Genomic DNA, 72089 nt, shown 5'->3' with positions numbered 1-72089 from the left:
GTGCTTATTTGCATATCGGTGAGGTCATTGTGTCATTATTTGCATAAAGCTTGGAAGTTGTATCTGTTGCAAAAAGAGAGGGATCACTGTCAGCAAAACCTGGAGGCGTGACTTGAGAATCGCTGTTTCACCTTAAAGGCCAGTCCACCTTAAGTCTGTGAGACTGAGCCTGAGTTGTCGCTAACTTCACTTTAATCAGCAAGACACAGGAACTTGGCTTGGGTCTTGAGGAGTTGTTGCATTTATTCACGGACAAATAGCCTAAACTGTACACACACTGCACTGCCATGTTCCATTGACTCTATGAGATGGACGTAGCTACCATGACTTCACCCATTGGTTTGTGAACTAACATTGTGAAGCCTGGAGATTGTTTTTTTGGCCATTGCAATCTTGTTTCTTTGAAACTGGACAAGACCATATTTGGACAAGAGGGCAGAGCTGGGGAATAGCGCTAAGCAGCTATAGACTGCTCTTGCTGTCATTTATATGGCGCTGCGTTAAGCTTAATGCAAGAGGGGGAAACTGCTTATTTTTCAACCGGCTGATGTAAGTAATCCGGTTGACAATTGGCGGGATGAGCAGGGAGCTCTAGCTCTGGTCACTGACTCCCTTCACTGCAGTGACACATAGCCTGTTGCAAAATGCCAGTTCCCCTTAAGTTACATGCTAACACTAGCTAGCTAACATTAGTTTTGTTAGTAAGGCGCACCCGAAAGCTAAACTAAGACATTTTTAGGTGCCCACAATGTTACAATTAACTTGGATGATGTAAAAACATACTGCGATAGGGTTGAAAACCTAAGGATTTAACATAGACAACACCCAAAAAAAAGTTTACGACTACTTTAATGTACACAGTGCCATGAATATGTATGCATCATCTGTTACTCTAAATGGGACCATAACTTACAACATGAACATCCTGCTGAAAATGACTTGAAACTAGCGATTGAGACCATAAACTAATTTGGAAAATGTTTACTAAAGTAATAAATCAAATGAGAATTAGGGTCATTTTCCAATAACACTATACAACTCGATCAACTTCTTTTTGCCACCAGGGGTTGCCCCCTGTTGGAAACTAGTAAGAATGCAGGTTTAAGGCACTTCTACATTGGCTTCACTTTTCAGACCCCGAAGCTTTGTCCATCTCTATTGTACAGTCTATGCTCTGTTCACAGCTATAACATTAGTGATAATTTCATACTCACATATTTACTTGTTTAAGGAGTTTGCTTTGTTTGTGTAATATATATATATATATATATATATATATATATATGGTATGTTTTCAATATACATATATATGTTTGTTAAAAACATTCCGATTAATATTAGGGGCACCTTGGTAGCTCACCACCCTCTGCTGCATGTCATCCCCTCTCCCTCCTCTGGCTGAAACCCTGCACTCCTGCAGCGTGGCATCCTCCTGCCTGCCCCACACCTGACTGCCAGTGCATGGCACAAGAGGAGGAGGAGACCACGCACTGTTGGCAGAAGACAAAGGGTAACCCTGCCAACAGGAAGTTAATCGCCTCGGCCAGAAAATGCTTCAACTGCGAACGTTATCACTACTGTGTACTATGTACTGAGGCAATGGACTTTTTTGGTGTAGGCACCCTGGGAGCAACATTCAATTGAATCTTGAAACATGGTACACGTTTTTTTTTTAATACATCCATTCATAAGACTGAGTGCTTTTGCCCATTCCCTTGATTATTCAGTGTGACCCTCAGATGGTCCTTCAGTCACTTGTGGCCATATTCTTGCCTTTTGCTTTTGTAGTATGACCTTCAGTAAGGCTCAGTTCACATGGCAGGTCACCACAATCAAGAAATAATTGGATGGACATTTAGGTTGTGCACACACCTACGGCAGCAAAATTGTCACTGTGACATTACGTGTGAAACAACTTTTGTTGTATGCAACACATGCAATCACAAAGCATTCTACAAGTTGAATTCCCAGTAAATGTCCTGCCAGTTTAGTGACCAAGAGGAGCCCCACTGGTTGCTCAAAAAAGGGCCTTCCCTTCTGTGTGCATGCCACATATTTTTTCAGCTACCTATTGCCAATTGCCCACTTCACCACTTTAGCCCTGAATTTCCACTCGCCGACAGCTTTTGGAGCTCCCCAACAAAAGCCCCATATGAGAGGCTGCACTGTTGACTATGTTGACTCGGTGCTCACGTATCAGCACTGAATGAGATGTGTGAACTTTTTAAAGAAGCAAGTGGAGTGGCTCACTGGTGCCTCATGGTGGAGCTGTCTGAGACTGCAAAAGCCAATGAAAGCGTAAGGGTGCTTTCACGCCTGATAGTCCATTTCTAGTCCACTTCCCTGGTGTGCAACAGATGCGAATATTAATATTTATTTCCAGCTGGTCTGGTTCGCTTTCACACCTATGCCTTTCATCTGGTCGGAATCAGTTGATGACGTGGAGAAGTGAACCAAATTGAAGATGCACTTCATCCATTGGTCAGATGTGTCTGGGGCGGGCGCAATAACGTAAATCCTGAACTGCTCTCTGATTGTTCAGAATTGCCATGCTGGCAAATGCTGAGAATGACAGCAGACAACGCACGCACCACAAGTAATGTCACAATGGAGAGACAACTGTGGGGGATGATTTTGGCGTTGGTCCTAGTTATTAAATTACTGCTCCAGGTTTGTCCGTGGTGACTCATGCTGGTGTGTTGTAGTTGTTGTGGTGAAAGGGGAGGTACTTAATCATTACGTAAATCATATAGCTGGCAACAGGAGGTTGGTCAAAAAATGCGCAGTGCTTTCTGCAATTAGTGCGGACCCAGGTCCGATCATGTTCTCACCCCAAAAGAACCGCACCAGAGTCCATTTGGACCGGACGGAGACTACCTTTTCTACCAGGTCTCGGTCTTCATGACCAAGAGTTTCTCCACGGGTTGCGGCAGTAACATAAACAGCAAAATGTTCATGTGCAGAAGGGATCCTCTAGTCCATCAGTAACATCATGTGGCAACACATGTTTAGTGGTGGGAAGCTGGTGAGGAATCAGGTAGTGGAAGCAGGGAGAGACAGGGGGAGACATGCTGCTGCCTCGAGGACCTTCAACCTCTTTACATGGGGTGACTGCTCTAACCACTGTCCCACAGGCCGCCCCAATTTGGAGGATGTTTTAGCCTACATGCTTCAGCCTACTAGCCTCGTGAGACCATTCTGATCTCGCAAGCTCCATTGTATTTTACTCGCATATCAGTCTAGAAACGTGCAATGGAGAAAATTTCTCTTAGGATTATTTTTTGGCAGTTTTCAAGCCTTTTATTCGGTAGGACAGACAGGAAATGGGGTGAGAGAGACAGGGGGAGACATGCAGCAAAGGGCCGCAGGTCAGAGTCGAACCTGCGGCTGCTGCCTCAAGGACCTTCAACTTCTTTACATGGGGTTACTGCTCTAACCACTCAGCCACCAGCCGCCCTGCAACGGTGAAAATTTGTAGCTGAGTTTTGCCTCGATGCTCTGTTTGTATGTCATGCACTTTGTTGATCTGATTAGTTGATTTGGCCCAATAGACAGATGGTTTATCCAATCAGTAAACAATATTTTCGCCTCTTCCCAAAAGATCTCCAAACTGGATATGCTGAGCAAATGCAAATCATGCGAATCAATCCATCTGACAGAGTCAGGTTATTAGCCTACACCCACTGTGGTTAGCAGTCAATCAACGTTACTGATCTGGACTAAGACACTTGAACGGGTTGGTGCATTTCCATTAGGGTAAATGTGGCCACTCGGAAAGTTGCAGGGCATGCCCTCTCAAATGGCTGTTCACTCGCCTAGTTTCCATCACAAAAAAGTCCCCAGAGGGATTTATGAGACTCCCGAGGTGACGTATCGCTCTGAATGGCTTTCGCTGTTCTTTCACCAAGTGAGAAATATAGATTAGTTGGAGTATGATTTAAGGTGGCCTGTATGATTCACAACGTCAACTTATGTACAAGTAACTTGAAAGAAAACACTACACCTTAAAAATTCTGGGAGCTGTAAAAGTGTGTGTTGAGAGACTGGCTGTCACCCACTTGCAGTACGGTGTGTGTGTGTGTGTGTGTGTGTGTGTGTGTGTGTGTGTGTGTGTGTGTGTGTGTGTGTGTCTGTGTGTGTGTGTGTGCGTGTGTCTGTGTCTGTATGTGTTTGAAAATGGGAGAGAGAGGTCAGAAGCCAACCCGCCCGCTACAGCACTCATTTTAACCAGCCAGGGCAAAGATGTGTGTGAACAGATCATTTTCTGCGCTTTGTTCTACTACACCACTGTACAAAAGTGTCTACTCTACTTCGCTGTGTTGTTGTGGCATCAAGTAATACCACCGGCAACCGCGCTTCTCTCAGGGGAGAAAAACGGTTCTGTTCTGTTTGTAGGCCCTGCTCTGCAAGAGTACATTTGGTCTGCCGGTGCAGACACAGTAGCATACAGAACCACTTTCAGGTCTGCCATGTGCATCTATTTTGGCGTAAGGCTAAAGGTAATTTCTTGGCCCTGAACTTTGTCTGGGGTGTCCTAAAAATGTCAAAGATGTTAAGGAACCGATTAACATGCTATAATGCGAAGGACAACCTGGAATCAATGACAGCACACAAAGACCTTGAAGAGTGATGTGGGCACCCACTATATGTGAGTCATGCATATGAAAACTGTCATTAATTGGGCCATACGAAGGTTATGGAGTCTGTTTTCTTGGCTTGTTGAGAAGAATAAGTTTGTAACCAGACTTTTACTTTTTGGCCATCTAGGCCAGTGCTGGTGGCTGTCCAGAAAAGTGTCATATGCATGTTCTTCTGACCATCAGATGTAGGGTGAGATGAGGCAGAAATCCTCTCTGTGTTTTGAAAGCTAAACAAAACCATACATACAAGACTTTCCTCTAGAGGAAAAAAAATGTTCACTGGGAGGTAAAATGATTTTTAAAAAGAAAACACAGTAAATGTCGCCATAGGGAAAGAGGATCTAATGTGACCTATTGTTTATCAGTTCCTTTTCTTAAAACTGTAGTGGGAATGTTATGGTGTAACAGGGCAGGTGTTGTAATATGAGCCTTTTTTGCTAGGAAGAAATGGCAGTGGTCACAATACATACTGTACATTAAGTCTTTCTTGCTGACGTGCAATTGCGCAGGGCATTGAGTTGATATAAGGTATTTCACTTCACCTATATTTAAAATAGTATCAGAAGGGTTGCAGAATACATACAGGATTTCTTTATCTTATACATTCAAGAAAGTAAATTAAGGTTCGCAGAAGATCTGGTATTTTTTATTTGCAGACCTGCATGGTTTCAGGGGAAGGACTTTAACCAACACTACATTAATTTATTTCTCACTGCCGTAATGGTCTTACCTAAGCAGTAGGCATTTTAGACTTACAGGACTTATAGTATTTTGAATACACCACCTCTATACTAGAGGCGCTTCCTGAAAGTCAGTGAGTCAAATCATCAGTTGATGACCCCCAAGTTGACATCAAATTCTTCAAGTCGAGCTATCATTTCTTTTTAATCATCAGTGTGCATTACATTGTATTTTTATATTCTAGCAGGGCGAGCACGCTGAACTGTATGTTCTAAGGGTGGTCTATAGATATAAATGGTGATAAATTGGCACGAAAGTCACAACTACAAAGAAGGGCCAGGGACCACATTGCCAGGGACCACTTTGCAGAAGACCCCTTGGAATCAGCCATGCTCGACGACTGTCCTCCCCATTTGAGAGATGTCCCTCCCCGAAGGGCGCAGCAAGCATTAATGGCCTGAGAAGTGCAGAGGAGTGTGGCCGCAAGCCACTTGATCTCAAGCCTTTCCAAGCTGACCTAGAGTCGATTCCAAATCCATCAATACCAACCTCATGCTAGTGTGTCTGGAAGGGGGCTAAATAACACTCCAAAGTTAGGCTAAATGTTGGCAAGGGAAAACCTGGCAGGGCCATTTTCAAGGGGGTCCTTTGACCTTCAACCTCAATATATCTTAATGAAATGGTTTCTATGGTTAACCACAAGTCTCCCCTTTACAGACATTCCCAAAACATGCAGTTTTTCTCCTGTAGCACAAATAGGTTATTTTGTCCTATTCTATGGTGTATTTGAATATTTCTGCATACTTGGGTCCATGGGGTCCTTTTTTTCCTTTCCATTACCACAACTTGGTACCTGGTACTATTTTTGGTATCACCTCTGTTGTGTTACTAAAAGGTGACTTCAACAGATGGCCGGCCATTGACTGTTTCAGGACCCCGAAAGTCAGAACAATAGTAATATTCGTCTCGTTTAACGGATACACCGCCTAATTATGCCGTCACATTCGACCAGATAGACTACAAAAGACCAGGGAACGAAGGCTAGCCCCGCAAAGGAGGCAGGTGGCGGGATTAGCATGGCGGCCATCACTAACCTCTTGAAGCATCACCGTGCAGCCCTTTCCACCGAGATCAAAGCCCTCTCTGCCGAGTTCAAAGCCTCTATTTCAACACTCGAAGCAAAGCTGGACCACGTCCACACCACAGTATCAAACCACGCTCAGAAGATAGGCTCCCTTGAGATTAATGCAAATTTACAGGACGAGCGTCTGCTAATGCTGTAGGCCTCCAGACAAACAGAGAGCAACGCTAAGCTGCTAGCTAAAGTCAGTTAAAGCTGCTAGAGTTCTGGAGCCGCCGCAATAACATCAGAATGATTGGATTACCAGAATTTGTTGAAGGTCCGTGGCCCACAGCCTTCTTGGCAGACCTGCTCATGGAGGTTTTCGGGGAAGGCTTCCTGGAATCATCGCCAGAGTGTGACAGGGCTCATCGCACACTAGCTGAGAAACTGAAGCCGGGGCAGAGACCACGGCCAGTCATCATCAGGCTGCACAGGTACCAGGTGAAGGAGAAAATCATATGCGAAGCCTGCGCCAGGAGAGGCCAGCGACAATACAGAGAGGTGATGTCGTAGCTTTACAACTGGGGCTTCAGACCCGTGCTGCTGTTCCCCGCGAGGCTGATAATCACGATGAAGGACGGAGGCGGGAGAAGGCTCTCTACGGTCATCGAGGCGAAAGTCTTCATAACATCCCCCCACACAGAGGTGCCCTGATGACCACGGGAGAGCTGTTGATTTCACCGCAGATGGGCCGCTGTCATGTTGTCTGGATAACCGTGAGTTGGTGTTGTGCTGACTGTGTCGCTGTGCAGCCCTACACAGCCCCGGACTGACCGTAGTTTATATATTTTATATTAGTTTGTTTGTTTTTTTTATTTTTTTTAATTTTTTCTACCCTTCCTCCCCACTTTCTTCCTCCACTACTACAGATTTACTTTAAGGTCATGCAGTGTCATTCTAACTTATTATTATTGTTCCTATGGCTAATGTTGTAAAGACTGGAGTGCGTCAGATTTCCTGGAATACTAAGGGAATGAACAAAGCGATCAAAATAGGTAAGGTCCTGACACAGTTGCAGCAACTTCAAGGGGATGTGATGTTTCTGCAGGAAACACATCTCAAAACTGCTGACACCTCACGTATTAAAATGGCGTGGATGAGTCACCTAGTCCGCTCGAAATTTACAGATAGAGTTAGAAGGGCAGCTATCATCCTTCATAAAAGGGTCCTGTTTGAGCTAACAAATGTAATCCTAGAAACTGACGGCCACTATGTCATAGGGCACACTCCAGAACACACCAGTGGTGTTAGTTTCGGTTTATTCATCCACCTGGGACGATGAACAGCTATTCGGCAAAATCCCAAACGCTGACAGTCATCGCATTATCATAGGCAGAAACTTCAATCTGGTGCAGGATGTGACTCTTGACAGACCTTCTCCTACACAGGTTACAATCCAAATCAGCACACACAGTAAAAACATATGCATCACAGAATCTCTGATCCCTGGAGGTTTAGAAACCCCCATGGGAAAGCCCCCCCCCCCCCCCCCCCAAGTACACCACACATTCTCCCGAATTGATTTCTTCTTAATCGATCAACAATCTCCTCGACTGCGTGAATGCATGTGAATATCACCCAATAGTCACTTCTGACCACGCTCCTCCCACAGTTGACATTAGTTTTCAACGAGATACAATTCCACGTTCACCGTGGAGGTTCAGCTCACACCTATTGTTGGATAGTAAGTTTAAAGATTTTGTTGCAACACAAATCCGCTCTTACATAGAGTTCAATTACACCCCCGATGTCAGCAGCGACACTGTGGGAAGCACTTCAAGCTACTGTTCAAGGACAAGTGATATCCTATATTTCTCAAATGAGAAGGGCGGAACGGGCTAGGCTTGTGGAAATTGCGGAGGAACTTGATGGAACTTACTCCATCCTCCCCTCTATAAAAGAAACGGCTACTACTACATTCGGAACACAGCCTCTTAATGACACGCGTAGTGGGGAGACAGCTACGACAATCCAAACAAAACTTTTTTGAGCAGGGAGATAAGGCAAGGAGACTCCTGGCGCAGCAGGCCCGCACAGCTAATGCTTCCAGCCTAATCTCTGAAATTCAAGTACTAGACGGTAGACACACTTCTGACCCAGTGATGATCAACAAGTCTTTTTCTAGGGAGCTCGGTAGACCCATCGCTCTGTTGGAGGTGCATGAAGCGATCAAGACTATGAAGAACAGGAAATCTCCTGGTCCCAACAGTTTTACAGTCGGGTTCTTAACTTTCTTCTTAAAGGAGTACTCGATGCTATTAGCTTCCATCCTTGTGAGAATGTTTAACGACTCCTTTACTCAAGGCAGACTGCCAGCAACCTTGTATGAGACATCTATTTCATTACAGACAGGTCTCACTTTTACACATAGAGTGTAAGATCCTTGCTAAGGGGGGCTGACATCGGGCGTGAGGCGGGGTACACCCTGGACAGGACGCCGGTCTATCGCAGGGCACATAGAGACGAACAGAGACAGACAACCATTCACACCTACGGGCAGTTTCAGAGTCATCAATTAACCTAACACATGCATGTCTTTGGATTGTGAGAGGAAACCGGAGAACCCAGAGAAAACCCACGCACCACCGTGTAGCCCCCCCAAAGTGTCAACACCAGAAGGCTGCTCAACGTCATATTCTCACATGGATCGGACACTCCTGAGGTCGTAGTGGCGCTAGATGCGGACAAAGCCTTCGACCAGGTAGAGTGGGGCTCCCTATTTTATGTTTTGGAGAAATTTGGAAACACTAACGGCGTCCGTTCAGCATGTTTCCCTCTCAGGCGTGGGACCCGGCAGGGCTGTTAGCTCTTACCCTTGTTGTTCAACATAGCCATCGAGCCGTTAGCCATCTGGCTTAGAACCCAGAATGAGTTTGAAGGCATCACTCGTTTTGGCCTGGTCCACAAACTCTCCTTATATGCCGCCGACCTTCTCTTATTTATTTCAAACCCCACAACCTCCCTCCCAGCAGTTTTATCAATCCTGAATCAGTTTGGACACCTATTGGGGTATAAATTAAATATTCAGAAAAGTGAGTTATTCTTTGTCAACAACTTGGCGAGATCACTCCCACAATCCATATTCCCCTTCAAAACAGCTGACGAGGGGTTCAAGTATTTGGGGGTGTTTATCACCAGCTCCTTCAGGGACCTTTTTCAAAAGAACTTCCAGCCGCTATTGGATAATTGCAAGTCAGAATTGCCTAGATGGGCAGGCCTCCCCCTGTCCCTTGCAGGCCAGGTTAATCTTATTAAGATGGTCATTTTACTAAAGTTTATGTACCTTTTTCCACACCTCCCAATTTGTCTTAACAAATCGTTTTTCAGTAACCTGGACCAACAACTTAACGCCTTTATCTGGCAAAATAAACCAGCCCGTAACAAAAAACATATTCTTCAACTCCCTAAACCTGAAGGGGGACAAGCACTCCCAAATTTCCGCCACTACTTCTGGGCTTGCAACATTAATAAACTTTTATATTGGCTTCGTGGTGAAGTTGCAGATGCTTGCCTGCCATGGGCTCATACTGAGATAACATCTTCCTCCTGCTCTTTGCACTCTACGATTTGCTCACAGCTCCACGACTGCCCACAAGGTCTCATCCAATCCAGATGTCGTTAATGCCATTACAATTTGGATCCAGTTCACGAAGCAGTACGGCTTGCAAAGGGCTTCGGTCCTTGGCCCAGTTTTGAATAATCATGCCTTTCTCCCTTCCGGCACCGACCCTGCATTCCGCATATGGTCAGAAAAGGGCCTTAAAACTCGTAAGGACCTGAATGACGAAGGGGTTTTTGCGTCCTTTGCATCTATGTTGGACAAATACAGCCTGCCTAATAGCCACTTTTTTCGGTACCTTCAAATAAGACATTTTATCCAAAAGAAATTCTCCCATTTTCCAAACTGCCCCCCCTGAAGCTGAGATAGACCAATTCTTGTCTCTCAATGTATAACACAAACGACTGATATCTGTCATTTACAATAAGATTCCTCTTCTGAGCCGAGTCCCCACTGCTTCACCTAAAAATGCATGGGGAAAGGATTTGGGGGTAGACATTACTGATGACCAGTGGAGGGACATTCTGAAACTGGTCCACTCATCTTTGATCTGTGCCAGGCACGGCCTATTACAGTGGAAGGTGCTCCATAGAGCCCATTTCACTAACGCTAAATTGGCTAAGCTATACCCTATTCACAGTGATGCTTGTAACAGCTGTAAGCAGTCCCAAGCCAACCATGCACACATGTTCTGGACATGCCCGAAGCTTGCTGAATTTTGGTCCGATATATTTCAAATACTCAAACAGGCTCTTAACACAAATTTGGAACCAAATCCCCTGACTGCGCTTTTTGGGCTCCCTCCATCTAAAAATCTGCCCATTACTACACAACATGTCATAGCCTTGTCATGGCCTACCACCCTGCTCGCCAGTAACATTCTCCTTAAATGGAAACATGTTTCTCCACCGACTCATAATAGTTGGATCCGTGAAATCTTACAATGTCTCCGGTCGGAGGTTTTTACAGAGGGGATCTTTGGAGGCATTCCACAAAACTTGGGACCTACTGCTGGCTTTTGTTAGCAATAGAATCACTTTTATTCCAAACGATGCTGAGGACACTTCCTAGTGCTGGAAGGAGAGAGACACTCCCCCCCCCCCCCCTTTTTATTTATTTTTGTTGTCTTTCTCTTTCTTGAATTACGTTAATTATTTTTGCTATTGGTTTTAGTGTTTTTCTCTGACGTTATTCGGTTACTTTTCAATTTTTTTTAATATTGTGACCGTGTCTGATGTGGGTTGTTGGGAGGGAGAGCGGGATTTATGTTGGGGTTTTTCTGTTTTTGTCTGTGGTTTTCTTTTTTTTTCACCTTAAAGCAGATGTACTGTACATGTGTTTTACCGGTTTCTGTGTTCTGGTCTGCAAAAATCACTTAAAATAATTGAATAAAAAACTAAATCGATGCTGTGACTTCTAGGATAATCATAGCCTAGACTTTGCCTCTCTATAGGCCTAGAAAAGTGCCATTGTCTTAATTGCAGCTTGCAGGTCTACAGGCAAAAGCATTTGGAAAAATAAATAGTAGTAAAACTATTGTGTACTGTATGTTGCATATTTGCATAAAAGGTTTGTACATTAGTAATGCGGAAAGTACAGTATGCTAATACAGCAGAAGACTGTTGAAGATTGACAGGCACTTGTCTGGAAAGTTAATAGGGCAGAAACTGTGCGCTAGTATGAACATATGCAACTGATGTACTCCCTTTCACCAGTTCTTATTTCACGTAATCGGATACAATATATGACAAACCCTCTATAAGTTATTTATATCGGACATTATTATTTCAATTAAACAGTATAGGACCTTATAAAACAGTGGTCTGTAACCCCACTCAAAGAGAGCTACTGTCCTGCATGTTTTAGGTATTAGACATTCATTTGAGGTGGGTCAGAATAGGAAGATGCCGAAAACATGAAGGGGAGAAGCTCTTCAAGAGTGGGGTAGGAGACCACTGTCATATAGGGGTGTACAGTATAAATGGTATAGACAGAGCAGCTCTGATGTAACCACACAATGTGTGCTGATCCTGCCCGCGAGGGAATATTTACTGACCCTTTGAATAGAAGCCTCTTTGAAAAAGTAATTAATTGCCATAGAGTGGCCGATGTTGACTGCTGTCGTCTCTCGCATCCAAGCACATACCGGCGTGCTGGGAGACTTGCTCCACGCACTTCCTGTAGGCACACGGCCACAACGCTCCGCGCACTCCCGCTATTTTTGCATCATTCCTCTCCATAACAGCCCGCTTCACGCCTGGTTAAATCACCAACACAATATTTAATTCTACTTTGAAAAAAAAAACAAAGGTTGACAAAGCAAATGGACAGAAGTATTTGTTTTTGTTTTTAACGGTCACTGTGAGGCTTGTGTGTTTACTCTGCAAAAAAAAAGCAGAAATCTTATTTGGTAAAGGTACTGGTAAATCAATTTATCAGATAAATGTAGTGTGAAAAGAAAATCCTCAAGTAAAAAAAAAGACCCTCAAACTTTGGAAGCATTTATAAAGAAATTTAAAGATAAATCAATTTACCATGACATTACACCGTTACCGTCTATGCTTCAAATTATACCGTGATATACATTTTAGACCATATCGTACAGCCCTTATGTCAGACTCAGGATAGCAGTGTACTTTGATGCCTACCAATCTTTTTGATGCTAGCACTAGGATTCACTAAACAGATATTTCTAATTTGGGCCACAAGAACCAATATTGAACCAATTACTCAAATGGTTTCTTATGAACTGCACACTAGCAGATGGTTAGGATCCTTACTAAATCAGAAGAATCTTGTCAAGTGTCTTTGTGTGACAGCTTATACATTTGCCAACATCTCTGATGCACAACCAGTATACGGGTTTGTGCTAGAACTCTGTGCAGTTGCTATTAATTTGCTTTATTGTAGTACTACTCAATGAAACTTTGAAATAAGACACCTAATTGACATGTGGAATGAACAAAAATATGAAGTGAAAAGGGTTTTCTTAATGCTTGAACGCATCAAAAAGGGAGTTAAAGCAAAACTGATGGCACAAAGTAATTTCTCTGTACAACTTTAATAGCACAATTAATAATCCACTCATTGACAATACTACCCTTTCCAGAGAAGGACATACACATACCACATATTTAACACAATCTCAAAGCACATAACTGTAAGTAAAACAGTGAAAAATGCAGCAATATGGTTGACAATATCAGCACGGGTAGCCACAAAAAGTATAAAATGTCAAGCAACATTCATCCTAGCTAGTTAACGATAGATGGGACATCAAGTTAACTACACGTTGCCTGAGAGAATAGTAGGTTTAAGCATTTTACCAATGTCAGACTAATGCAGTTTTTTACATTGTGAGTTCAATTGAAAAGTTGGTATGGTCCCCAACCAATCCCATTGGTTTCCGATTTCCATAAACTGAGTTTTTCTCCTCATGCTAAAAGAAAAAGTGTATGAAAGTAGTTATTCAAAATAACTTTAAAAACTTAACATCAATCTACACAGTTATTCAAATATTTGCATTCAAAATAGTGAAAAAAACACTCAACTTCTGAACACTTGATTGTTGGCAATGACATTTGCTAGTGGGTCTGACATGATAGCTACCCATTATTCTCAGAGCCATGAGAAGTCTGGTGCCGAAGAAACGTGTCCAAGCATGAGAATGTCTCAGTGCACTCGGTACATTCGTAAAGAACCTCCGAAGAATTTCCTTTGGCATTTTGAGTCTGGTCCATATAATCATCCTCTATGTCCTCAACATTACACTTTTCTAAGACAGTGTCCCCACTGGAGCCAGTGCTGTGAGATGTTTTTCCAACATCATTTGCTTCTTCAGTGCATGGGTGATTTTGAAGGTGAAGCTCAAGGGATAAGGAGTTCCTGAATTCAGCTGGACACCTTGGGCACTTACTAGGTTCCTTTTTGTGATAGCGCAAGTGCCGTTGGTACACACACAAAAGCCCAAACCTCTTTCCACATTCCTGACACTTGTAGTTCACGCGGCCCGCTTTTCCCAATTGTTTCCCCGTTGGATGCTGCTCTGGTGATTCTGTTTGTTCATTGTCAGAGGAGCTCTTGGTTTTCTCGTCAGGAGAGCTTATGTTTTTCTCGCCATTAAGAGAATTGGGTGCAGGTCCATTTTGTTGATTTGTGTTCGAGGGTTTCAAACCTGGTTTCTTTTCCATTTCACCTTTGTGGTACATGGCAATATGCCTTCTCAAATCACATCGCTGTGGAAAATGTCTACCACAAAATGCACACGTGTGCATAGTACCCTTATGGTACCTCATATGCCGAGATAAACTACTAGAATGATTAAAGACCCGATGACAATGCTTGCAAGGATGCAGCTTGGCATTTGGATTACTTCGATTTCTACGTCTGCCTTTAGGGGGCCCTCTTTGCTTAATGGTTCTTTGTGATTCTTGATTCAGCTGATCTATTTCCTCCTGAGTTTGATGTGTGAGATGATGCTCCTTCAGAGCTGTTAACTTCTGGAAACGATCCCCACATAAACCACATATATATGGTGTAAATGAGGCTTCATTATCAATCTCATTGGTAGTATTCCTAAAGATTTTAGTATCCCCATTCTTAACATCAATAGATGTGCCATTACTGTAGCAGTTTTCAAATGGCGTGCGTTCTATGTTCTTAGAGTTCACTTCAATTTCGATTTCGGATGGTAAAGCAGCATCATGCTCTTTTCCTTTGCAATGGTGCAGTGAATGTGCCTGGAAATCTGACATCCAGAAAAAATTCAACTTGCACTTCCTACAAGGATATGTTTTCTCAATCTTCTTCTCTTGCTTTTTTACTGATTTACCCAATGCTGTAGCCTTGGGCAAGGGGTGATTTTCTTTTTGATGAGCATTAAGTGCATCAACTTTAAGGAATCGCTTACCACAATGACTACAGCAGTGGAACCTTTCATTGGCGTGGTCTTGGAGGTGTTTCTGAAGCTCCTGTCTACCTTCAAAGATCTTACAGCACAAAGTACACTTGTAACCTCGCTCAGTGTTTCGATACTGCTGGTGACGATGTAAACTCTGCAGGCTATTAAACGATCTGCTACATATTTCACAACGGTAATTGCCCTGACGAGACTTATCCAAGTTCAAGTCTGATGGCCTTGGCCTGAATACATCTCTGTATGGAGAAGGCTGTGGCCTTGGGGTTGGAGACACTGGTTTGATAGCGGACGGGAAGTGTGATGGCAGGACTCCAGGAGATACTGGCTTTATAGGAGAATGCGACTCAAAGCCATTCACAACTGTCAGTGTACCATTTTCTTGTAGCACATATTCTCGAGGGACTTCAAATCCATTGGAGGAGCCATCAAAGGAAAATGACTCCAAAGGTCCATGAATGGCCATATGAGTCAACACATTAGAGTACTGACTGAACCCATCACCACATTCAGTGCAGATGAAGGTGCTAGATTCTCCACCCAACTGCGTTGAAGCAACAGTATTTACTGATTTCTGCTTTTCCATGATGAAATTACTTTGGCGATATGCTGAAGGCATCACTTTTCAATCTGTATGACTGAAACTATCCAGACAACCACAAAATTGATTTCCATGTGAGAATCAGTATGTCCTTGCAAGCGGAACGTTCGTCCCGATAAGGGTTTCCATGTTGTATCAGCACCTGGGGGGATAAAAAAACGAAAGAAAAGAATCAACAAACCACAGAATTCCAAATTTGTGTAACAAAATATGCCAGATGATCAGTTGGATCATACTACCTTGCCTGACCACTAGGGATACTGATCTGATATACTGAACTGGCACTAGCAATGGTAGAGACCTTATTAAACTGATTGGGTATTGGTCATGAAGTGATCAATCCACCTTAAATGCAGGTGCTTTTTGAATGTCATAAAATTCAGTGTGATCTGCTATCATTTGCATTTATTCAGTCACAGCAAGTTTCCCTGCCAAAAACTATTCTAATTAGGTTAATTCTACACAATGTTAACACATTTTAATATAGGAAATGCAAATGCCTTTAGAACAGAGTCTAGACTAGGAAAGTTTGCCCCATCAACTATTATCTATGTTGAATATTGAACTTCTAGGATGTTCTGAGCTTAGGAAGGTCTGCTTCCAAGTCATGCTTAACGATCCCTGAATCTGTAACCTACAGTATGATTGGGGAATTGGCTATAGATTATGCCCAGAAGCTATTCATCATCCCAACACTGTTGGAGAGGTCATGGTGTCTAGATCCATCTTGTACATTAGGACAGGTATGTGAATGCCACTTTGTTCTCTAACTACAAATCTGTATTGATGATTGATCCAGAGCTTAGCTGGGATATAATTTTTGATTCATTTGAGAATTGCTTGCCCACCACTGTCCTAAATGCATATAAGATCTTGGATGATTGCAGTCAACTGGTTGATCTGTATTAACGAGACAGCCCACCTGCTCAACTGTGCCCGTTTGTGCACTGCATAGTCCAGGTTTCCCACTCCCCCATCTCTTCTCTGATAGCAAGCAGCCACTTTTCAGTGCACAGACACAGAGGTGATCTCAGAGGTGCAGCAGTGGATATGATCAATGACAGAAGTAGAAATGTGGAAATTTGGGGAGTGCTCTGCCCATTTTCTGATAACTGCAGTTGATTCACAGATTGTTAGGTTAATTGATGTGTCTAAATCGCCCGTAGGTATGAATGTGAGTGTCCGTCTCTGTTTGTCTCTATGTGCCCTGCAATAGACTGGCGTCCTGTTCAGGGACCACAATGTGCTGGTGGTTTGAGTAGCTACTAGGGATGGGCATGAGTGGTTAATTCCAAGATCGAGGGATTGCGTCAATTCCCTGAGGACCAATCGAGTACTTGTTTTTACAAATCTATTTTGAGAACGCAACGCATTTTCCTGCAGGAATAATGATGCACATCTATACAGCCTACACAACACCTAATGCTTATTCTCAATTAAAACAGTCACAGTTACCCTTTAAGGATTTATTTTTTTCCACAACCACAACTTCAAAACATTGTTTACTTACAAAAAAATTATTGAATCCGCATTCACATTCTGTTAATGATCAGTTCCACTGTGGAGAACACATGCTCTGCTGGCACAGAGGTAGCAGGTATCAGTTTTATGGAATATTTCATTTTCCCTAGACAGTTAGGTTAATGTCCAATCCTCGTTAGTATAGTGGGCTTCGGTTCTGATTATCTCTTTGTCAGTTAGGTTAGATTATCTCTGTCAGTCAGGCTACCCTGAAAACTCCCTGGAGCCTGCAAAGGCAATGATTCCCTTGGCGCCTTCAATCTGACTCTGCATGCTGCAAGATACAGCTGCAGACAATAACACATGTCACTTCTTTAATGTTACATTTATGCATATAGCCAATGAGATGATAGCACATTTCCTCTTGCTATTAGAATCTGATCCTTGCTTTTTGAGCCTCAGAATTGAGAAGGCTTCAAGCACTACTTTGTGTTGACAAAACTTCTGTTTCTCCTTGGTCAAGTATTTAATTCTTTCAGTATCAGGCATACAGGACTCTGCCATTTGTCTTCTTTCTGGCACCACAAAAAATTCTCCCTAACAATCAGCAGGTGCTGCTTTGCCAGAATGTTCCGTTTTTTTGTACTGGTGCCTGTTGGACTTCCACCACTCCTGTGGGTTTTGCTGAGGATGAATGCATGGCTCACTGAAACAAGCTTTTAGCTCTGTGACATCCATATTTTCAAATTAGTCCTTCCCGAAGAGGGTGTCCAGTGCCTAAATGTTGCGGCCCAAAACGTCACTGCTTTCCCCCTCCATACCGCCTGGGCCTTGCACAGTAACAGCATCATTTAGGTCACACAACTTCTCTCGGATGGTGAGATGGTTCCAAAAATTGAAGGTGTTTGTCTCTCGGATCAAGCACCAAAGCAAGAGCTGCTGCAGCATTTGCGCACAAAAAAAATCAAGTGCCATTGTTTACCAATCGAGTTCATTTAAAACAAGGACTACTCGTGGAATTGATCACTCACACCCATTGTTAGTAGCTACAGACCAAACTGCAGGCTCTTACTACAGTATCTGAAGCACACATCAAACATACCATCAAGGTAACCAACTTTAACTTTGCTGTCCTATAAAAAAACATTTGTGCTGCGCAATAGTATTGAATGGTAAACCGATTCTAAAAGTTACCGCAGTACTATACAGTTAAAAGAAATACTATTTCACGTTCTATGCATGGTTTCATGGTGACATTCCCAGAGCAGAGCGAGATCGACATGACTAAAAGTGGCTAGAGTGCTCCTAATGACCGTCCTAGGTTTAAAAAGCAAACGCATGGAGCAAAATTTTACGTAGCTGACAGTAAGGGCAAGCAAGCCCACGGACACCACAAAGCCTGTCTTCAAACAATGCTTTAAATCGATACAGACCAACATGACGAAACATAGCTGACAGACATGCAGATTTGTTCAAAGAGTTGCAAGTTAGTGATAGATAAGATAAATATCCCTGGGTGTAAAGTTAAGTTAAACAAGTGTATCGTATTAAAGTCATAATTTTGGTATTGTGACACTACTGTCTGAGCATGTCTGAGTGGTTGCCGTTTCACATGGCTTAGAGCAACTACCACTAACCCCTAATGCAAAAGGCATAATTCTGTCCTCTAGGGGTGGAACGGTTTACCGAAAAAATCCTTCCTGTTCGGTACTCATGTCACGGTTCGGTACACGTGTGTACCGTTCTGTTTATGAGGTGCCTTCAGGACCGCTGTCCTTTCTTGTATTTCAGCGCTACATCTCAAATCCCGGCGTGCTGGCAGACTTGATCCATACGCGCCCTGTAGGCACACAGCCACAACACTACGCTCGCTCCCGCTACGCTCGCTCCCGCTACGTTCGCACCGCGACCCCAAAACCGTGATATGAACCGAACAGTGGATTTTGTGAACCGTTCCACCCCTACTGTCCTCTAGACCTATACATCAAGCTAAAACAAGGTCTCAAGTAAGTCTGCCATCTGAAAGTTGAAGATTTGACTCATCAGTTGGATACCCCTCTGTTAACTGACATTCTTCAAGTCGAGCTGTCAGTGTTCAGTGCATGCTGCTCTGCTTTGCACGTAGCGGAGCAAAAATTCTGCTACTCTCTCTGTTTGTTTCCCCCGCTTTGCCGCTCAAAGCCGTTAAAAGCCGCTCTGCTGAATATTGCTCCGTGTTCAATTAGATTTCACCCCACTACACTCCATTTGCTTACCACTCGCCAATATGGGTGACGCTCCCACTTAAAAAAAAAACGGCGTTACACTCCATCCAAAATCCTCCTGCTCGCGTGCTCTGTTTGCACAGTAGAAGCAGCTGTGGAGACAGGCGAGTCTGAGTGAGATGGAGGCAACTGTCGGAGGGACAGAGGCTTTGCCCAGCCAGGCTCTAACATGTCTGTAACTTATGCCTTCTGTTTTTAAGTGGTGAATTTACAGCTTGCAGAGGGTTAAAATATTATACTCTGACTTTTCTTTGATATGTATTGTTGGGCAAAATCTTTAACACATTTACGATCTGTCGTTAGCGTAGAATTACTTGGCTTGTTTACAATATTACGTCATTGCCGCGGTCACCCTGATGAACGGCCCTTCAAACCCCATTCAAAAATCCAGCACTTCATTTTTAGTCTATATGAAAAAAAGGAAACATGTGATGGTACTAACACCACGTCAGTTTAATAGAGGAGTGAGGAGATGGTGGTCTGTGCATCTGGCTGTTCCCTTTATTAAGGCCTACATGCTGTAAGGCCATCAAACAAGCTGCACATGCGCAAACTGTTAAATAAAGACAGGTATACCCAGGCCTTTTCAACGCACATTTTGGCACTGCAATAATACATTTCACATATTACCTTTTTGGGCAGTTCTCATACACACCAGTAATTCCTCAACACATTATGTAGATCAGGAGTTTCCAGAGTCTGAGACTGTGGGCCTCCCCCCAGACAAACCCTTTTATTTGAGCCCAAAGACACTAAACAATTACCAAGATAACCTTGTATTGCTGTTTGACTCGCTCTCTGTCCTAAGACATTTATTAGCTAGTTTCTAATCTAATATTTTTTCACTTCCTTTAACAAAGTCCGTTTACATGCACATCAGTAACCCGAAAATGGCCTTACTCCGATTAACCTCTTCTTCCCTGAGTCCATTTTTGAGGTTCCTGCTCGAAAATGACATGCTCAGAATAAATAGGGTATATCTCTGTAATTACAAGCTTTATGTGCATTATCTTGGTATTACAATAAAGGTTACACATGTGAGATGGCATCAGAAGTGTAAGCAGCACTATTAATGCAAGTGTGTCAGAGTAAATGCAGATGGAACAAAGCAAAAATGGAAGAATTTCTTCCCTCGCCAAAAAAAATTTGTCATTTTATATAAATATTCCTTTGAAAATAATGCCACAGTAGCCAAAAAACTCAATAAAGCCATGGAACAACATCTGGACATCACCTGTGAGGAGTTTGATGCTGCTGAAATAAAGCAGAGGAACAATTATAGAGGTCTTACTGAAGAAATATATAGGCGTCCTCAAGTTTGGCATATTTGGCACGATTTGGCACAACTTGGCACCATTAGTGCCATTTGAGATTTCTTAGGTACCACGTTGTAAAATTAATTTAATTTAATTTAAATGTCATTTTGGATCTAAGAGAAAACAGTTTTTGAAAAAAAATAATAATAATAATAAATAGGACCCCCCCCCCCCCCACACACACACACACATAAACCCTACAAAAGAACTACATTTGTCTCCACAAGGGTCAGATTACTGTATTCACTATAATACAACAATAACTGTAATAATATAATAATAGTAGGGACATAGTAATTAAAATAGTAACAATAATGATGGAAATCAGCAACAGCAACAACAACAATGTGCCACTACAAAGTGCAATAGCAAAGTGCTGGCCAAAATATTCTGCAAACAACTATTTACAAGACACAGATCCGTGGCTTGCACAGCCACAGGAAGATAAAGTGCACAGAAGCAGCAGAACAGCGAGTGTCAGTCTGTGTATTCACGCCAGCCTCAGTCTGTCACCGTGCGTCACAGCGCTAACGTCGCTAGCGCGCTAGCGACGTTAGCGCGACAGAGTCCCTTTGCCCTTACGCGGGGCTATATCTTCCGTCCACATTGGTCAATCTTGAAGCATGACACCTCGTTGGAATCGTAAGAGCCAATAGAATCAAGTTGTGAGCGTTTTTTTCACTTAAACCACACGACTAGCGAATCACAAAGGGATAAGGACGAGCTACACTACGTGACGGACAGGCGCTATGACCCAATCAGGGCCTTTGAAAAGCGGGCTTAGCAGGTCAAAGAAGCCGGAAAAACCTCCAAAGCATGCTGGGAGATGTTGTCCTTCCATTTCAGCGGTTTTTATTTCTGTGGATTAAACTTTTCACTGTGATACTGCAAAGGTAAGACAGCATTTCTGGTTTTGGTTTTCAAATGCGCTTGTTGTTTTCTGTCATATTTGGCTTCTGGATCAGTGAAACTTGGTCGTAGAGTGATAAAAATAGTATTTTTGGAACGTGTGGAGACTCTGCTATGGAGTGGATGCAGTGAAATCTTGCTGATATCAGAGCAGCCACTGTGCCAGCTTTATTTGTCTGTGTTGCTCTTATTTCTGTTTTTTCTGAATAACTCTACCTCCGGTACAGCAGGTGGCGCACTGCAATCATACAGCTTTATTTTCCGGTTCACTTTTGTCAAAATTACAAGCGGGGGAATGCATGAATAATCGGGGTACTGAAGGAATTATCTAGGTCTGTTAACCGGGGTATGAGAACTCTGGTTTTACCCGGGGATACGGTGTTTACATGTGTTTGAGTAACTGGAGTATGCCCTTAACTAGAATATAATCGGAAAATTGCATGTAAACGCACTGACCGAGTCTAACCTGAAACTATTTGGAGCCTCCACTTTGGAAACCTCTGATGTAGAGGATTGTGAACAGGAATAAATGTGCGGATAAATCTTTTTTTCTTTATTTCACAAAACAGGAAATCGCATAATCATTAGTATCATCTGGGTCTTAAATTTAGTGAAAGGTAGCCCTTCTTTGACTATATAGTGGAATTGGACTCCTCACTGCTTTGGTTAGCTGCTGCCTGGCAGAGAAAGCAGGGAAGGGGCTGCCGCTGGGTGATGTGTGCAAGTGGAGAGTTTGCTCTCTTCCACAAGCTTTCTCAGCTTTTTTAGTCTAATACATATCTGTTACATGCCAAAATCATACAAACACAAGCAAAATAACTGGGAACCTGTAACAGAAATTAGCCTTGTGATAGTGACCCCGTCCTACCATACGGTCCACTTCACATGCTTATGAAACAGGATGTGTGCACATACTTACTGTCAAAATGCTTTAGTGTCACTTACAAAACTATAGATAGCTTAAACGTAACAAATGGTTTCTGCACAAGTGTCAGTTTCTCTTCCTGGAGCTGGATGAAGCATTCACTTCAGATCATAACTGACAGGAGAGGCAGCACCACTCCCGTGTTTGGGCGTGGTTTCAGTGCTTCCAGCATTTCAAGAAGAGAGCACTGCTTAGTGTTTATGATTTTGAAACCGTTTTTTACCATACCGTGTTTTCATATTGAGCAATATTTTTAATCATTCAAATTCCGCTGGGTGGCTAATAACGCATTCTTCTTTAGTATGACAAACTCAGACCCTACTTTTGTCATTGCTTTAGACAGACTTTAAGATGTGGATTATAGTGGCTTTAATGGTGCTCTACTTGAAACCACAAAAAGTAGGATGTGATTGCCTTCACCCAGCTCTCAACTCAATACGTAAAATAAGTACATTTTTTTCACAAACGCGTGCACCAACATGCATCACCAAACAGTTCAGCATGCCAGAAAATTATCTAACAAACAAGTAGCATAACCTTTTACTCACTAGTGGATCGCTAACAGAAGTGCAGTGCTTAGTCCCCAAGAAACGCACCAGGCACTGGTGTTACATTAACTCACATCACGTCCATCAGATTTCACGTAGAACAGCGAGGGCAAAACGGCCACACCAATCTGTTTTAAGGGCAAAATTTTCCTCTAGCTCTGCTAAAAACACCAAATCCATCAGCACGTTAGCATTTTGTTCACCGCTGAAACCATTTGTAACTGGTAGGCTGGTAGGGATTAAGGTTGACAATTTTAAATAACTACCGATACCTATAGATACTTTAACCTCCCACAAATTCAGACATGTTATCGCACCCTCAGATATTATGTTAGAGTTTTCCATCACTTTAATCTTATTGTCTAGACTCTAGTAGTAAATGGTAAGCAGATTAGCATTGTCTGCTAGCTAGCTAATGTAAGCAGTCATACACAAGTATACTGTTGAAACAAGGTAATAACACACTAAACTGTATACTCACCACACTGAGATTGTTGGTTATACTCGACTTTTATGGTTTTGGTGGTTAAAGCAAATTATCCACAAGTAAAGCAAATTATCCACAAGTTATCCACCATGAAGACAACAGGTAGAGTGTCAATGTTTACATTAACGGGGCTATTACCAATTGCTTTTAATGTCAGTCTGTTAGCTTCAGAGATAGCCAGCTCTAAATATGTATATATTATCATCATTTTGGTTTATAAAACACCTGATACTTGCTGGTACAATGTCCTCATGAAGAATTCAACTCAAAAATTCAGTCACTAAATGGTGGAGTAGTGGCAGAAGGTCATGTCATCTTGAATAGAATAGCCATTATTGTTATTGTATTGCAAACTCCTTTTGGCGCATTAAAGAAACAATAAGAACAATTAAAAACAATATAAAATAGATACAAGCTAAACAAATATAGTCTGGAAATATATATATAATTTTATCAACAACTAAAATGTAAAAAATATTTTTGGAAAAATTTGGGACGATTCCGGGACGGTGGTGATGAAATAAGTTAGTTTTAACCCCTGTAGGCTACCGACATTATCTTCAGTTCAGCTGATTCTTATTTTTAGATAAGACACTTGACTGTACTGCAGTTATAACAAACACAGAGTCATGGTGGTGAATATGAAGAGAGGCTGAGCACAAAATTCCTAACTGCCATGGCTAACCAATATCGTATTGAGCGTTAATATCATATCGCCCCAAGCCTAAATTATAGACACTTACACAAGAGAAAAAGAGACAACTCTTATATAGAAAACTGACCCTTTGCAAATTTCAAGTCTTTTAGGGCACACGCACACTGTCCATCCATACCGTGCCCAAGCACGTTTCACAACTAAAGTGTAGTTCGTTTGACCAGTGTGAGTGCAACTGTGGCCACAGCCCGTTTGGGAGAGGTGGGCTTTTGTAAAGCATGTTTGCACATGTACGAGGCCTACAGCGGTTCTGACGTCATTTTATGTGCGCCTGTTTGGACAGAAAAAAAGAAGGATGGACCATGTGCGGACATTTAAAACAATGGCGGCGAAAGGTTCACGTTGGTGTGATGCAGAGGTGGAGTGTTTACTACAGATTTGGTCGGATGAAAATATTCAAAAACAGTCGGACAAGACGCACAAAAACTCAGAGGTCTATGGAAAGATTTGTAAACAAAGCGATGCATCGCGATGACTGTACTTTTATTTTATTGCTGTTCATATTTTGTATTTTATATTTTGTATTTTATATTTTATCTTATTTTAGTACTTCTGATTGCTCTGTACCGCTGCTACGATGACCTAATTTCCCCTCGGGGATAAATAAAGTTATCTATCTATCTATCTATCTATCTATCTATCTATCTATCAATCAATGCGTGTGACGTGTTACAGCGTGATGACGTATGGACAGGCAAGAAGCATTTGTGCGAGGCCCAGGTAGTGTGAGTACAAACGGGTCTGGGGCGCAGGGGGAGAGGGAGGGGGGGACAAGTACCCTAAAGCACAGGGCACGGTGCGGATGGACAATGTGAGTGCACCCTTCTAGTATTCCTGGCTGGGTTTGTAGTTGGACGTGTACTGTCCGACAAGTGCTATTAAGGTTTCATATCACTTCGGTAAGATTTGAAATACGTTGCTTCTAGCGGCCTCTTTGGCGTTAAGATGTAACTGCAGGTGAGCCTGTTCTTTCAGAGCCCTCCATCTTGTCACAAAACACCCCTAATTTGAATGCGAGTCACTCGAGCGGCTGTTTGAGTATTAAAAGTAGACACTTTTATCAAGTGGTGTAGTAGCGCGCCACTGTAACACTGATCAGCGGATCACTCACAATACAAACCCATTCAGAGTGATAAGTCACCTCCGGTGTCTTGGAAATCCCTCTCTGACCTTTTTTGATAATGGAAACATGGCGAGTGAACGCCCATTTAAGAGCGCGTGCCCTAAAACTTTCCGAGCGGCCACATTTTACCCTAATGGAAACCCGCCTAATATTACATATATATATGTAATATTATATATATTATATATACAAAACATTAATACACTGTCACACTAACAAGTACAACACAGCCTGAAACCTTGAAAAGGTTGCAGTAGGTAAAAGATGAATCTGTTGACAACAGCAAACAAGATCGGGATGTCCAAGACCAATACGCAGCATCAGGATATAGGCTGACCTAAAAAGCGACCCAATCTGGCAGATCCAGCATGAAGCTTCATAGATCATACGTAACCCAACATAACATTAAACTATGCTACTTATACTACTATATTTTCATATACACCAAAAATTTTGTGTATTTCAAGTATAGTATAGATATGCACTGAAAGAAAATGAATGTCCCTGCTGATGGGGATCAATAGGTCTACACGATAAGCCTAGATTATCAAGTAAAACAATATTAACATACATACATTCATTCATCATTTATATATTCACCAATGTTGTAATTCAAATACAAAAGCTAATATCATAGTCACGTCTCAACCAAACGAAATAACGAGCACATGATGCATCAGTTGTTTGGTGGTTGGTCTTATTAGCAAAATCATAATATTTACAACACTGACACGCACAAGTGAGACTGTCTCAGTTGTTCTGGAGCTATATTCAGTCTGCTACGGGATTTTCACAAACATACAGAAACTTCGTCTAGACTAACATCTATGTGCAGGATTTCACGATTATCGTGTGCAGCTGAGTCCAAATGTGTTAACATGTGCAGCCAGGGGGCGACTGAACCCTCCCCTGACACACATCTATTGTCGATTGTCTGCAGTTAACGTAGCGTTAGCCTACTTCCAAAGCTAGAGTTACATTGATAATAGTGAGCTCCTTGAAAGAGTTACATCCACAGACAAGCATAAAGTACAATTAGCACCACAAACTGTTTTAAGTGAACGTGAAGCTGTGGACTACTGTGGTCCAGCGATAGCAAACGTTAGCTGCTGCGAGCTAACGCTACTTAGCAAGGGGGGAAAGCACTGTGATCTACACAACCAGGCATTTAGGAAACAACCCGTGAGTTCGACGGGGACTCAACTTACCACGCAGTCGGCTCCATCTCACAGTACAGCGAATTTAGTGCGCAGCAACCCGTCAGTACTGCTCTGTGGCTGGTGATAGTTGACCGCAGCAGGCCGGAGCTATCGCGCTCCAGGAGCACCGACGCTGGGGATGGGAGGATCATGGTAAAGGCCATGACATCATGACGCACGCTGCATACGTTAATGACGTACGCTGCATACGTTAATGACGTACATTAACGTATGCAAACATGTACGTATGCAACGTTAATTACGTTTTTCTGAAGAAGACATCCTTCCGTCATATGTCCCCAATATACCACTTATCTAACTTTATAGTACATTTTTACCCCCCGACGTCAAATATATAGGCTAGAAGAATGCGACACCGCTCGCCAGCAGTCCAAACTAACGTAAAAACATTTTAACGATCTGTTAAGTGTTTTAAGTTCCTTTGGGAAGGCCGTTTTTATCTCTGGTCCCATTCCCTCGCTCAGCCCCAGGGACGGTCGTTTTAGCAGAATCCTCAGCCTCCACACAGCTCTTAACTTTGGTTTTATTGACAATTTTGATCTATTCTGGGACTGGTCCTCCTTCTGTAAACCTGAGGGCATTCACCCAAACAGGATGGGCAGCAGCATGCTAACAGCAACCACGCTGTGCAATTAAATTCACGTGACCCCTCCTGGGAACGTCCATCGTCACCAAGCCCTCACCACAACGACTTTCTGGTGGATCCAATACGGAAGTGCCAAAAACTGCAGGTCTCCAAGTGTCCACTAGGAGCAGTTTGCACAATAGAGCAATTTCTCATTGACCCCCATGTTAAACAGGCCGATTTCACAGCATAATTAAACTTATTTAAGGCCTGGAACAAAAAATAAAAAAATTATAGTCTGTATGTTCAGGTCATATCTCCATATCTTACTGAGGGGTGGTGAATTTTTATTGTACCAGGCTAGTTTTTATTTATTTATTTTATTGGGGGTTAAAGTTTATGAATAATTAGGGGCGCGGCCTCTTGAGTGACAGTTAGCCTCATCTGTGTTTTACAGTCTATGAGCATGGTACTTTGTTGAATATCAGTTTTAAACCTAGATAATAAATGCTGGCTACTTGCACTGTGTGCACCGGTGTGTTTACTAGACTGACATAGGAGTGCCTGCACTCGACTCGCCGAGCCTGTGTAATCGCCGTGTCAGTCTCTACTCTCTAAAAAAACAAAAAGAAATGACTCCCGGGTTGCAGTCATTTTTAGAAATAGTTTTAAATGCTCCACTGTTTTTTTTTTTTTTTCGATGCTTTTACTTCATTTAAACAACTTGGTTTTATGATAAATTCAAAAACTCCAATTTTAATCCTGATCATTTACAGACCCCCGAAACCAAACAGTGTTTTTTATCCAAGAGTTTCCAGTTTTTATCTAATTTTATGTGTAAATATGACAGGGTTCTTATCTTTTAACATCCATGACTGCTGTCCCACTCAAAGTTTTATCACAGACTTTTTAGATGTTTTAGATTATTTTAATCTCACCCGAGCTGTGAATGAACCCACTCACTGTAAACGTCATACACTATAGACTTGGTTTTATTCAGTGGTCTCAGCCCCAAGAATTTAAGAAAGGAGGATATCTGTGTGTCCGATCATAAATCCGTTTTATTCAATGTGGTTTTATCTGTTTAACATGCAGATAAGGAAACATCGGTCCGCAAGTTTCTGCTTCTCTGTCTGCCTTTTAAGTCTTCTGAACTTTTTACCTTTGCTTCTTTTAGTGCTCTTAACCAAAACTCTAAAACAGAGGAGCTGGACTCCAATTATAACCAAACATGTCAATCTGTTCTGGACTTATCTGCCCCTTTCAAATGAAAAAGAAGAATTTTAACCCACAGCCCTGTTAAAATGACTTTACACACCAACTGAAAAGAGATTGTAGTAATTAAAGTAGTTGAGTGTGTAATATGGAAATATGGAAAGACTCAATGAAGAAATATCAAAATGCAGTAAAAGAAGCAAAGAACTCATAGTTTTCCAACCTGATTTTAGAGAACCGTTCTAACCCCAGAGTTTTATTTAAGGTTTTAGACTTAGGGCGCACTCACACTGTCCGCTCGTACCGTCACCGTCACCTCCCCCTCTCAGTCCTATTTTAATAATGCAACACAAGAGACCTGCAGGGAGTTTTTACAGTTGTTTAAAGACAAGGTCAATTTTATTAGGCAACAGATCACTACCCCAGACAGCATTTTTTCCACCAGTAGAGACATTTTTACAAGTTATAGCGATGTTCAACGGGTTTTACTTTCTTTCTTATCAGACATTTTATCAGACATGAAACCAACCACGTGCAGCCTTGATTTTATTCCTACTAAATTATTATTTTAGAGGTTTATAACACAGTTGGACCCAGTATTTTATCCATTGTAAATAGTTCTTTAACCCATGGTGTTTTCCCCTGTTTTTAACAATGCTGCAGTCCAACCTCTTTTAAAGAAAGCCAACCTAGACCCCATTGATTTAATAATTTTAGACCATTTTTCCAAACTTCCCTTTTTATCAAAAGATTTAGAAAAAGTAGTTTCCTCTCAGCTTTTATCTTTTATGGCACAAAATAGTTTATTTGAGAAATTTCAATCTGATTTTAGAGATTTATACAGTACTGAAACTGCCCTCCTCAAAGTAACAAATGACCTGCTTTTAACTATAGACAGAGGAGAGAGTGCTGTTTTAATTGTTTTAGACTTAAGTGCCGCCTTTGATACAATAGATCACAACTTTTTAATTAACCATCTTGAGTCCTGGGTTGGTATCAGGGACACTGCACTTGGTTGGTTTTGTTCTTACCTTTTACCAAAATCAAAAATATTCTATCACATTCAGACCTGGAAAAAGTACGCCCTCATATTCTCCCGCTTAGATTACTGTAGCTCCCTCCTAACTGACATCAATAACAAATCACTCTCCAGCAGGTTTTAACTCAGCAGCCAGGCTTCTCAGTTAACAGACGGCATCACATCACTCCAATTTTAGCTTCACTCCAATGGCTCCCTGTACATTTTAGAATTGATTTTAAGATTATACTGATCAATTTTAAGGCTCGTCAAGGTCTAGCCCCAGAATACATTTTAGACATGCTGACCCCTTAGATTCCTAGATCCGCGGGCGGGTCTCTTTTAACGGTTCCAAGGCTCAAAACCAAAGGTGACTGAGCCTACTCTGTCAGAGCGCCTTGGCTTTGGAACAACCTGCCCGCGGAGACAAGGCTTGCAGAATCAGTATCCTCTTTTAAATCACTTCTTAAAACTCCCTTTTATCCCTTTATCTCATTGTTCTTCTTTCTTTGCGAGCACCTTAAATTAATTAACTAACAAGCTAATAATATTTCCTTTGTCCTCTGTACACTTTTATACAATGATGTGTAATTTATGGTTATTTTCTACCTCACTGGATTTTACTATTATTATTACTTGTTTTGTTTGTATTGTATTTGTGTGTGTATTTTGATTTTTGCTATGTCAAAGTACTTTGTTAACTGCTGTTTTTTTTGTCAGGGGGTATGTGGGAATATTGTAGCTCAACTCATTTAAAAAATATACATTATGGTTAATGTACAGCAATGTATCATATTCTATAAGATCATTGTATGTTTGTAGCATTGCTGCACTGTGAGAAACACACATCTCTAGAAAATCAACCTATGAGCTCAGAAAAACAGCCGTTTTCAGCTTTCTGGCCATGCATTTTCCCATTGATGGGTTTTTAAAGAGTTTAATTAGCTTAAGAGGAAGGATAATTTTTAACACACAAAGAAACACTTCGTCATCCATTTTTATTTAAAAAAATCTAATTCAAAATACAAGATACATGTTTTTCACCATTCCTTTCTTGTGGTTGTTGTGAAAGGGTTAAGGAATAATGGAAGTTTTGTAAACCATATCACTGCTAGAGACATAATTAGCTCATAGTTACAGTATTGGTGTTTATAATGCTAAAACATGTGTTTTTTACAAGCAATTGTATAAACAATGATTTGCTATGTACAGTTAGAGCATTTTCATGGCTAACCTCACAACACAACTTCACTAAGTGACGCGTCTTTGCTTCAACAGGTGGCCACAGACTTTTTGTAAGTGTGAGAGCAAGAAAACCTCCTCCAAGACGTTCAGGATGGATTAATGAACTTTGAAATCTAGGCCCATGAACATATACAGCGGTGGATTCAAGTGACTATAAAGAAAGTAATGGCTGTTTTCTATAGGAGCTTGTGGTGACATGGTCAAATGTTTCACTTTGATTGAAAGCTGGTGATAAACTTGTCAAGAATATCTATACACAATCACAAATGACTGAGTGGGTTCATGAAGACAGCACAGAAATTTAATAAGAGTGGAACGGACATTGAACTGTTTGCTGTGGACATTTGACTAGTTCAAAAGAAAATGGCGCTCAGCACTTTTACAGTTATTTGCAATGGCATACATAAAAATGGCCGACGCTCTGAACATCCTGCTATTTTGATTCAAAGGGGAATGTCTGTTCTGCTCTCATGTTTGTGTTGATAATAATAATAATAATAATAATAATAATAATAGGAAATAACACCCTAAAAAACAAGCAATCCAAAAACAATCAAATCAAGACCAAGACCTAAATACAGCAGCTCATTTCGGATCATAATGAGCTTATAACAACAATATAGAAATATTTGATGGGCTTACATTAGAAATAAACATGTCAGGGTGATTTCCCGTGTGAAAATAACTACAGACCAAAGAGGAAATTACAATGCAAGACCTATACATCCAAAATGGTGAAAAAAAACCAAGAGGTGGTTTGTGTGGCGATCAACATTGTACCCTACAGTATTTTTCTCACGTCTTGATGACAGAGGAAGTTGGGTTCAGTTGGGCGTGAGGGGGAAGCTAACTGTAGTTGGGGATGATGCTATGCAAAGTGAACTCGCCTGTTCGTGCACTGGTTCATAAATGATATTTCATACTGTAGATTCTATATTCAGTCAGATTTTTGTTCCATAAATCCTTATCAGTCTTTTCAGCAGTCAGTCTACGATAATGTACAGCAAGAAAGCCAAAATGTTGTGTGCCAAACTACTGTTCCCATTATTTCATTTAGGTTTTTGGATGCCGTTTGTACAGTTTCAGTATTTCTTTCCTCATGTCACGGACAGTCTTAAACTTCAGTATTAAGAGCTGTCATCTCTTTGCTCTGACTGGTGTTCACTGACTTGGTGTGGGAGTAAGAGGGGGACGCCTCTTCTTTGAAGGCAGTCTCTAATGCATTCAGGATGGATCGGACTTTATCTTTAAAATCTTGGCCCATGAACACATACAGCAGTGGATTTAGGCAACTGTTTAAAAAAGCCAGATTGGTTGCTATGGGGACACCAATAGTGGTGACATAGTTTAGTGATTCACTTTGATGCATGTAACTCATCAACTCAATTAGAGCCATGATATGATAAGGAGCCCAGCACAGGAAAAACGTGGTGATCACTGCAGCGATGATCTTAAAGGGGCGACTTGACTGACTGGCCAGGGTGCGGTTTCTCCTGAGACGATGGATTATCACAGCATAACAGGAGACAATGACAGTGAAGGGGACAACAAATCCCAGGAGGAAGCGGGTGATGGTCATGGCCTGATGCCGAAACTGTCGCAGCTGATTCACAGACGGTGTTTCATAGTCATCAGAGAGGGCAAAATTGTTGAAGCAGATGATGATGTCCTCATTGTTGTATGATGGTCCGGTGTCTCTGAAGATGAAGTATGGAGCGCTGAGAATCAGAGCCAGTGCCCAAACACCCAGACTCACACAGGACGCCTTACGTACACTTCTGTGGTTCTGGGCCCAGACGGGCCAAACCACAGACACACATCTGTCCACACTGATCACCACCAGAATGTAGACACTGGCAAACATGTTCACAAAATTGACAGTGGTGCTGAGTTTACACATGAACTTGCCGAAAGGCCAGTGGAAATCCAAAGCCAGATACGCCACACTCAGGGGCAAAAATGCTGTGAAGAGGAAGTCGGCCACAGCAAGGTTGAGGAACCAAACGGTGTTCACTGTTTTCTTCATCTTGAACCCGGTCACCCAGATAACCACTCCATTCCCGAGCACACCGAGTACAAAAGCCAGGCAGTAAACAGTAAGAGACATGATGTGGAGAGAGTGTCTCAGCTTAGCGTACGTGTCGATATTTACAGAGACATTATTTACAGAAACAGCTGTTGTGTTGCTGTGATAGGAAGGCGTAGCATTCATCTCCATCATCACTTACACCCTGCAATGACAACAGGAAGAAACAATACAAAATTTTTGTATTTTTCCTCATAAATATCAACAACACTCCTGAATGATATAGTGATGCATGCCTAATCTTTTGATGTATATGTAGCACACAGAGCACAACACGTATATATATATATATATATATATATATATATATATATATATATATATATATATATACAAATATATGTTGAACTAAATTTCTCCATCTCTGTCTTGAGACCTAAATGTTAATTTTTTCCCTATTTTTTCTATAACCCATTATTCAAGGGAGAAACTTTCCAAATATTTGTCATTAAACCAATGACACTAAATATCATAGTTCTCCAAAAGCAATGGTGTCCCGCTGCTGAGATGTGACTTAAACTTTATAATACTATGGCAATTTCTGTCCCAAGTTGTAACTTCATTATGACATTGTGCATTAATTCATGCATTAAACCATCTTGAGTCACATGCATTAGTTCTGTGCATGTGTGTGTGTGTGTGTGTGTGTGTGTGTGTGTGTGTGTGTGTGTGTGTGTGTGTGTGTGTGTGTGTTCTTTTGGCTTATAAAATGTTACCCTTTTCAGTATATATTGTACCAAAAGTTAAGACAAAGCTACATGACTAAATGATATGAATCAATGCCTTAGTTGTTAAATTCCAAGGAGTTTGTCAGAGTAGCCAGTCAACATCAGATGCTTGTATTGTCTTTTTTTTTTTTTTTTTAAATCTATTAACCTTGCCCAAATTCAAAATGTAGTATGACAGAAGTAGGCCTACCTTTCTCAAAGTTTCTCAGTCAGATGAGGATGTGTCTGCAGCAAGCAACTCTCATCTCAACTTATAAAGGTGCCCATGAAATATGTGACATCACAAGGCTGGACCGCATGTAACACTCCTCCTACATGTTTGTTTATCTTGTAATGTTTCTTATAACAAATTCCACTCCTGATGCAAGTTTCAGACACTTTAAAGTCTACTTTTCACCTTTTAAAACTATTATTATTAAAATATTATTATGATTAATTGGGATTCTTAAATATTTATTTTTTTGTGACAAAGACACAGCAGGATCTGTAATGCCATGTTTGGCTCTTTATTAAGTAATTGTTGGATTAAGTAATCCTCTCGTTTACGCTATAGGTTTAGGTACAGTACAAACATTCATTGTGCCTCCTGGGAGGGCTGTAGGATTCAAGAAATACCAAGGTCATTCAAGTCCCCCCTAAAAAGAAAAGAAGACCAAAAAGAAATGCAGGAGCCATCTTTACTCCTATGTATATTTGGGTTCATTTGTATTTACATCCCTGACCACCAGGCGGAGCATATCCTTCTTTTGAGATAAAGGATGGATGTGCAGCCTGATGTGATCAGTGTAGTCACATTGAGTTGTCGCTGCTTTGTGAGAGAGGCTTACAGTTTTAACCATGTCCCAGCAGTGTATGCCCAATTTTCTGGTTTGTAGGCAACATTTGTTTCATTTCATGTGAGAAGGAAACAAAAGGACTCAATGGAATCAGTCGTTGAGCTGTAAACAAGCTGTTCAGTAATATTTTCTGTCAACTTTATTTTCCAGCATGAGGGACTAAACCTGCAATCCTGCAATGCTGTTAGAGGCAACCACACAATTACTGAAATGGTTAACACTTCATTTATTTAATTGGCTACATTTCCCTCCTGATATTAAATAAAGATTCATAAAATTTATGAATTTCCGTAAAAGTAGTCTAATTTAAATATACCAATAAAATTCCCACCATGTCTTTAGATATAGAAGAATGCTAAAGCCCTGGAATCCCATAAAGAACATTGAGGACATAATCTCAATGTCTTTTGTGTTAGCTGCCTTACTTACCTGTAAACTATGATGCTGAATTTCCTTCTAAGACTTTGTTGTTGTCTTCAAATGCCACATTATAGTGTGTCTGTCTTCTGGGGAAATCATCATTCATCATTCATCTTCAACCGCTTATCCCGGGGTCGGGGTCGCGGGGGGTGCTGGAGCCAATCCCAGCTGACATCGGGCGTGAGGCGAGGTACACCCTGGACAGGACGCCAGTCTATCACAGGGCACATAGAGACGAACAGAGACAGACAACCATTCACACCTACGGGCAATTTTAGAGTCATCAATTAACCTCACACGTGAAATCCTAAAGAGAAATCCCAAATGTACCCAAACAATAAAATGCATACATAGTGGGCTGTTGACATGACTACCTGAGAAAGAGAGCAGCTAAGTTCTCATGTCCATCAATGATCCTCCTGCAAACTATTTTTGCCCATGTAAATGATTCCCTGCAAGCAAAATAGATCTAAAGTAAGATTTCTTTCAAACATATAATTAGATTTTATAATCATTTCACAGGTCGAGGTGCATCTTCAATCCTGGCAGCAACCTGTTTCACACTCTTAGTTCATAGTAACAGAGGTATTTATTACTTGAAAACATATCTGCTATTTTTAATACTTGTGTGAAAATTGTTTGTGATGTACATTTACAGTAGCTATTTGTTTATTCATATCCTGGATAGCCTCACATCACAGTTACACTAACTGACTTCTCTTTGCTTCGAAAGGTGATCATAGAGTTTTGGTAAGTGTGAGAGCAAAAGTCCTCTTCCTGGAAGGCAGACTCCAAAACATTTAATATGGATTTATGAACGTCTCTGAAATCTTGGCCCGTGAACACATACAGCGGGGGGTTCAGGCAACTGTTGAGAAAGGCTATGCTGTTTGCGATGGTGATTCCAATAGTGGTGACATGATTTAATGTTTCGCTTGCATGATTAGCCATGTGATTTACCAACTCAATTAGAGCCATGATATGATAAGGAGCCCAGCACAGGAAAAACGTGGTGATCACTGCAGGTCACAGGTGTGATTAAAACAGTACCTGTCTTGAAGTTCATCAGTTTGATGAAAATGTGCCTGCAACAGCACTAACCCTGGTCAATCTCTGACAAGATATTGAAAGCTCATGATAAGACTAATGATATATGTGCAATGTCAGTGTCACATCGAGGCAGGACCACGTGTAGCACGCAGTAATTCATAAAAATCATAATTTTTAAAACATCTTATGGATAATTCCAGTTTTATTGCTAGTCCACATTTTAAAATTATTTTTTATTAACAATAATTGCTGTTTATTTATATAATTAATTTGTTTAACCCCATTTGTCATTAATTCAGGGATGCCAAGCAGTTTCTTTTTAAAATAGTAGTGCCTATGTTGACATATCTCTCCAACCAAAATAGATCTGATGTGAGAATATAACCTGGTCTGATATAGTGTTATAATCATTATTAGTATTATGGGAATTTACCAAGTCTAGTTTATCTACATATGTTCCTTCCTGTCAGCATTTACACTAATCAGACTTCCTCTGACAGGAACAGTATGACATGCAGCAGATATCTTTAGTTTATAAACCACTATGTCAATGATGAAATACACAACAGTATGGCCTTGGCTGAAACATTCCCACAATTCACTCACAGTTCTGAATTTCTCCTCTTTTTAATTGAGCAGTGATGGAGGATTAAAGAACACTGTTCACGGAGACAATTACGTTGGTCACAAAACTAACCCAACTGAGATTACCAGAAAACTATCTTCTCCAGATGTAACAGCTACTGGCAATAACTGACACTGGCCCAAAGATCCTCCTCAAAATATTCAAAGAAGATCATGACTGACTAATGAGTTACCCACTTTCCTGACTATGCTCATGCATGAAAACAAGACTGAAGCACACTAATGCATTTTCAATCTTTATTAGCACAGATCACTTTGCACTGTTAAGGGCTGGATATTAATCAGTGAGCTGCAGTCTTTATTTCATTCTGTCACTGGTCTGCAGCACATTGCATGGAGAATCTCTTCTGATCTGGTCTATACTTAAATATGTAAAACAGTTCCCTCTGCTGGTCAATTTTATGAAGACATTGATGAAATGCTATAATTAGCAATTAAAAAGACTATAAAAAACCAAAAAGTATATCCTGAATCTATAGTAGGCTATCCATCCAAGTGTGATACTAGAGAAACAGATTTCAGGCAAAATTCTTTTCGTGAAATGATTTTGTGGGTGGAAAACATGAAGTCCAAATAATATTTCAATAATGGCAAATAATAATAGAAAGACAAATTACAATAATAATAACAATAGCAATCATCATCATCATCATCATCATCATCATCATCATCATCATCATCATCATCATCATCATCATCATCATCATCATCATTATGATTAAAACATCAAGCCAAATACATTAGTTTAACCTTTAATAGACAGGTTGCTATATATCACAATATTCATACCCAAAGTCTTACAAACAGAATGGGGCCATTCCATTGTCTGTGTTATCTGTTAAGTCAAATGTATTGATTAGACTCTATTAGCCTTTCCTTACGTTAAAAAAAAAAGTGTATCAAACCAGCAGTCCATATTCAGGTGATTCACTTTCTATGGCGGTCTACATGGAAATGCAACAATGTATAGCCATGTCATCCAGGTGCTCAGTACACTATAAGAAACATACATTTCAGGGTGATTTGTTGCCTTTTGAACGCACTGGTCCAATCTGAAGTGATGTTTTCAAAACACTCACAAGATATTACTGTAACACATACAACACATGCAAATATTTTTATCAAACAACACAGCTTGTGTTCAAATGAATATATAATTTCCATCTATCATGACAAACCAGACAACAAATTAGAAAATACAGACATCAACATGAACTGGTTCAACCTTAGTTTGAGCACTATGTCTGTGTTTGTTGATATTTTACCCAGTTATATTATGTTCCAAAAAAGGCAAGAAAACACATGACAGCATTAATTGTATTCTTCTTCCAAAAGAAGATATTACTAGAGATAACAAACCCTGCTGCACTTTGTACCCTTTACACTTTTTTCAGATGCCCTGTTGAATACTGTTTAAAAAGAACAAACAAAAAGGGACATTTAAACGTTTTATTCATTCATATGTACAGGTGTTTCCATAAGACCTAAGCACCCCGACAAGACACATTCATTCATGATGCTACATCTTTTGTACTGCATTATCTCTTCACCAAATAGCGAATATGGAATTCCACCCAAATTTTAAAAAGTCTATTTAAATTTCTTTTTTTAAAATTGCCCTGCATCAGATTTTATTTGTTATCCTTTTGCCTGGACCAGGAGAGCCGTAAACTAGGTTTCTGATCTAGAGTCTTGTTTCCATCCTTTTAAAAATAAAACTTAAGAAAACGTATGGGTGGAAATATCTACAAAATAAAACAAACAGCTGAAATACTCAGAACTTCACATTTGGTTAATTTGTTCTTGACTGACTGCTGCAAAGGAGTTTCACACAGGTGAATTGGAGATGAATAATTATGCAAGTAATTTCAGTTGTGAATACATTTTTTTCTTTTGTTTAACACAGTCAATCCAATAGAGTTTTGTATCCTTCTATGAGATCTGTGTTCATTTTTTGAAAAAGTGTGTGAAAATGTCTGAAACCAATGAAAAAGTATTAACACATTTGCAAGAGAAGACGTCTGCTGTGCTTAGAATGTGATGATGAAGATTAAGTTGATCCCAGTTTTATTAAGGTGTCTTAGCAATCGAGAAAAACAAAGACCTAAATCCAAAAATTGTACAGGTATTAACAACTGGGGCTTGAATTGTTTGCATGTTTTCTTCTCAGTCACATACAGGCGAGGAAATTATCTTAAAATCTGTTTCGTAGGTGAAAAACCCCCATCTGTTCTTAGTAGTTTTTTGTAATATCATGTGATTACTATTTTGAAATAACTGCTGTGCTCTCTTGGTCAGGAAATGGCATTTTACAATCACCATGACATTCAAAAGCAGAATAACAGAACTGCGTAGATTTCTTTTAGCCATTTTCTCTGATAAAAAACATTCTTCTACCACCTTATTCAAAAAGGTTTAGTTCACAAAAGGCATCATAACATTGTACAATATTACCATCAGTTTCTTCCATCACATTGTTAATACTGTAGGCGTGGTTAAGGGACAGTAGTCTTTGATACCTGATCTGTTAGCCAACAGTGACACATGATGAAATTAGGTTGAAATGCTTCAATCTGATAGAATGTCTACAGCTCGCCTTGAAGGACCTTATGTAAAGACAAAAGCAAAAGAAGGAATTTGATATATAAATGTAACATTTGTGTCGAAATGATTTGCTATGTACACTTTCAGTTGTTGTCAGGGACAACCTTACACTTCAGTATTAAGAGCTGACATGGCATTGCTCTGACTGGTGTCCACTGACTTTGTGTGAGAGCCAGAAACCTCTTCCTGGAAGGCAGTCTCTAATGCATTAAGGAGAGATTTGCGGACTTTATCCTTAAAATCTTGGCCCATAAACACATACAGCAGTGGGTTCAGGCAACTGTTGATAAAGGCCAGACTGGTTGCTATGGGAACACCAATAGTGGTGACATAGTTTAGTGATTCACTTCGATGCATGTAACTCATCAAGTCAATTAGAGCCATGATGTGAAAGGGAGCCCAGCACAGGAAAAACGTGGTGATCACTGCAGCGATGATCTTAAAGGGGCGACTTGACTGACTGGCCAGGGTGCGGTTTCTTCTGATACGATGGATTATCACAGCATAACAGGAGACAATGACAGTGAAGGGGACAACAAATCCCAGGAGGAAGCGGGTGATGGTCATGGCCTGAAAACGAAACAGTCCCAGCTGATTCACAGACGGTGTTTTATTGTCATCAGAGAGGGCAAAGTTGTTGAAGCAGTTGATGATGTCTTCATGGAGATATGATGGTCCAGTGTCTCTGAAAACAAAGTATGGAGCGCTGAGAATCAGAGCCAGTGCCCAAACACCCAGACTCACACAGGACGCCTTGCGTACACTTCTGTGGTTCTGGGCCCAGACGGGCCAAACCACGGACACACATCTGTCCACACTGATCACCACCAGAATGTAGACACTGGCAAAGATGTTCAGAGAGCTTATAGTGCTGTTCAGTTTGCACATGAACTTGCCAAAGGGCCAGTGGAAATCCAAAGCTGTGTAGGTCACACTCAGGGGCAAAAATGCTGTGAAGAGGAAGTCGGCCACAGCAAGGTTGAGGAACCAAACGGTGTTCACTGTTTTCTTCATCTTGAACCCGGTCACCCAGATAACCACTCCATTCCCGAGCACACCAAGAACAAAGGCCAGGCAGTAAATGACAAGAGACATGATGTGGAGAGACTGTCTCAGCTCAGAGACATTATTTCCAGAAACAGCTGTTGTGTTGCTGTGATAGGAAGGCGTAGCATTCATCTCCATCATCACTTACAGACCTGCAATGACAGGAAGAAACAATATGAACTTTATTCTTCTAACATATATGTCAATAACACTCCCTCATGGTAAAATGATAGAATAGACTATATTGGTTCACAAAGGTATGACTTAGACTGCAAATTTGTGGCATATTACTTTGTCGACAGTCCAAATGGTTACTTTGTTAACTTAATTCATCATCGCTGTGTAAAACAGCAAGTCATACGTAAAAATGTTTCTCTTGTCAAATCTGAATTTCTGTCTCTTACCAATGGTGTGCCACAGGGATCCATTCGGGGCCCTGTTGTGTTCACCATTTATATAAATAAGGGTATCTTTTCTGTCTAAGTGTAAAATTAAGTTTTACACAGACAATACTGTTTTATGCAGATCTTAAAATTATACTTCGTTTTCAGAAGGCTATTTAAAAATGGATTTGAATCAGCAAAGAGATAAAAGTAATTCCCACTTCAGAAAATAAAAAAGATCCATGCAATTCTTCAGTTCCAAAGACAAAGAGTACAATAATATATGAGGTCGTCGTGATCACCAAATACACATATAATGTCAGCTGGCTTGATGAGAAATGTACATTTAAATATTATGAAGAAACCCTTGTTGATAAACTACAACTGAAGCTTGGCTTGCAGCAGCCTCCCTCTGAGCTGTGAGGGGTGTCAGACATTTACCCATCTGTCCTCAGGTTCATTACTGGTGATAATTAACATTGAATACAGAATACAGATGACTTTCTCTGCAATATTAGACACTGGAACTCATTTATCTACAAAGCCTTGTGTACACATTGTTATTTTATACCTCTCATCTGGCTTTTTCACCCACTCCAGTGATTGGTGGGACTCCAAACCAGAACCAGATTAAATAAATCTGCATGCAGTGTTAGTGATGTGGTCTCATAATCTGCGATGGAAACAAAAATCAGAACACTTCCCCTTTGCAGCTGCGGGACCTTTAAAAGAATAACAACCGTTCTCCGCCTGTTTGACTGTTTTCATTAACCCTGAACCTTGCTTTCTGTCAGTTTTCTGTCTTATTTGTAGAGTTGTTATTTTGTCTCGTTATATTCTAACAAAATGTTTAACAGGGCATTGCCACTGGGGTAAAATAATCATTTTGACACATGCATAAAAGAGGATTTTGATGACCAAAACCCTTTAAGTTTGACGAACTGTTTTCATTTTGACTAATTGTGTTTTCTTTTATTGACCCACAAAAGCAGCAATCTCTCTGAAATAAAGCAGTTTAATTAACCGTATTAATTTGAATTAACTTCTTTATTAGGTTTTAAATCCAGGGAGGTCTCTATACCTAAAATAAGACCATTTTATTTCCACATTTCCTTTTTACAACCTTGTTGCATTAATCTAGCATGAACATGATACAATTGTAAGAATAAAAACAGCTAAAATACATTACCTTTCTTAAAGCTCTCCAGTTGGCTGAGGATGGATCAGTGGCATAAAATTGACTGGTTAATAAATGATCTGTGGTTCGTAATGTGATGCCAACGCCCACGCTGAGGCGGAGCCAAAGGCAGCACTCAACAACAAACAAATCCTGACGTCAATTACATCTTTTGTATACATTTACATTTAAACTATTCTAACATTGTAATCGAAACATATTTTCTTAATTTTAAAACAAAAATGTGTCAGTATTGATATGAGTTACATAATGCATATGTAGATACAGAATTTATCTTATAACATCATCTGAAACATTGTCAGTGTCAGGGCCGTTGCACAAGTTATCATCAGTTCTTTCCTGTCCGTATCCTGTTTTGTAATTCATTGCAGTTGGCTATTACTAAAAAATGGAGAAATAAGTTTGAGAAAACAAAATGTTTCCACAAACTGGCAAAACATTAATACCACTCAAAAACCCAATTCCAAATGCCATGCAGTAAAACGTACCCCATAAGGTCTCTGTCTTCCTAAAGTTTATTTCTTTAAATTTTGTTTGGTGGCCCCATGAAGAGCATACCCATCCAATCTATAGAAAAATAATTTACCTAACACATTTGTTTAACTACAGTGCTGGTCGTTGAAAAGCTATTGCTAAGTAAGCAATGAAAGGAGAACATTTTCTTGTTACCTAAATTAGACAGCTGATGAGGCAATGTTTGAAAAAAAAAATACAGTAATATCGATAATCAATGCTCATTTTAATGTAGATAAATAATCAAAAATAATTACAATTGGGCAAGAATTCTGTAAAATAATATACAAATTCAAGAGTTACTGTAATAAAACAGTTTAGAATGAAAACACTCTACACATGTAACATTTTTCCAGTGAAGTAAATTACACCTATACTGATGTGGTCACTGTCATATGCACAATTTTGTCTTACACACACAAGATTAGTGGCTGTATTGAGTTGGATGTTACAGGGGAATTAACCTGTGAATACTGTCTGTGATGTTTCCAATCATAGAACTCATATCTACCAAACTGTAACAGGTGAAATGTTTTAATCTCACATAATGTATAAAGATCACCTTGAGGGGCATAAAAAAAAAAAAAGCTAACAAAAAGCTATTTGCTCTTAACAGCTATATTTGCTATCCACAGTTACTGTACAGTATTTGTATATCCAATACATGGACTTCCCTATACCTCGGCCTTTAGCTCTTTTAGGAACAGACTGAAAGCAGATTGGAACGGCACGGATCTCTTATTTGCTCTGTATGATTAAAAACATTCCACCACCACCTTATTCAACACGCTTTATATCACAAAAGGCATCATAAGTTATTTTACAATATTGTAAAGACAACAAAACATTTGTGTCAAAATGATTTGCTATGTACATTTTCAGTATTCGTTTCTTTATGTCACGGACAACCTTACAATTCAGTATTAAGAGATGACATGTCCTTGCTCCGACTGGTGTCCGACTTTGTGTGAGAGCCAGAAACCTGTTCCAAAACATCCAGGATGGATTTGTGGAGTTTATTCTTGAAATCTTGGTCCATGAACACATACAGCAGTGGGTTGAGGCAACTGCTAAGAAAGGACATGGCGATGGTTATAGGGATTCCAATAGTGGTGACAAAGTATAATGTTTCACTATCATTAGTGAAACTCACTAACTCAATCAGCGCCATGATATGATAAGGAGCCCAGCACAGGAAAAAAGTGATGATAACTACAGCAATGATCCTAAACGCGCGACGTGACTGGCTGGCCATGGTGCTGTTTCTTCTGATACGATGGATTATCACAGCATAACAGGAGACAATGACAGTGAAGGGGACAACAAATCCCAGGAGGCAGCGGGTGATGGTCATGGCCTGATAACGAAACTGTCCCAGCTGATACACAGACGGTGTTTCATAGTCATCAGAGAGGGAAAAGTTGTTGAAGCAGTAGATGATGTCTCCATTGATGGATGCTGTGTCTTTGAAGATGAAGTATGGAACGCTGAGAATCAGAGCCAGTGCCCAAACACCCAGACTCAAACAGGACGCCTTACGTACACTTCTGTGGTTCCGGGTCCAGACGGGCCAAACCACAGACACACATCTGTCCACACTGATCACCACCAGAATATAGACACTGGCAAAGATGCTTAGGGAGCTTATAGTGCTGTTCAGTTTGCACATGAACTTGCCAAAGGGCCAGTGGAAATCCAAAGCTTTGCAGGTCACACTCAGGGACAGAAATGCTGTGAAGAGGAAGCTGGCCACAGCAAGGTTGAGGAACCAAACGGCGTTTACTGTTTTCTTCATCTTGAACCCGGTCACCCAGATAACCACTCCATTCCCGAGCACGCCGAGAACAAAGGCCAGGCAGTAAACAATAAGAGACATGATGTTGAGAGACTGTCTAAGCTCAGCATACTCATCCATATACTCATAATCAATGTCTTCATACAAAGAGAAATTTTCATCAGTGGCATCTGTAGTATTGATGTGGTAGAAGGGGGTAGCATTCATTTCAGTCATTGTCTTGAGACCTGCAATGACAACATGAAGAAACAGTCATATACTCACAATGGTTAACTACAGTATGACTGATGAAATAAATGCAAGATGAATTCCTGTCACTCACCATTAACATATGATCAAGTCAGTGACTTTATGTGATTAATTCATACTTAAGAGATCACAAAATAAGAATGTTTCATTCAGTTACTTCATACATGAATTGATATGTGAACAAATCAGCTGGATTCCAGTTATATAAAAGTAAACTTCAGACATGCATAATATACTCAGCCTCGTACTCTCATAGGAATATGAAGTTTCTTTTTTAAATCAAACTGGTTGTTAGAGGACAATAGTCACGCTACATTTTACTGCATGACCCAGTGATATCTATGTAATAATCTTTTTGGTTTTCCTTTGAATAACCTTGTCAGAATGCCTAAAAGTATTAAATTCAAAGAAAAACAAAGGTAACGAACCTTTCTCAAAACGTTCCAGTCAGCTGACGACAATTCTGCAGCAAAAGTAATGAATTCCAAAGACAAATATGTAATCTGTGGGTAGTAGACGTCACAACCCATGTGATGGCAAAGTCTCAAATAGCACTTCCAAGATAAAACTTTTTATCTCCGGAAGTTTATTACACACACCATATCTGTCTTCATTAATGAGCTAATAATGCAAAAATTACACACTACACTCTTTGGAGCTACACTTTTGCCCTATATACCTACAGTTTATACGTTTTCTGACATGATTAGAGAAGACATTCTGACATTAGTTATTTCATGTCTGCATCCTGTTTTTTTTTACTCTGAACTGCGCTCTCATCTCTTACTGCAATGCGGTTGTTCATTAGGATTACATTACTCAGAAGTGCTTTCTCATGTAAGTTTGAGCAATCATACCACAAAATGGTTCCACAAACAGAACTGACATCACTTTACTTCTAGGTCTACTACTACTGCTGCTTCTATACTACTACCACCACTTCTCAAGTAATAATAATAAATATAATAATAATAATAATAATATTTATAACGTTAAAGATATTGGCTACTTTTTTATTTATGTTACATCGGATAAGTTGTGTTTACAGTATGACATATACGTCCCTCTTTCTGTGGCTACAAGAGAAAAAGATTCCAGGCACAGTGTTTTGTGAACTTATGTGGCGATTAAGATGCACATTGATGAGTTGAAAGACAGTCAGAATAATATTCTAATAATGGTAATAACACAAACCACAATAACAGTTATCATCATTGTCATCATTTATTGATATAGTTGGCCACTAGGGCTAAAGAAAAACAATAGAATTATCATTTACATTGTTTACATTAGAATACATCACAGAGGTTCATGTTAAATCACAATATGCCACATGACCAAAGTCAGACAATACTTAGAATAAGCGTCCCCTTCCAGTTTTTCCTCTTGATTAGTCGATTGACAACTAAAATGTATTTTTTGGGGCCAAATGATCACTCTTTACACACACACACACACACACACACACACACACACGCGCATACACGCACACACACACACACATACACACACACACAAAATGACGAACCAAGCCAAATGTACAATGCAGCAGCTACTAAGAATAATAATCTCATAGACACTACATACATTAGCCTGAGCTAGTGCTTAATAACAATGGCAAAAAGAAACATGTTTATCAAAGCATGCAGTAAACATGTAGCACACAAAAGTTAGTGGAATCACTTCCTATGATGTTTCCACAGGATGCAGAATAAGAATGATTCATTACAGGCTGATTTCGTCAAGGAAAGTCATGAGTAAATGAGCTGATGAGAGTAATCAGGAGAAGTAGCGGCCCACTCCACTTTCACATTGAATGTACCCAAAGATGGCCTTCATGGTCAATGTCATGTGCCCAATTCTGTCATGCACACACATGTTGGGATCAGTGGCTGGGTTGAGTTGGGTGTAAGGGGCAAATTTGGAAATTTACTCTCTATAGACCTGTTTGTGCAGTGCAGGTTCAGCAACACTATTTCCCATTGTAGAGTCTTTATAATTGCTCTTTAATATGTTTGTTTGAACCTACTATATTCAATTGCAAGAAAGGCATTTGTGTTCTTTTCAAACTTGCTGTTAATATGTTATAGACATGTAAATAAAAGGAATATTGTCTACAGTCATGGCCTATAAACAACTGGGACTGGCTTCGTTTCGCTTTGTACAGGTAGGGATATACTGCCTATACTCACTAAAGTGTAGCCAAAAACAGCAGGATTGTGCAGTGAAGTGGCACCATTGTTACACAAAAGATAAATGTAGTCACTTGCTCTACAGGTTATTCAATTTGGGGACATTTGTCTGCACATGTGCATTTATGCATGTATGCTTATCCTTCCCGTTGCCCTTTGTAAAGCACTTGTACATAAATGAGCTTTATCATTAATAAAAAAATTTCACCTTTCCATCCTTTCAAAATGTCAATCAGTGAAATGCTTCAATTTCTGATAATGTATAGATATCGCCATGAGGGTTTTTGAATAAAAACAGATTATTTGTTATATACAGTTACATTTTCTATGTACAGTTACAGTATTTGGTATACATGTCATGGACGATCTTATACTTCGGCATCAGAAACAGACTTTTCTTTGCTCCGACTGGTGACCATTGAGTTTGTGTAGGTATAAGAACGAGAAACCTCTTCCTGGAAGGCGGACTCCAAAACATTCAGGATCGATTTGCGAACTTTATCCTTGAAATCTTGGCCCATGAACACGTACAGCAGTGGGTTCAGGCAACTGTTGAGAAAGGCAAGACTGGTTGCTATGGGGACTCCGATAGTGGTGACATGATCCAATGTTTCACTTGCATGATTAGCCATGTGATTTACCAACTCAATTAGAGCCATGATATGATAAGGAGCCCAGCACAGGAAAAACGTGGTGATCACTGCAGCGATGATCTTAAAGGGGCGACTTGACTGACTGGCCAGGGTGCGGTTTCTTCTGAGACGATGGATTATCACAGCATAACAGGAGACAATGACAGTGAAGGGGACAACAAATCCCAGGAGGAAGCGAGTGATGGTCATGGCCTGATGCCGAAACTGTCGCAGCTGATTCACAGACGGTGTTTCATAATCGTCAGAAAAAGCAAAGTTGTTGAAGCAGTTGATGATGTCGTCATTGTTGTATGATGGTCCAGTGTCTCTGAAGATGAAGTATGGAGCGCTGAGAATCAGAGCCAGTGCCCAAACACCCAGACTCACACAGGACGCCTTGCGTACACTTCTGTGGTTCTGGGCCCAGACGGGCCAAACCACAGACACACATCTGTCCACACTGATCACCACCAGAATGTAGACACTGGCAAACATGTTCAGAAAGCTTATAGTGCTGTTCAGTTTGCACATGAACTTGCCAAAGGGCCAGTGGAAATCCAAAGCTGTGTAGGTCACACTCAGGGGCAAAAATGCTGTGAAGAGGAAGTCGGCCACAGCAAGGTTGAGGAACCAAACTGTGTTCACTGTTTTCTTCATCTTGAATCCGGTCACCCAGATAACCACTCCATTACCGAGCACACCGAGAACAAAGGCCAGGCAGTAAACAATAAGAGACATGATGTTGAGAGACTGTCTCAGCTCAGCATGCTCGTCCTTATAATCATATTCGTCGTCATCGTCTTCATACAAAGAGCCATTTCTTCCAGTGGCATCTGTTGTATTGATGTGATAGAAAGGGGAAGCGGTCATTAGCTCCATCATTGTCTTGAGACCTGAAAAAAAACAACATAAAAATAATGTTAACCTTTTTATATTTTACCTATAGTTAATACTACATGAGATGAATGTTTTCCTAAATACTTTTCAATAAAATTTAGGATATTATCTCCACTCTTATGACAAATTATACATTCACTTATGTCAGATCCGCAAAAAGGCCCATAGAAGATGCTGTTCACACAGACAGGACTTGAATTATGGTCCCAACTACTATTTGGACCATTATAGCATCTTGTGAACCACATTAGACATTAAGACAACTCTCAACGGCGTTTTGACCAAAACTCCCCAACTTTCTACCTAGTGAGAAGCTTCGTAATAAGGCTAAAAGAAAGAAAAGTCATGCACATGCAAAAGGCGCACCAACTTTTCCACTGACTTTTTCCACACATCAGTGCACATATGAAACGGGAACAAAAATGTACAAATCTAACCACGTAAATAAACCCACTGCTGAATAACAACAAGCGTTCCCACGCTTCATCTTATATTTCACCTTTCATACTTGCACGCAGCCCAAAGTGCTTCACACAGCAAAATTGAAATCACACAAATAAAAAAAAACCCTAAAGATAAAAAAACAATAAAGACAATTCAAGCAAGACTAAAACTTAAAAAAACCAATGAATCCATAAAAAGGTTCATAAAAATCCAGTTTTTGCGCTGTATTTAGTTTACAAGCACATTTGACGACCTCTAAAACGCAGCAACTTTTGGTCCAAAGCGGTCCAAATTCCAGACTAAGATGCTTTCCAGAGCATGCAACAGTACCTACGTCCCATGCTTTTACTGTATCTGTCTTCCTGAGCTGAGGTTTCTGAGGATAACAAAGGGCTCGGTACCTTCTCCCAAAGCGCCAGTCCTGTGAGGATGTGTCGGCACCGGACGGATCTGCCTCGTCTGTGGAAATCGTGAAGTCCTGATCCCTGACTCCTTAAATATGTGACGTCATCGCTCCCATCGAGGCGGGACCTCAGGCCGCACGCACGCACCCCCCCTCCTTTGAAGACCATTAAACATCTTACACTTTCTTCTTTTTTTCTTTTTTTTATGCCTTGCACTTCAAGTAAAAAAGAAACTTATTTTACATTTTCTGAAACAAAACACAATTTTGACTTTATTCAAAGATGGGTTACATGAATGCATAAAAGCAGTATATGTTTATATCAAAGACTGTAGGCTACGGTGTATACAGGCTAATGCGCAGACATTCAGTATATAGTAATACATACTGTTAGTATCTCAATAGCAGAACATATCTGTATGTGTGCTGCTCTGCTGCTAATCTGAAGTCTGACGCAAAATCCTGCCACAACATGCCTTCTTCAAATGCCAAACGATAGTGCCTCTGTCCTTTGGGAAACTCCACGAGTGAAAACACCAAGTAACCAAACAACTAAATACCTAAATTGGGGGTTGGTGAGATGACTACCTGAGAAAGAGTGGAGCAATGACTTCTCATGTGTACCAGTGATCCTGCTGTGTAATGTGTTTTTCTCTAAGTGGGTTGACCTCGCATTTGCTTGAGGTTACGTGTCATTGCTCTGTGTTGACCGTTTGAGTCAACATCTGAAGTAGGTTGCATATTTTTAATGTCTCCCTCTCTTCACTCAGTGGCAGATATGAGAAAGTCGTAGCAGCATCTGTCGATAATTTAGGGTTGCCTTGCAGCTTTATAAAACAGCAGGCTACTCCCTCTGTGCCACTGTCCTGGGACACGTGACCTCGATGCCTCTGTGGATTTAAACCTGCAATGGAAACAAATCTGGAATACGAATCCATCTTCTTGTAATGCATTATTGGAATGTGGGTTAGTATTGGGCCAGTGTCACAGGTCTAACTTATCTACATGATGGTCCTATTTGTGAGCATCCTATTTTGCACTATTAATCCAATCTTTTAAATTTGAAAGTGCCATCATAGACTTAAATCATGTAAAAAAAACAAAAACAATACCGGCAATAATCAAACAATAAATATACTACAGGGTTTTCCAATTCTGAAACTGAGGAATTTTCTGTTGTAAATCAAAACAAAACGTCACATGCAGTTAAAAGTGGAACTTCTCTTAAATGGATTGGATATTTTAGGTCACTCATCATTTCAATGAACCATGCAGTCCTGAAGCGTCTGACATTTACAGTAAAGGTGCATAAGTGTAGGCATCACAATGGGACTGCACGGCAAGCAACCGCAGACCTGATTGCAATCTTAAAACAAAAGGGAATTCATGTGCCCACCCTGAAGCAAATAAAGCTAAGCTGTAAATCTAAGCAATCTCATCTTTTAAAGCGTGCTTGGAACATTCCTGCTGCTTTTGTACTCCAAATATAAAGCAGCAGGAAATTAAAATGTATCCAAAGCTCTTATAATAAAAAGGTCCTACAGATCAGCTGAATAATTAGAAGAGTTAAAAACTTTAGTTTGAACAAATAACAGGGCAAACCAGAAGATTTGAAGGAACTGAAAAACTTCCAGACATGCTGAAAGTTCATGAACTGTTTTTCTTGTTTAAATAGCAGGATAGAGGCATGGACATAGGGGAGTGTTGGAGAAACTGAAAATCAGTCTCGTGTCCCCAGAGTACAGCCCTACCTTTCAGTGGGGAAGAAATTTTTCATCTAAGATTGACTTCATGGCCATATTTCCTCCCACATGGTTCCTCTTTATTCTACCCACACATCTGTATGACATAGTAGTGAGTTTTTTTCCTGTGGAAAATTGCAAAACATGACAAATTGACTTCAGTGTCTTTCAAGTCCCAATAATCTTTGTTTCTCCACATTTCACATGCAAACACACTGATGTTGAGACAAGAATAACTGTGCAATGTGAATTATTTCCAAGTTTATGTGACTCAGTTTGAAATCATGGCATCTCAATAACAAACAAATGTTGATAAGCACTTAGCCAATACTTGTTGGCACATGACTTATTTGAAGCTAAATTTGAATAAGTTTACCACAGACAGTATAAATCCATTATATACTGTAAAAAATATGCACAAAATCAAAGCTGGCTTTAAAGATATAACATCCAGCATTTTAACATTAAAATGCTTAAAAACCACTAAACCCTTTGTTATACAGTCTTTTTTGTTGAGTTGTGTACTTGCATTATCCCAAATGTCAACTATTTTCATACTCAGAAATGTGTAATTTCAATTAACGGCACAGATCGTGTCATTTGGTCACTCACACACAACCCTTACTTTGTAACTGCTCTAACTTCCAGTGAAACATGGGAGACACCAGATGATACTGTACATATACCAGAAAGTAACTGTAAATCATACAACAGTAATAACAATAAGGTATTTTTTCTGGCTCATGCTAATGCTTGGTGGCTAAACCATATGGTAACGTTATAACCAAGCCTTCACCACAGCGACTTCCTGGTTGATCCAATACTGAAGTGCCAAAAACGGCACTGTAGTTTGCACAATAGAGCAATTTCTCAATGACCCCCATGTTAAACAGGCCATTTTCACAGCGTAATTAAACCTATTTAAGGTCGGGTACAAAAAACCATTCTCGTCTGTATGTTTATGTCATATCTCCATGACAACACTGAGGGGGTGAATTTTTTTGTACCAAGCTAGTTTTTATTTTATTGGAGGTTAAAGAATAACTAGGGGAGCGGCCTCTTGAGTGACAGCTAGACGCTGGCCTTCACTTCTCCTCGGAGGTAAACATCAGCCAGATGGACGTATCGCCCTTCCCCTAAAGTCACATCAATGCCCTTTTTTGGTAAGAGGAAATAAGGCTGAGTCAAAGTCTGACAAGATGGCGACTCCTGTATGCGAGTACGATTGGATCAAGTTAAGAGAACAGACCTCGATGGAGACTCTACGTCCATTTTTATACAGTCTCTGGTTAGAACGTTACAATGTCCAACATGCTCATGAAGTATTTTTTTAAGTATGATTGTTTTAACATGAATAACAGAGCTAAGCTACCCCACGATAAAATTTGCACATAATGTTTACACGCTAACGTTAGCTGCATGGGTAGTCGACTCATCTAACGGTTAGTTAGCTAGCAAGCCCATCCCGCTCCCTCCGCCTCACAGACCACTGCTAAGAGAATTTGCTGGAGTGGACGTTAGCCTTCAGTTAGTGACTGCCACTGGCTGCATGCCCACTGTGACCCCTGGCACCGGAGTGCTGACTGAAGTTGCGTTGCTACAGTGGCTAACTAAAGGTCTCTGGAGCTGTTGTCTGCTCTCCTTCCATTAAAGAGATGTTACCTCTTGGTGGCGGGGAGTACAACAAAACCCTTACCCCCTAGGTGCTGAAGGGGAACATGTGAAATATATTGTCATATTGGGGTCTTAGCCTGCTAGTGAAAAGAAAATTATTCTACATATTTTATGTTTAAACTCTAAGTCTGATATCAAAATAGGCCTAGACATATCTGTAGGCTATTTAAAAAAAAGAAAAGACGAGTTCATTTACAAAAACAGTTTTTCTTAAAATCAATAAACCAACACCACTTAGATTGATATTCCCACGAGTGCACAAAATAACAACAACAAGATTAATCAATTAAAATAGAGTAAGGGCCATTCAAATATTTGCACCACAAAAATAGAGGTAAATGAAATTCTACAAGGCTTTGGTGATCTATACCACTACAGTTGTTCACACAGTGAAACACAATGAGGCTCAATATCTTGAACTGATCAGATCCACACAGTGTGAGCTGCTAGAACCTGCCCAACCCTTAAAAAAACGATTCCCCCGCTATTGTACACACACACCACACAGGAACTATGTCCTGCCAATAGTCCAGATGTGAGGGGGAGGAAGGAAGGCGAGAGCAAGAGAGGGAGAGAGAGAGAGAGAGAGAGAGAGAGAGAAAAAGAGTGAGAGACACTACTTGTGTATGTGTACACGCTTTCATTCTATGCATGAGATCAGTGCAACACCCTTATTCCAATGTGTAGGAGGACTCTCAGTTGTAATTGATTAAAAAAAAAAAACATAAATATTCAACATCTAAATAGTCATACCCACTGGGGGAAAACCAGCACCAAAAACAATTCACTATAACTACAGGAAACAGTTTAAAATAAGCTGACCCAGTTAAATTCTTCATCACTCAAAGAATCTACAGTGAACTGTTGAGCTCCATTTGCAACACTAAATGACATTACTATTTTAGCTAAGGTCTAGACAGTATGACTACTTTGTTTAATTAGGGTTTGACCCTCTTGAGCAATACATCCTCCACTTTTCATTTCTGTGCTTAAATGTGTTTTTTGAATTTTCTGCTGTATAGTCTTGTAATAGAAGTTAAAGGCAGAGCATTTTGCTGGTGTCTGTAGGGGATATTAATAGCTATCCCAAGGCTATAGTTTGAGGGAAGCCTTCAGAGCCGATGGCTCGCCAGAGTTCTTGATTTACCAACCAAACATGCAATTATGTGTGTGCCTCACAAATACCAATTTGGGTGTGTAAAACAACTAGTGGAGGTTTAAAGGGAATTTAGTTTTAGTGGAGGATGATATATGCAGTTGGAGTTTGGGGCTTTATTATTCACTGCAGCAGCTGGGAGGGTGGGGGAGCAACCCGAAAGGCACAACTGAAATGTATGCATGTCTGTTTGTATCTGTGTGTGGGACAGCGCGGTACTAATGACATACTCCTGCTCCCAGCGTCATTGTAATACACCCAGTATTTTTCGCCGCTGTGGAGTGCAAAACACTGTGAGCTCACAACATTTCCAAATCCACTTTTTGTAAAATGCTGGTATACCAACAGGGCTGTTGAAACTTCTAGGCTCCAGTAACACTGCCGTGAAGACACAAATAGTGGGAATCTGCTGCGTCCTCCTGAAACCTCAAAGGTTTGTTGATCTTGTTGCGGTGCTGACTGGAAATCAAACCCTTGTCTCACGGGTGTGGAGAGGTCAGGAATTTTGTTTTTCGAGTCGAAACCAGTGCCAACGGTTTTCGCTCCTATGGCTGAGTGACGTTTTTTTCCATGAAATACACCACACGCAGGGAAAAAAAGCTGAACCTCAATAACCTAAACCACTTCCTTACATTCGTCCCTACTTTCAACCACAACGCCTGGTCCCCTTCAGCAGACCTAAGGGATATGAATAATCAGCCTGAGCTCTGTCTAACAGCAAACAAGGCTGGCAATGCATAAGTCATAGAGTGCTTTGACACAGTGCTCTCTCTGTCCGTCCGAGGGTATTTTGAGGTACAGTGGAATGGGATTAGGGGAACCGGAACTGGTTAAACAGGGAGCACCAGATGGTGAAATCAATGGAATGCTTGCATTTTTTCCATCTACTGTTACTAAGGCTTTGGGTGGCAAATAAGGTCAATGACAGTTTTAGATCGCAGCAAAGTATTTCTTCTGTTTCTTAATTCATCCAACTGATCACATTCTGAATGCTGTTTTGCACATGTGCAACTAAAACAGGCATCTGGATGTCACATGTGAGACTATCAAAGACATTTCCAAGCAATTAGCTCAGGGACTCTTTGCATTTGTTGCACATTTTAATGATTTTGGCAATTTAGTTTTCTCTAATAAATGCCATTGAAATGTCCTGTAGCCTCATGTTTACTATTAGAAACGTAATGAAAATGTATCACTGGAGAACCCCCCCTCTTGGTGCCCCCATGTCTGAAAAGAAAGCATCAAAAATTGCCCCCTTGGAGGCCATGGTAGATAAACCACGATAAAGTTCCCTCTAGGGTGTCCTTCCAGGAGAGAAAAAGTGATGAAGTGCCCACTAGGGAGCCCTAAAATATAGGTTGCAGTGCAGGTTACCCAACATACTAGAAAACTTTCTATGCGCTAGTGCCCTTTTTATTTCTTTAGCCACTGCCCCTCAGACAGCCGGATCGACCACTGAGGGCAGAGTAGTATTTTAACGTATGAACCCTGGACACCGTCAGGAGAATCAGGTCCAGACATAGTCCGGAGTTTCTTTTACACAACAGGAGATTGGAATACTAATAATGTTTGTTTTAGGCAAGGTGATGCCTTTGTAGAGCGCGCAGGAGGCAGGACATGATGTGGATTACACTATGGTCATGTAGTCGGTTTGTTATTTGGTCATAAACAATCGAGTTTCTTGCCATTTATTGAACTTGTCCAATGATTTTGAGGTGTCTCTTCAGTTTGGCCTTTTCGTTGGTGTGTTTGTGTAAATCACCTTTCTTCTTCACCCTTGGAGGTTTGTTTTCTTCCGGTTTGGGTGAGAAACATCCTCAACACGCCCTCGCTGTGAAAACAAACCGGGCAATGAGTGGCTGCATTCACACATGGGACTCACTCGGAGATAACACCGATTTAGTACTAGGGAGCTGGGAGGTAAAACTCTGTTTGATGTCCGGTTCGAATGATTCAGACATTTGCGTTCTCACATATAGTCCTTGATAACGTCAGGATTTCAGCGCATGTGTGAGAGAGGCTTAGGCCTCATGAAATCTAGACACAAGAATAAAGAAACTCAACAGTTAACATATTTGCAACCTGAGGCGTTTCTTTCATCTTTACAGAGAACAAGTTTCCCAGCAGAATGTGCCAAGTTATTGCACTTGATTGCAATCAAAGAATACAAGCAACGATATGCAGGTCGTAAAAGGAATGCGGCAGACGGTGAGTGTGCCTCACAGTAATGATGGTGGGACAACTTGCCTGAGCTGGATGGGAATGTGTTATATTTTAACCTTAAGTGTATAATCATAGGGTTTGGTTAAATGCACCCTCACATTTAAATGTTTTCCTGTCTGGTGCTGATAAACACCTTTGCTCATACAGGAGTAACAGAGACTCCATTCTGAAGCATTGACTCAGCAATGATATTTGCCATGATGAAACAGTAAGAGTGCTAATTTCCTTCAAATACGTCTTACCCAAATACTAGTGGATTTCAAAACAGGCTTTTAAAATGAAAACCATCATACAAAGTTCTGCTTTACAGGGAATTTATTTTTCTTTCAAGTTCCTGAAATTGTGTACATGGCTCTAACGTGCACCATTATATAAAATACAAAAATATTATTATATTAGTTATAATGAACTTAAATTTAAAGAGAGCAAACAAAACATGCTGACAATGCATCAAATTTTGTGACCATATAAGATTGATCTCAGTTAAGACTGTTTAATGTTAAGATTTAGCAATGTAGAAGGTGAAACTACACTTTCATATCATGTATTGCAACATAGCTACAAGCTGCATTTTTCCAGCCGCTTGCTGATAAGCAGACAGCATTACTTGTATGAAAAAATGGAGCATTAGTAAAGCAAAATACCAGTAGTTAAGTTCTTTTATGAGTATTTTTTTTTTTTAGCTCTATGGGTGTTGAAAAACGCCCCATTTGCTATAGCACAATTTTACTCTGGCCCAGAGCATCTTTAACCACATGAATTACACCCACATACCATGTCTTACTCAACATCTGCAAGAGTGAATGTTTGTAGTTCCCTTGAAGGCAGTACACATCTCACATCCAGTATGTGATTGCATGATAAACCTGTCGTAAAGAAAAAACATTGCCATAGTGACATAGTTTTAAAGTGAATGTGAGCTTAAAACTTACAGTTAAGTAGTGTAAGGCAAAAATCTAATGAAAACCACGTGTCACTATGAAAGCATACGTATAAGTATTGGAATTCCAAATGTCAGCTTTTGCATTCAGATAGTTTCCTCATCCAAGCTGTTTCCCCCAGTTTGTTTTTCTGTCTTTTTTACTGTATGCTGTACATTAAACCTGGTGTTCTGGGGAAATGTAACACATGTTTACTGTTTGAGGTGTACCTCTGACGATAGAAGACCTTGAGAAAAAGGAGATAAGAGGACTAAAATACCTGAAACTAAGAGGGCGAGGGCACATTAATCTGCCGTCCAGACAGACAGTAGGCATGAAGCTTTTCCTTCTTCTGACTCTTCTCGGAGGGGCAGGTATAGTACAGAATTGATATGCTGTAAAAAGTCTGATTATGGGGCATCGAATGGTACCACAGACTGATAGATGCCAATAACTACACTAATAACATATTTTTCTCTGTTTATTCTCACTTTTTAAATAGCTGCAGCTGCCCTGAAGGAAGACAACAAGATTGTTGGAGGGTACGAGTGTCCAAAACATTCTGTACCCCACCAAGTGTCTCTATTCACCGGGTACAACTTCTGTGGTGGGACTCTTCTGTCTGATGAGTGGGTGCTCTCTGCTGCGCACTGTAAAACAAAGTGAGAAAGATGATCACTAACCCCTGTTTATGCATGAATCAAAAGTTTAGCAGCTGGTTAACACCGATGGATTTAATATTACAGGAATACGTTTTTTTCTTGTGATTCTCCCTTAAAAAGTCACCTTAAAGATGGATTTATTTCTTCCAGGTCAGATGTAGAAGTTCGGCTGGGAGAGCATGACCTCTGGGAGCCTGAGGGGACAGAACAGCAGATAATGTCTGCCAAGTTTATTCGCCATCCTGACTACAATTCCCGCACGCAGGACAGTGATATCATGCTGATCAAACTGAGTCGACCTGCCACTCTGAACAGCTATGTACGCCCTGCTGTGCTCCCTTCAAAGTGTGCCAGTGACGGGACAATGTGCCATATCTCTGGATGGGGGAGTCTTCGTCCCAGCAATGAGGGCTGTGAGTTACAGAGAAAATATCTGAATGTGTGAGAATGCTCTAAAAATGCTATGTCTTGCCATTATTGTACATGAACCCCCCTTTTTTTAAACATTTCCCAGCGAGGTACCCTCATAAGTTGCAGTGCCTCGATGCCCCTCTCCTGAGTGATGACACATGCTTTAATTCATATCCTTTCCAAATCACTGAAAACATGATCTGTGCTGGCTATCTGGAGGGCGGGAAGGACTCATGTCAGGTAATATAGGGTACATGGCTGCTGTAACACAAAATAAGTGCCTCTGTTAAAATAATCATCTTTTTTATATCTTCAGGGGGACTCCGGGGGTCCCATGACGTGTGACGGAGAACTTCAGGGAGTTGTGTCTTGGGGGCATGGCTGCGCTCTGAGAAAAAAGCCTGGGGTGTACACCAAAGTCTGCAATTACATCTCCTGGATCAAGAACACCATGGCGGCTGGCTGAGCAGCAAAGATAGCAAAGAATTCACAAGTGAACTGGCATTAAAGTCGACTATATGATGTGCTGTGTCTACAGTGTGCGTTTTTTTCCTTCTTTTTACAGATCGTTTAGTGAGTCTTAAGAAGAATGACAGAATCTAAGTATATCTAAGAATATAACATCTTGTGTGGAGAGAAACAAATCTGGATCCCGCACACACTGTAGATTGACAGGTGTGTTTCTCTGCAGGTGTCTGAAACCAGTGTGTCTTAAAAGCCACGTTTTCCTTAGCATCATAATTCATAGCTTTGCTAAACATGACTGTAAATCAAAACATGGCATCTATCTATCCATCTATCTGCCTCGCATGCTATTACAGTGTCTGACTCCACAAGCTCTGACTTAGAATGGCTTTAAAATGAATGGGCAGACATGTTTCTAACTCACGGATGCCTCTGTAAAACACAGAGCAGTTATGGAACAAACCTGACATTTACAGTCGTCAGCCAACAGTAAATCACAAAGAGAAAAAAAAATGCCACACTGCTATCTGTGGACTGAAACCGTGAAGCATGTTGCACAGTAGGGCCACACTCCATAATCACTGATTATGGAGCACTGTGAGCTACAAATGTGGTACTTAGGCACTTAACTATCCAGTAACTTTTTTTAGCTGTAGTTGAGCCTGAATATTGATGCAATTTGCGTTTCGAGTAAAATGGAAATGTAGGTGGATGTTATCAACCAGAGCTTTTGAGTTTTCAGCCCCTAAAAGGAAGCCCATAGTAGGTACTGGGGGGCACTAACTCCCTGCCTGTGACACCGCTCTGTAACCTCTTTGTGGAAGGTCACAAACTGGCAATCGACAACAGCAGGTGCACATATGAGAGTACTAAAACACAAAATGCCCGAGTGATTTAAGTGGATTCTGGTTGCTTGGGTGTGGTGCAGCGCAGCGGGGTGAGTCACCAGGCATTCGCCCGACCACCGAATGAAGAGGCCTAACGAGGGCTCGCAGAAAATGTACAAAAAATAGCTCTTTGCAATGATGCTGGATGCACTTTTTTTTGAAAACATGGCCTTGGACAGGATGTGGATTCTGGCAACACAAAGCTCTATGTTGTGAATCCTACAGAATTCCACAAACCATGTTTACAAGCTTTTTAAAAGCGATGGCAGCTTGGTCAAAGCGTCCTTCTCCTTCTGCAGTGTCCTTTACAGCACGTGTTTTTGATGTGGCCGCAGACCAATGCACTTTATCCCTCAGTGGCTGCAATGACTAGCTGGGATAGAAGAAACCAGCAGTTTAGCTATGCCCTGTTAATAAAAATTGAGCTAAGGAAAGGAATTATAAACAAAGGAAAAGAGCTGACGAGCTGACTGAACAATAATTGAATAATAATAGTATGTGAAAAGATTCAATAAAAGCACCTTAACTATTTCACAGAATATGATGACAACTAATTGGAGATTCATTCATTCATTCATCTTCAACCGCTTATCCCGGGGTCGGGGTCGCGGGGGGTGCTGGAGCCGATCCCAGCTGACATCGGGCGTGAGGCGGGGTACATCCTGGACAGGACGCCAGTCTATCACAGGGCACGTAGAGACGAACAGAGACAGACTCCACACCTATGATGAATTAAAAAGTGATAAAACAATGGCACCAAAGCATGCAGTATTGTAAAGTACATTAACGAAAACACACATGAAGGCTTTCTCCATGAGATCTAAAAGCACAAGTTAATTCACCGTCCCTAAACATATTGACTGGCTCAGCCTCCACACATGACATCAGCTGCCGGTTGGCTTCTTTTTTGGGTCTGACATGAAGCTTGTTGACGGCTCGGGCCAGCTCCTGTGGCTATGGGTGTGGACCCTCATGAGCGGTCAACAGATTTCCCTGTAAAGTGACTCTCCAGGGATGTAATCATGGTTAAGTTGGGACAGTGGCAGCAACTCAGTGAACTAGAAGGGGCAGCTTTGGTCCTCTGAAGTCACAGATTAATTGTATATAGCAGAAACTATACTGTGACACCACCTTTGACTCCTCTCCTTTTACACTCCACAAAGATCTACTTTTCTTTCTCCCACCTCCCACTACTTTTCTATCACTTTGTTTTTTGTTTTTTTACTTTTGCAGTCTCTTATGGGAGCCAGCAGAGGGCAACATCCCACTTCTGTACAAGCCTGATTGCTTCTGAAGTTACTTATCTGTTCTCTCCAGATTAACGCAATTGAATACCTGACATACTGCTCAATGGGTGCACAGTTTCTGGCAAAAACAGAATAACTTAAAGACTTTCTAATTCAGTGCCAGTGGTGGAGGATTTATTCAGATCTTTTACTTGTGTAAACATAACCATACAGTTTAAAAATACTCTGTAACAGGGAAAAGTCATGCATTCAAATTATCCCTGAGTAAAAGTAAATAAGTGGCTGCATCGAAATATATTTAAGGTAAATTAAAGTACACATTATGCAGAATGGCCCATTTCATAAAATTACAACATATCACTAGATGGTAAATAGGGATGCAAGTGCAGCTGATAAAGGCACTTAACTACTTTATATCGCTTTCTATTTACATTACCTCCAAAATGTGGAGTTGGAATACAAAGTAGCATACAATGGAGTACAAAAGTACAAATGGAGTACAAGTACAAAATCGAGTAGACTACTTGAGTAAATTTACTTAGTTACATCCCACAAATGGCTGCATTTCTTTTTACAATGCTTGTGCACATAGTGTGTGATAGCTGCGTCTCTAAGCTACAGTTGATTGGGCAATAAGGACATTTAATGAAATTAAATTGTGTTAATAAAAAAGGGTGGGGTTAATGTTAGGTCAAAGGCAAGTTTTGGTCGGTTATGAAAAGGAAATTGTGGTCGAGATAAGAGGAAACCCCAAAAGTCCTCCTGGAGGAAGTGTGGGTTGACTGGTCTCCTCTGAGTCTGTTTGAAGCTCCAGTACAGTTAAGATTGGGAGCCTCTTTTCTTTTTAGGGAACAGTCTTGTTAGAGGTCACAGACGAAACATCTCTATGGCAAAAGGAAAAACAAAGAATGAGTATGGACGGCGCGCACAGCGGGACCACCGCCTTGCTCCTGACGCACGACTGAGTCAGCGGGCGCGCGCGTAATTGATAATTCCTCAGACATAAGAAGCGCACACATGGCTCCGTCCCGGTGCAGTACCCTATAAAGCCAAAAAACTTCACGCCAAGTCGCCACACAAGAGAAACACCGAGTGGATGTCGCGCACATTCAAAGCCAGGGGAACTTGACATCAGGTAGGGTTAAAAATAAATAACTTTGTCATTTGCTGATTTGCTGATTTATCACTTAAAACACAATTTACGATATCATTACATTAGAATTACTAGAGATAGGCTGTAATTTAAATATAAACAAAATTATTTCTGTGGAATTATTCTGTAGTCATTAAAGATGGTATGATTTAAAAAGATTTTATATAAAAACATATATCACATTTCTGCTAGCGGTAAGATGCCTGATGCTTTTACACATTGCATTTAACTCTATATTAACTCTTTTTTTTATTAAATTCTTACTTGACAGTTAGTTAAATTGTAACTTGAAAAAAAAAAAAGTAAACTACATTTTTCTATCAGAATAAGGTAATGTTAAGTAAAACACTTTGGGATGCTGGGTGGGAGGATAAAGTAGATGTCCTGTAGCAAACCTGCAGTATTTAATAAATGTACATACAAGCATTTACAAGATATTATTTTATATGCTTAAATGTTTAGAATAATGATATACTATGACAAAAGGAAATACATTGAATAAAACAAGTAAATTGTGTTAAAAAAACGGACTCGGTCTTTTGGAGGCACTGTAGCCTCTTAAGGTTGTTATTGCTGATATTATATCACCTGAACTGTTCAGTTACTTGTGTTTTTCCTTGTCAGTGACATCAAAGCAGTGGCAGATATTAAGGGAGGCAAAGGGCAAAAGAGCAAAGGTTTTTTTTTCTTTTTCCGGTGCAGGTAAAAGTTGCTAAAATATTGACAAATATTTTTTTAAAGCACTGATTCTAGGATAAACAGTCTTGGCATTGAGAACTAAACAAATAAATAAAGAGAATAATAGCCTTGAGTTGAAATCTTCAACCTGGCAGCTGTTTTATTATTCAACTTTTAGGGCTTGTTAACATGTCTTACAACAGTTCACATAAAACGACTGATTCAATTTAATACACCCTTTTTCCCCTCAAACCACAGTGAGTTTCAGTGAACATTTTTAGCATTACAAGGGCCAGTAGGAATCCCTCCTTTATGCACAAGCCATACCATACGTGGTGTCTTTGTCTCCGTCAGGTGAAGAAACACAATGGAGCTGAAACCTTTACTGAAGAAGCTGGGCTCAACGGTTCGCGCCATCCTCACATTCAGCTTTGCTCTGCTGGTCCTGGGCGTGATGGTGTGGGCCTACGTCGACGGTTTCCAGCTGGCGACCTCGATGTATGGAATCATCTCCTTTGGCTTTTATGGACTACTCCTCTCACTTCACGTGTTGGTCCAGAGCTTCTTCGCCTTCATTGAGCACCGGCGAATGAGAGCTCGCACAGACCCCTGCACCTTAACCAAAACCATTGGCTTCACTATATCAGCTTACCAGGAGGACCCTGTCTATCTCAGAGAGTGTCTCAACTCCATCAGGGCTCTCAAGTATCCTCCTGAGCTGCTGCGCATCATCATGGTGATAGACGGGAACTCAGATGATGACCGGTATATGATGGAAATGTTCAGGGAGGTGTTTGCGGACCAAGACCCTGGCTGTTTTGTGTGGAAGAACAACTACCACACGTGGGACCCTACACAGGCCCAGCAAGATGCGGAAATGGCGATAGAAATGGGCCCAGGCGGGGATGCTGATTATAACGTAGGTGAAGATCCACAGCGTAAAGAGGTAGAGCGCCTGATCCAGAGCAAGACGTGCGTTTGCATCATGCAGAAGTGGGGTGGCAAGCGGGAGGTGATGTACACAGCGTTTAAAGCACTCGGGTCATCAGTTGACTATATACAGGTAGGTTATTTTCCTTTAGATTAACATAATGTTTTTAATTTCATAAAGTTATGACTTTTTTTTAAAACATGACTCTCTTTCTCCCTCCCCAGGTGTGTGACTCAGATACCAAGCTGGACTCTCTGGCCACTATTGAGCTGTGTAAAGTGTTGGAAAGTAACGAAAAATACGGTGCTGTGGGAGGAGACGTGATGATCCTCAACCTGAAAGACTCTTACATCAGCTTCATGAGCAGTCTAAGGTACTGGATGGCTTTCAACATTGAAAGGTCCTGCCAGTCCTTCTTCAACTGTGTGTCCTGCATCAGTGGCCCTTTGGGTAAGGAGAAAGCCTTTTTCTTTTGGGATGTGGGTCAAATTATTAGTTCTACATATCAAACAGTGGGAGTCATGGCTTTAATGCGGTTATAACTCATTGTAACTATCTTTCTTGAATTGCTTCCTGAAGGTCTGTACAGGAACGATCTACTCCAGCAGTTTCTGGAGTCCTGGTACAATCAGACGTTTTTGGGAAGTCATTGCACATTTGGTGACGACAGACATCTTACAAACCGAATGCTGAGCATGGGCTATGCCACTAAGTAAGTCGCTTATCAATTAATCACTTTATGGTTCACATACAAAACACAATTCCAGTGAACTGCTTATGCACAGGATCAGATGCAATAATGGTATTATCTCTGCTGTACTGATAAAGGTTTTATGGATAATTATTATCATTTTTACATTTCCTTTAGATACACAGCTCGCTCCAAATGCTACACGGAGACACCCGCACAGTTTCTGCGCTGGCTCAACCAGCAGACCCGCTGGACAAAATCTTACTTCCGTGAGTGGCTCTACAATGCAATGTGGTGGCACAAGCACCACCTGTGGATGACCTACGAGTCCATCGTCTCGGGTATTTTCCCCTTCTTTGTCACCGCCACCATCATCCAGCTGTTTTGGACAGGCACGGCATGGGACATCCTCTGGATCCTTTGCTGCATCCAGCTGATCGGGCTGGTGAAAGCGGCATACGCCTGCATCCTGCGCAGAGACATGGTGATGGTTTTTATGTCCCTCTACTCTGCTCTGTACATGACCAGCCTGCTGCCTGCCAAGTACTTTGCCATTATCACTATGAACAAAAGCAGCTGGGGGACGTCAGGCAGGCGTAAGATTGTAGGGAACTACATGCCCCTCCTCCCTCTGTCGGTCTGGGCAGCCATTTTATTAGGTGGGCTCGGTTACACAATCTACAGGGAGAGTCAACTGGACTGGTACACTCCAGCGAAGGCACTGGAAATCAGGTTTATTGTCTTTGGGTGCGTGGCCTACACGTGCTACTGGCTGTTTATGATTGTCCTCTACTGGGTGTGGTTCCGTAATTCATGTAGGAAACGTGGCCAAAGTTACGCGTTGAATGTGTAGGTCCAGTGAGCTGCTAGGAGAAGGGAGATAATTTATTCAAATTCAACCATATACCTTATTTTATTCAGTGGGTTTCATTTATTTATTCAGCCTCACATTTCAGTAACTGATGGACAATTTAATGCAGCTGCTAAACCAACAAATTTCAAAAATATTGTAAATATTGATGAAATGAAAATAACATCCATATTACAAGAGCATCTTTCTGTTGTAAACAAAATTACAAAATATTACTAATATATATAAGGACAAATGTTTGATTCATATGGAGATGTTGTTGCACATTTAAATGAAACTGTACTGAGGGCTTTTGGGCTCATGCACTTCTCAGGTTTCCTCTTTGTCGGATTATGATGGAAGAAATGGACTTCCGTCAGATATTTATTCATGGCATCAAAAGACTGGAAAACTGCTATTTAGATAACATTTTTGTATATAACGGTGTGAGTAATGTATCTTGGGTTATGCGTCTTTAAAAAATATTGAGACGATATGTCGACTTGCTTGTTTATAGATTACTTTAATGAACTCTTGACTGTGTCGCTTAAGTGACCATTACACCACCACTGTAGTTGTTGTTGCACTGGATCCTGGATGGCACTTTCTGCATTGTTGCAGTCTTACTTGAAATACAGAAAATGGCAGTTGTAGTATTGCGCAGTGGGAAAATGCACAGGCCGAGAAAAAGAAAACATACCTCTATGAGAAAACTGGGCAACGGTGCTGTGGCCGAGGATCGAAACATCACTTACGTAAACCTGAAACAATGACTGATGTTTGTATTTTGGTTGCTGTATACCTGCTCTCCTGATTTTATGGGTGTTTTGTGTAAGATGCACTTTGTTTAAGACAGAGGAAATGGGCAAAAACATTCCATTTTTTAAAAATGCATATATTCTAAGCAAAAGACTCGTAAAAATGTGAAAATAAATGGCTTTGGGAACTTGGAAAAAAATAAAATATTTTTCTTATTGTCTACAGATCGGTTTTCTTTGGATCAAATCAAATTATTTCCAGGGAACAACTTATACACTGGCTTGGCAAAGCAGTGCACAGTCACACAGGCACATAATACAGTATACAAGGTTCCTTGATTGCAATTGGGACGATAAGAACAATATAAAACGTCTGGAAGGACATAGGATCAGGCTCCCAGGAAAAAAAGCATCACATTTGGATGCAAAGTACAATCAGAGGACATGAAGAAGGACTTTCTATGTCCACCTGTATCTTATCTCTTTTTCCACAGATGATGTTTCAAGATAACCCCTATCACCATCTTTGAGTTGGAAACTGGGTTGGCAGGAGTGTTGATGTAAACACAAACTGAGACACCTAAATGGTAAAAGTGAAATTATAAAAGGTGATATTTAGGAGGGCGAGTGTGGACAGTTCTCAGTTTTTCCCACATGGTTGAATGGTAGCACACAGTCTCACAGATTTGACAGTTTAGTTGTGTAAACTTGGGTTTATTTATCTATGATTTGAACATTAAATAATACAGTATAAACTGCTGTTATCCTGGATACTTTATGTTTCAGGTCACTAAACATGAACAATAAGTGCTAGTGTGAAAAGTGCACTGTTGCTGCTGATACCACAATGTCCAGTCAAACACTAATGGACTGCATTTATATAGTGCCTTTCTACCTTACTGGACAAACAATTTCTGTTTTACAATTTGTCCCTAATTCACCCATTCACACATACATTCATACGATGGTGGCAGAGTTGTCGTGCGAGCACTGGCCTGGAGTAACTTGAGGTTCAGTGTCTTGCTCAGAGAAACTTCAGCATGTGGACAAAAAGATCGAAGCACTAATCTTGTGACTAAAGGACTACTTACTCCACCTCTTGAGGCCGAATCCGCCCTGAATCATCAAGATGTTAATTTATGCTTTTATTTCCATTGAAATCTAGAGATGGGCAGAAAAGCCCTAACTTGAACATTAACCAACTCATTTTACAAAGGATTTAAGACAAAACTGCTGAGAAATTAGAAAGAAAACAATAATTATCTTTAATTGTAGCTTGAGAAGATTCTCCTGCTTTTTAAGACACTTAAAGGAATCAGCCGACAAGTTGAAATATCAGGTTTTCTATTTGGATATGGTTTTTAGAGAACACTGCTTATTTCTTATTATTTTATTATATCATTGTACACATGGTGTACCCCCTGGACCAAGTTCCCCAATTGTCACTCTCCTTTTAACTGGCAGCCTTGTGGCTTTTCTCTTTTTTCTTATTATTACGCTTCAGTATTTGTGTATGAGATATATTTTATTTGTAGAACGTACGGTGCTGTGTTTGATTTGAGTAAATCCACATAATGGAAAAGTATTTTTACATAACATTTTCACAGTCTTTCCATAAAAAGTTAATATGTCACAGTATAACTTATATGGAGCACATTAGAAAAAATGTGGAAGCAAGACTCTTGAGTCTCTTAACATGCTCAGTGTCAGTACAGTATGGTTACGTAAGGAGCATCTGTGACCAAGAAAGCTCACCTGTTACCGGTTATATGAGGTGGGTGGGACAGAGTCTTTTTAATCACCTTCAACGGAGTGATATGACTTTCTGAGGTACTGATCTTTACTTTCCATGGAAATGTTTTTGCACAACATGTAGGGTGGAGCTCTTTGCTTATAGCATTTTAGAGAGCAGTAAAAGTGTAACGAGAAAGGCTCCCCGTTTTGTAATACCAACAAACGATCGTGGAGCTGTTGTTTAGGGGAGGAGCGGAGCTGTCACAATCCTACTGACAGTCAAAAGTAGGAGCTAAATAAACATGCCAAGTACAAAGATAACGTCATAAAAAAGGTGTTCCCCGTTTCACAAACATCAAAGTGAGTCTTGACCATAGAAATCAACCCAAAGAGCTTTTTTTTTTTCAAATATCAAGTGCACTTTTGTCCGTTTCTGTGCTAAGGATAAATTATCTACACATTCTGATGTTAGGTGTGGATGAATGTATGAATAAAACAATGACAGGAATTGTACTTGAATATGATTAATATTTATATAAAGTTATATGTTAAAATATATGAGATATGGAACTGTTTCTCTTCAATGCAAATCAAACGAATATAAAACTTAGAATAATACTATGCTCATGTAAGGCACCGTTATCTGTGCTTCTTATGTTATTCTTGTCTCCATGACCACTGTAGCTGCTCTGTGCAACAGTGGACTTTGACTTAAACCATGTCCTCAAGACCTCTAGGGAAGTCCTTCCAGTACAACCAGCAGCAGACAGTATGTGCCTGACTATCAGCCAGATAACCAGTGAGTCAAGACCTCTGACGGTGGTCCAAACAACGATAATTTGGCAAACAAGAGCATTTTCTCACATGAGTAAAACATGTCTGGATTCCCTCAAGAGCAGCATCAACATTACTCATCAGATTTCTCAGTGATATCCTGTGTTCGGTCTTTAATAGCAACATCTTTTCCATGGATTTTTTGGCCAAACTATAACCCAGGCAATGTGGATCTGAGATCTCTGAGAGCTCTGGGCTAATTTACTACACAAGACATCAGTTTCTGTACAGTCACGGCGCCTTAATGAGTCAGGGAAAGGGGATTTAAAAGAGAAAAAAAAGGAGTAAAGCAAGAGTGTGACAAAGTCAAACATCACTTCCCCTCATGTCTGTTTTTAATTAGCTTTTCATCCCCCACCCTGTCTGGGCCTCCATCTCTGACATCAGGAAGTTTCAGCTGGCGCACATGTTGGGGCTCACGCTTGGATTTATTACAAATGTGAATGAGAAGTAGTGACCACAAAGTGTTGCGTCACCTTCCGCACCAAACTCTTATTTTGTGGTCTTATTCGACCTGAGCAGCTCACTTTTTCTTTGGAGGAAGCTGTCATTAACAACTTCTCCAGCAAATTGCAGCAGCTCCTCATGGTTATGATTAAACCTCAAATACATCATAATTAATAGCCTACAGCTGCGGTAGATAAATCAGCACTACACTTATAATATATCATTGAAGATAATTAAATGTTTTTGCTCCACGCAACAACATAACACCATACAAGTTTGTTATCACTGCTTTAGTGGTGTGGCCTGTGGTTGCCTTTACAAATGCAGTACTTTCCAAGATTTATGGTCAACATTTTATTATTTTAATTTTACAAAAGGAAAAAAAATAGAAAGAAATCCAAATGGGGGGTGTGTGCAATAATAAAGCAATATACAGAATAAGAATGGATAACTCAGATAAATAATTTAGTTATTTTTGGCACACGTTAACCTGGACATAATAAACTGAGGGTGTTCCTCCATTATGACGACCCCAGGCTCAGCTGCAGCAGGCACACTCATACTGGTGGGGCTGCCAACGTTTACTGGAACTTACGCAAAAACACATGTTTTTGAAGTTGGAAGCTGCATGCCATTGGACTCCAATCAGTACCCACAACTTTTCCCAAGCCCTTTGTAGTCACTGTCTGGATGTCACTTTGTTTTTGAGTTGGACATGTAGTTGCTACTTTGGGACTGTCATTTTCTGAGTCATTTCTTATGGTGGAATGTCACAATGGGCATCATTTCTCGAAAATGTCTGAAATAGTTCATGAAATTAAATTAAATTAAACCCTTTGGGGTAAATGTGTCATTATCAAAATGTATGAATTCACTGCACTGATTAGCTACATTATTACCTGAACCTCTGGCACTGCCTGAATGAATGTTATCATGTAATTGTAATTTAAAACATGGAAGAATAGAGTTGGTTATTTCCCTGGGTTTAAAAAAAAAAAAAAAAATCAAATACAGATAATTTTTTGCCTGACTGACTCAGTGCAAATACACCTGAGGCACAGAAACACAACAGGGAAATGATTATCACAAATATTTGGCAACATCATACAAGCATTTGTGAGAAAAATGTATTTACAGTGTTCACAAGTGTTTTCTAATGATGATATATTGGAACTAAACAATCAAATAAGTAGGCTTATTGCCTCCTAGTATTGTGAAGGGTGTACATGATCATAAACAGGAATGAAAGCCTCAAAGAGTTCAAAGTTACAGGCTGAGAAAATAAACTACACCTTGTAAACACACACACATTTCTGAAAGAAAGGAGAGATTTATGGGTCTGTCACCAACGGGATCTGGTGAAGGAGAGTTTTGACGCATAACCTAGTACCTATTTAGATAGGGAGAGAGAGTCCCAAAGAGGGGAATTCTGGAAAAGACTCAGTTCAGAAGCAACACACAGTAAAGGGCCAAGAGGGAGAAAGTAATCCAGAGTAAACCATGAAAATAAGTTAAATACATTGCACATCCTTAGAGTTTACATGTCCTGCTTTAAAACAATCGGTTGCCTGGGCAACCCAGTGGAAAAAATATACGCAATCTTCCCATTAAATGACAAGTTGAGCGTTGAGTCATGTCTGACTATATTTAGATTCTCCACAAGTGCTTTATAAGACTCGCAGGTCCCAGTCAGTGCTCATTGTGTTTTCGCCTCCAACAAAACAGCGTTTATTTCAAGGAGAATTACTGCACGTTTCTCAAACTGTCAGCACAACCGTTAGTTTTTCTTTCTATATAGCTGTTTATAGGCAAAAAGATTCTTACAATGTTAAAATGCCATACTCTTGATCTAGTTTTAGAGCTGACTAGAAAGTCAGACATAAAGGTAACAATGTAAATAAAATGGTTTTGAATGATATGTTACTGTTTCTGCGTAGATATTCTCTTTTATCATTTTAAACTCAGCAGCAATCAGCTCAATAATTTAAACTATTGGTGCATAAAATACAAGTTCACTAACTACTAAGCCTGGACATTGTCTTAAGATGTTACCAGTAATGTATTTAGCATTTATATTGTTAATATGCCACTCCTAAAACATAGTCACATAGATGAAGATGGCCTGAGTGTGATAATCATTTCTGTGCCCTCTCACAGTTGCAGAGGTCACCTTTAATGTGCATAAGCTTTTAAACCAGAGGATACAGGAGAAGTCAGGATGCATAAGGGAAGGATTAGACTCATAGATATCTTATTCTATTCCTAAAAGATGTAGATTTTCCGTTATAACTTTTGAACTTTCAAATATTACAGGTAAACTCATAAGTACATTTATAAGTACATTTATTATTACATTTGCTTTGATTTGATTTGCACCCTTGTGTATCACAAGGTTAAGCTGTTCAATTCAATTCAATTAATCATCAGTTTTATTTTAAAATTGCCAAATCATAACAAAAGTTATGCCAAGACACTTCACATATAGAGTAGGTCTAGACCACACTCATAATTTACAGAGACCCAAGAATTCCCCCATGAGCAGCAACAATACATGTTATCTTTAATAATAATATATAATAATAATAATAATGTAAATAATAATGATAGTAATTATAGTTATTATATACAGGATTAATCCAGCGAAAACTTTCCCTATAACAGACCGTATCATCGGACAGACATCTGTCTTGACCTGTTGGGGAGGAAGAAAAAGAGCGAGAAAGAGACGGACAGACAGATCAACAGACAGAGACAACGACAGACACAAAGACAGACAGATGAACGGACGGACAGACAGACAGTCCCAGAGATGCAAGCAACCCCAAAAGTAACAGTAACTATGATAATATCTATAGTTATGTGAATATGTCTAACATGTTTTATGGCAGTTAAGATAGTAGAACAACTACAGCTAAGGTGATAGAATATGATAGTGATAATAATTATGGTGGTAAGTATGATAAATGACACAAGTAGTAGTAATAACAGCTGTGAAACAATGAGAAATACGACTGATAATGTTTTTATGGCCTCATAGCTACACGCTGTTGAACTGTGTAATGGAGACCAGACTAACTGTGGAGTCAAATAGGTTTAATGTCCTGTCCTGTCTAGTTTTTTTTTATTATCCAGCAAGAAGATTCTGTGGATTTTACCTGCTTGTAACACAAATGGAAAAGAAAACAGTTGCGTCCCAACTCTACAACAGGTGTCGGGGGGATTCTGGTAAAACTATACCAGTTAGACAGGTGAAGCCGCTACTAGCTGAGTCACTTTTCCTACTGTTAAACACCTCTTGGTTGTGCTAAAGGGAAAGTAAGAGGATGGTCAATGTCTTTGGCGATTATCCTGAATCATGAATGTCTGTACAAAATATCAAGACAATTCATCCTATAGATAATGAAATATTTTCAGTGTTTTTTTCGATCGCCTGCTCCCTTACTGTCAAGATAAGTGCGAGGACAGGAATTTATTCATCTGGTGCATAACTTAAGTGGATGGATGGTGGATGGGTATGGAATAAATCTGCAGATGCTCTGGTTCAAAATGAGACCAAACGTTCTAAGGTTTATGTTTTAAGCCATCATAAAGGCCAAAATGTGGGTCCAGTAATATGCAACATTAGCTGCAGACAGACACACGCACACACAAATAAATGCATGATTTCCTTCCAGGCTTACGAATGGCAGAGATAATAAAGCAAGGAATCTGTGTGCGTGTGTGTGTGTGTTTGTCCTTTACATTTCTCAAGAACCATTTATCTTATCTACTTCACACTTGGCGGGTGTCTTTCTAGGTATACAAATATGTGGTTCGTGACAAATTTGCTGCAATTTGCCCAGATGGAGGCGCTATAACAACAAACTTAATTTTGGTCTGTAACTTTTGCACAACAAGTCTTAGAAGTAACATTCTTTCGTTGTTTTTTTTTGTTTTTGTGCTGAACAAGCATGCACTAAATGGGCACTGCACTA

The 72089-nt window shown here is 40.4% G+C and overlaps 7 protein-coding genes across 7 annotated transcripts; 2 read left to right on the top strand and 5 right to left on the bottom strand.

The window, feature by feature from the left end:
* Nucleotides 1–13122: 13122 nt before the first annotated feature.
* On the bottom strand, nt 13123–26576 carry LOC310950515 (uncharacterized protein). Its single transcript, XM_083918366.1, has 2 exons — nt 26476–26576; nt 13123–15661 (listed from the first exon to the last, which is right to left on the bottom strand). Exon 2 carries the CDS (start codon nt 15535–15537, stop codon nt 13609–13611), a length of 1929 nt encoding a protein of 642 aa, XP_083774492.1. The 5' UTR covers nt 15538–15661; nt 26476–26576; the 3' UTR covers nt 13123–13608.
* A 5068-nt stretch (nt 26577–31644) lies between these two features.
* LOC310950606 (chemerin-like receptor 1) lies at nt 31645–32748 on the bottom strand (the record flags this gene model as incomplete). Its single annotated transcript, XM_083918511.1, has 1 exon — nt 31645–32748. The coding sequence occupies one exon, from the start codon at nt 32746–32748 to the stop codon at nt 31645–31647; it is 1104 nt and encodes a 367-aa protein (XP_083774637.1).
* Nucleotides 32749–38963: 6215 nt separating this feature from the next.
* Nucleotides 38964–41537, bottom strand: LOC310950526 (chemerin-like receptor 1). Its single transcript, XM_083918379.1, has 2 exons — nt 41519–41537; nt 38964–40098 (listed from the first exon to the last, which is right to left on the bottom strand). The coding sequence occupies exon 2, from the start codon at nt 40085–40087 to the stop codon at nt 39005–39007; it is 1083 nt and encodes a 360-aa protein (XP_083774505.1). The 5' UTR covers nt 40088–40098; nt 41519–41537; the 3' UTR covers nt 38964–39004.
* A 1413-nt stretch (nt 41538–42950) lies between these two features.
* LOC310950605 (chemerin-like receptor 1) lies at nt 42951–44051 on the bottom strand (the record flags this gene model as incomplete). Its single annotated transcript, XM_083918510.1, has 1 exon — nt 42951–44051. One exon carries the CDS (start codon nt 44049–44051, stop codon nt 42951–42953), a length of 1101 nt encoding a protein of 366 aa, XP_083774636.1.
* Nucleotides 44052–45295: 1244 nt separating this feature from the next.
* On the bottom strand, nt 45296–48699 carry LOC310950523 (chemerin-like receptor 1). The gene is made up of 2 exons (XM_083918376.1): nt 48651–48699; nt 45296–47801 (listed from the first exon to the last, which is right to left on the bottom strand). Exon 2 carries the CDS (start codon nt 47788–47790, stop codon nt 46645–46647), a length of 1146 nt encoding a protein of 381 aa, XP_083774502.1. The 5' UTR covers nt 47791–47801; nt 48651–48699; the 3' UTR covers nt 45296–46644.
* An 8002-nt stretch (nt 48700–56701) lies between these two features.
* On the top strand, nt 56702–57906 carry LOC310950530 (trypsin-3-like; the record flags this gene model as incomplete). Its single annotated transcript, XM_083918385.1, has 5 exons — nt 56702–56741; nt 56870–57029; nt 57180–57442; nt 57544–57680; nt 57757–57906. 5 exons carry the CDS (start codon nt 56702–56704, stop codon nt 57904–57906), a joined length of 750 nt encoding a protein of 249 aa, XP_083774511.1.
* A 4331-nt stretch (nt 57907–62237) lies between these two features.
* On the top strand, nt 62238–64345 carry has1 (hyaluronan synthase 1; the record flags this gene model as incomplete). The annotated part of the gene is made up of 4 exons (XM_083918369.1): nt 62238–62933; nt 63026–63251; nt 63381–63513; nt 63670–64345. 4 exons carry the CDS (start codon nt 62238–62240, stop codon nt 64343–64345), a joined length of 1731 nt encoding a protein of 576 aa, XP_083774495.1.
* Between the last annotated feature and the right edge of the window lie 7744 nt (nt 64346–72089).

The sequence above is a fragment of the Echiichthys vipera genome (genome assembly GCF_963691815.1).
Source record: "Echiichthys vipera genome assembly, chromosome: 8".
Taxonomy (NCBI): Eukaryota; Metazoa; Chordata; class Actinopteri; order Perciformes; family Trachinidae; genus Echiichthys; species Echiichthys vipera.
The sequence above is the reverse complement of the archived record's forward strand: the minus strand, read 5'-3'. Positions and strand labels throughout refer to the sequence as shown.

Coding starts and splice junctions, on each gene's coding strand:
- LOC310950526 (XM_083918379.1), bottom strand. CDS start 40,087: ATGATGGAGATGAATGCTACGCCTTCCTATCACAGCAACACAACAGCT.
- LOC310950515 (XM_083918366.1), bottom strand. CDS start 15,537: ATGCCTTCAGCATATCGCCAAAGTAATTTCATCATGGAAAAGCAGAAA.
- LOC310950523 (XM_083918376.1), bottom strand. CDS start 47,790: ATGATGGAGCTAATGACCGCTTCCCCTTTCTATCACATCAATACAACA.